Raw genomic sequence first — 72,089 nt, forward strand, 5'->3', positions numbered from 1 at the left:
GGGAAAGCATCATGAGCTCAGGTTTAAATTAAATCCCCTGAGAATGGCATGAAGTGGTGTATAATGACATAATACACACACACAACACATATACCCTTCCTTATAAATAGGTCGTGGTCCAGGATAATTGTAAAGACAGTTTTGTGAACATACCACAGAATTTTTAGACTGCTGTCTGTGTTTAAACATGACAGATTCACACCCACGCAGGAAAGATTATTGCCCACGAGGCCCACTGTAATATGTGACTTTTCCTATTTCTCCTTTTATTCCTAATATTATTTGATGTTGTATTTTCTTGTGCATTGTTAGAATTCCTGCTGCTGTAGTTTCATTCCTTTGGGGAAATCTCCTCCCAGCACAGCTCACCGCTCCTTTCTACGCCAGCACCTTCAGCCTGTCATAGCTGCGCTGGGTCCGTGCCCTTTTGCTGAAATAATGCTCTCTTGCCTGCCCCTGCTGCAAGTTAATTAAGATTTTGCAGCGCTCCTCCAGGCAGAGAGCTCTTCTCACTTCTGGCCTCTTCTTTCACAGAGAAAAAAAAAATCTTTTTTTATACCTGTCACCTGTGCTGTTGGGATGAGCTTTAAATTGGCGGGTGAGGAGCGAGAATTGGCAAACGCTGCAAAGGCAGGAAGAGCAGGGCAGAAAGTCTGGGGGATGAGCGGAGTTTGGTAAAACTCTAGATGCGCAGTCAGGAGCTCGGCACCTTCACGAGGAGGACAAGGGATGTGGAGGCAGAGGAAAAAAAAATAAATCTTAATTTTCTTTGCTGTTGTGGCTTCACCCGAGAGGTGGTGGCAGAGGCTCGGAGGCTCTGGGGTGGTTCACGGGAGCAGAGCTTGGCTCCAGTGGGGACAAGGAACATAAGACTAACACGGATGATTTTCTCTCCTCAAAAGGCAGGTTTGCCAAGCCTACAGTCACGGTGGCAGCCCTTTTCTGAGCTACTTCTTGTTTGTTGGCATTTTTCATGGTTTAACATCAGAATTGACCCTATTAATACTACTTATGATAAAAAAATTCCCTTTTACTTTTCTGTTTATTATTCTAACAACAGGGGAGGCTGCATGTCACTCTGGGAGCAGCAAATGATGTCCAAGCAAGCCGTGATCACCAAGATCTCTACCTGGTTTTATACGGCTGATTTGTCCTTGTCCTTTTGCCAGAAATAAATAATTTTGCTTTCTTCCATGTCACCAGTAAAACACTGAAGAAAATCTGTCCACCAAAAAGCTTCTGCAGTAAAGCTTATGTTGCACAGTGAATTTGCTGACTGCCAGCTGGATATTTTTGATGCATTTAGTATATGATGCAATGATTTGAATATAATAAATACAATTTAATGTCATTTAATAAAATTTATAATAAAATATTATAAAACCGATGATAAAATATTATACAAATTATAATTTAATATTTTTTGTTTAATGCAACTATTTTATTACTGAAACTTAATAAAACAGTAACAAATCAGCTACATAGTTCTAACAATGATCAAATTAAAGAACAATAATTACAAATATTACCACCTACAGTGCACACCCCCAGAACCCCTCACTCGCACACGTCCTGCTGCCTGCATCCCACTCCAGGGCAGCATCAGGAGCTGTGCTCTGGCACTAAAAGGGGACAACGACTTTATCTTTCAGATGCAGCCAGGTGATTTAATTGGAGTTGAAAAGCTATTTCTGTGCCCGGGGTGCACGAGGCCCGGCGGGAGATGTGAGCTGGGAGGTGGGGAATTGCATTTGAAAGGTTCTCTCATCTATAGACCTGGCCTAGAAATTCCATTGCGATGTCCAAATTCCAGAGCTCCTCTTGATTTCTGTGTGTATTTACACACACACACACGGGTACCCACCACTGATGGACGACTCAAAGGACAAGCACAAAACACACAAAATTGTACTGAGCCTGTAGAGTGGTGGCAAGTCCCTGCAGGGATAGTAACCATTGAGCAGGAGAAAAAGAGAGTGGAGATGAGAGCAGAGCCAAGAGCCCCCATCCCCAGCAGCTGCCCCATTTATAGTGACCCTGAGGTCAATGTCCCAGCACACACCTTGGGCCAGCCTGGGGCAGCTGCCCTGGGTTTAACTGCTCATGGCCTCGATCACCAGCCCACAGCTGGGCACACACTGAAACAAAACGTAACAGAAAAGGGATTCTATAAATTTTATCCCCACAAAACCAGGACACACAGCCCCAAGGTGCCATCTGTGCCACGCTGCTCCTACAGCTCATCCATGCAGCCTCGAGTGGGTGGCACAACCTGCCTGCCCGCAGTCCTGGGGGGGCAGCCACCAAACATGGCCCTGGCTCGCTGCAGTGATGCCCACAGGTTAATCCTCTCAGATATCCAGGTCACCGGTGTCCTTGGCTCTCCATAGCTTTCTCTGGAAGGTGGCAGCTTCACCCAGAGCCCAGGTGTGGGCTGGCAGGAGGGAGGTCTCCCTCAGGACCCATCTGGTGGCATCCCAGGCTCCTTCAAGCCCTCCTGATGCTGGCAATGTTGTTGTGTCAAAAGATGGTGAACTCGGATCTGGCACATTGATATGGCTCTTGCAGCTGGTAGGAGAGAGGCAGAGAGGACATCCTTGGTCACACAAACTGCCTCAGCCTGAGCCTGGAGAAGGATTAAAGGAAAAAATCATGTGCACGTTGCAAACCTAGGCTGGAGTATCTGCCTACCAGCCGCCCCGTGCCCTGCCAGCTGGGAGCTTCCCAGGAGGAGCGGCTGGTAATTAGATGTTAGGTACCATTTGGGGGAGTTTGTTTTTCAGATTTTTTTTTAAGCTACTGCAGTTAAAAATAAATAAATACTGAAGGGCAATTTTAGCAGCGTGATTTTAATTTGTTTAATCAGATTATGTTGTTTTCTTCTCTGCTGCCTTCTAATTTGGGTATATGAAAATGAAATTAATATTAAATTCTCATATTTATTCAGACTTAATGAGATGACTGGAATGGCTTGCCAGCACTTAGGTGTCTTTTAAATGTGGCTAAACATTCCTTCCTGAAACTCGTATTTCATAAGGACTTTATTATCACCTGAAGTTTAGGAAAACGACCCCAAAGATCACTTTGGTTCCAAATCATTTCAGAATCATGATGTCAGCAGTTAATACAGACAAGTGTTAACCAATATTTAACAGGATTAAAGAGCAGTATAAGGAGCAGAGCTTAAAAAAAATGAAAGGGAGAAGGACTTTTTACAAGGGCAAGTAGAGACAGGACGAGGGGGAATGGTTTTAAACTGAAAGAGGGGAGATTGAGATGAGATATCAGGAAGAAATTCTTTGCTGTGAGGGTGGTGGGACACTGGCCCAGGTTGCCCAGAGAAGCTGTGGCTGCCCCCTCCCTGGCAGTGTTCAAGGCCAGGTTGGATGGGGCTTGGGGCAACCTGGTCTGGTGGAAGGTGTCCCTGCCCATGGCAGGGGGTTGGAACTGGATGGGCTTTAAGGTCCCTTCCAACCCAAACCATTCTGTGATTCTATGACCCTTTTCCCGTGTGAGTCACTAAGTCCTAGAGACACGGGGACCCCGTCCTGCGTGGCACGTGCTCCTTGTCTCCATCAGCCCCTTTGGACCGTGGCACAGGTCTGGAGCGCTGAGAGAGAACATTGAAATTCTTTAAAGATGTAATTATCTTGAAAGTGTCTTTTGTGTTGGACACAAGAGTTTTCTATTTTCTCTCTCCAGATTGAAACCCGAGTACCTGGCAAGGCAAAGCGATCCAGGCAGTGGAAATTCTTGTTCCTGGAAGTTGGACAAAGCAGAGAGAAGGGGAAAGTCATTAAAGCAGTTTGCACGTTGCAAAATTAAAGTGTACCTGCTGGTAACAACCGTGTTTGAATTTGGCCAACTGCTTTAGACTGAGGGATAACCAAATTATACCTGCTTCAGGCTGTTGCAAATTCTGCTGGCAGGGGGTAGGCTGTAATGGATTAGCTTACATCCTATTTCGTGTGCGTTATTAGAAGGTCTGAGTTCATCTCTCTGCCATGCAGCCTTGAAGTTAGGAGAGAAAGATGCTGGGTTTCCTTCCAGTGATTCACTCTGCTGTCACATTTCCTTATCTCTTGTTCTTGCGTGTTTAATGCTGGCAACATGCAGCCATAACCAGCAGGTTTATAGCTGCAATCAGATTCTGCCCGCTGGAAAAAAATATTCCCAAACTTCAAGGGCTGAACTCTGTCCTCCCAGGCACGTCCTTGGCTCAATGATTTCATTGCAAATGTGTGTATGGAGCCAGAGCCTGGGCTGGCACATCCAGACTGAAGGGAAGCCCCACACATCACTCTCCAGCCTCAGCCCGAGCGCGGCACGTCTTGGCACGGAGCGTCCCGGAGCAGACGGCGGTGGTGAGTGACAGCTTGATGTATCCCCATCACGGGCAGCTTTGCACACAGGCTTGATTTGGAGGAAGATTTGTTGGCTGACTCTGGGTATATTGTACCCAGACACACTGCGTAATTATTTTGGGTATTCAACAGACTTTTTCTTTTTAAAATCACCGAGTAGTACCTTACCTGATTATCTTCATTGTGAATCCAGCCTTGTCTGTATGATAAAATTTCCCACTCAATCAACACATGCCTCTAACTTGTAATTATCTTTGGAAATGTTTTCATAATGCACAACCCTTAACCTTTTTTATATGTTGATTTATTACCTTCGAGTTAAACCTTGATGTTCAATTTCTTGGTGCTGTTATTAACATCTCCTGCTAGAGAAAATAATTTAACTAAAATTTCATGGGAAAATGCATCAAAACATGGTGATATTTACATGCAACCTTTTAATCATTTCAAACATAGAGAAGTTTTTGATTTAAAATTACAGTAATTTTATTTCAATTGTTCCTGGTATTATCCTCAGACATAATTAGGAATATCCACATAATTAACCGACTGGCAGCTCCTTCCATAAGCAGTAAATACCTAAGATATAAAAAAATGCCAAATGTCATTTCAGACACCAGGTTTGTGCAACATTTTAGTAACAAGGATTTTGGATCAGCGTCCTTTGCCTTTTATTTGGGGTCACAAGCAGCAGCAAAGGAGTGGGGCGCTGATGCACCACTTGGTCCCCAGCAGCGTGCGGGATGCCAGCACACACCCTAACCCCCAGGCTGGAGACCCTCCACTTCTCTTCAGGTTGTTCCTCTGCATAAAGAAAGATTTACAACACATTGAAAACACCAGCACGGGAATATGGGTCTGTAGGCTACCATTTACACACCTAAAATGTGCGACAGGACAGAGGTGTCGGGGGGGCTGAAGGCACCAAAGGGCATTGCTGGCCCTGACCCATCTCCCCTGGGACCCCACCCCTGCCCCTGTGCCCCGGAGAAGGGTATTTCCCTGATCTTATCCAAAAGGCCCTTCTTGCAAGTAGGGAACTGTGCTACCAATGATATTGAAATCCAATATTTTTCCACTCCATTGCCTTCTCGCAGTGGCATTCTTTGCCCATCAGCGCTGCTCCTCGACAAGCCCTCTCAAGTCAGGACCTATCTCGCCATTTATCCGTCTCCTGTGCCTGCTGTGCACGTAGAGTCTGAGCGCTGCTCTGAGTGCAAAGTAAACTCGGCTGGTTGGGCTTCAGAAAAAGCAAAACATGTTCAGCTCATCCACATCCCAATCAGCTCTCATCATCGCTGCACCAGAGTGCAAAAACGGAGCCAGCGTAGGGCCCAGCACCTATCAAAGCAGATTTGGATGGATGACCCTCGTTTTACCATCTACAAATCTAATTAAAAAATGTTGTTACACTTTAACTCGTTATCTGTCACGATAATGACGTTTTATTTACCATTTCCAAGAACATTTTGACTTCTAGAGATGCTATCGGAACACGCAGATCAGCTGAATCGCTGGGCTCAGTGAAAGCTGCCAAGCAGCAAAGACAAGCCTCTGGTGTGGACATCTTTCCAGTGACACTTCTCACTGGGGTCTGTATGCTTCCCAGCTGGCTGACTGCCTCTCGCTCCATCCCATGCCTTTGCTTCCCTGCCATCCTCTCCTGGCTTCTCCTCCCCTCCACCACTGCTTCCCACCATTTCTTCTGCTTAAAGCGAGTGGTTCATATGACAAGTTTGCCTTAACTCTGCCTTGTGCCCTGTAGGATGTGCTTTTCCTATTGCATCACCCTTCCTCCCCCAGTATTTCTGTGCCCTTTTCCCAGTTCCAGCCTCCTACTTCATTTTCTCCATCTCATTTTAAAATAACCCACGGAGGTCTGTGTTTATACAGCACCTATCATAACACACCATCCCCGGACAGCCTCCAGATGGTACTGCGATGCAAGTGTATGGGCACAACCGGTTGTACCCCTAACAGTTACAATACTCTTCAACAGCTTATCCTGAGACATAATTTACTCCTCTTCTTCTTCCTAGTAATCTGCTGATGCACTGATCCATAAAACTTATGAGAAATATTTATAAAGGTGACAGCCCTGACGTGGAGAATTAAATCACAATATGCGGATGTGCCAATTTAGTAGCTTATGAAGTTCAAGAAGAAAACACCACAAAAACAGATGAAGAACTGTCACAGCTGAGAAAAACAAGCATATGAGAAAGAATTAGAGCTGCAGATTTCCTATATGTCACACCGACAGCAAGAGGATAAAGTTGTGTCAGGTGACAGGTAGGCAAGAAGTGAGTGGTAAGCACCATGTTATAATATCTCATACATGAGCAATCCCTACTGCAACAGCTGTTGTTTAGGGAGGGAGAAGTGCTCCTGTTGTCGCACAGAAAATAAATGATGAAGCAGCAAAAACAATGCACCAGAGGCACTTTTTTTTTTTTTTGTTTGGCATAAGATGATATAAGGATTTGTTTTTGGGAAAAGCTAGCCACCACAAAGCACCCGTCTTGCATTCGTGATGGGTCTGTGCCCTCCTGATGTCTTTAACTGCACAGACCTTCTGCGGTGGTGGAGAAGATTCATTCTGGTAGTGCTGTAGCAGAACAGCTTCTGCACAGAGATTTTTACCACAGCGGAGAGATGAGTATGACAGACTTAAAACCAGCAGCATAATATCCACTATGGCAGTGGAAGATTCACAGTGGCCTTCAGTGTGTCTTTTATCCTGACTCCTCCGCTTTCTTCTGTAGCTGAGATACTCTCTCATGTTTCTGTGACCTTAAACTGATTTTATTTTATTCAGAGTTGTATATACAGCAGACTAGAGAGTCCAAAGCATGCTTTAACTCACCTGAGAGCAAAGAATAATGACTGATAAGATATTTGAGAGTAAGGATGTGTTTCCACTGAGAGGTTTGCCATCAGTTACCCCCACTGCGAGGTATCAGGGAACAGAAGTCTCTCTGGTTTAAGCAGTGATAAGCTCTTTACTTGTGATGATGCAGACGAAAGGGCTGCGAGAACTTCAAAGGGGGAAAACTGGCTATCACCATATCAAGGTGATTATAAGGTGGGGGTATTTCTGGGACGCATTATGTTTTCCTTTTCAAGAAAAAAGATGTAATTAAGTGATTGCATCATGTCAGGGCTCGCAACCCTTCCCATGCTGTTTAGCACCAGCCTCCCACCCCTCCTCCCCCCAATAGAGTTTTGTAACTCAGGGACCCAGTTCTTGACAGAGTGAGAACCTGATTTAGCATCCCTTGGGTAGGGTGCTCCAGGCCAGCAGCAGTGATGGCAGTCCCTGCGACAGAGGCTTTCCCACGGTGCTGAAGCACAAGCCAAACGCCTGCTGCCTGCTGCACCATCCAGAAGTGGCAACCCTGTCAGGCACTGAGAAATCAGGAAATGTCAGATTTGTAGTTCTCTGGTAATCCCCTCTCCTTTATACTCTGTGAGTCTGATCCAAAGTATTTTCATGTCAGAATTTTAATCAATTTCAATTTTGACAATTACTCAGTCTTCCTCTATTTTCTCCATATAACTCCATTTCAGGGGCAGAAATACGCCTCTGACTCCACGACCCCAAAACATTAATTCATATTGTGAAATTCTGAAACACTAAAACCATTAAAATGTGCAGGGCAAGGAGTCAACTGGGGGGCAAACAGAAGCGGTGAAAATTGCAGGGCAGAAGAGCAGAGTTTGTCAGTATTTAATCAACTGAAGAGGTGGTGTTAACAACGAACATGAGGCAGCCTTGACGACAAGCCTGCTATTTCAGTGCCTAGAGTCAGTCTCACCAACAACTGGTGTCATCTTCAGGTTTTTACCATCCTTTTCCCCCCAGTTTGCCAAACTGCTGGTGGTAATGATTGCAGCAAAGGCTTTCCCTGCATACAACAGTACAAACCTGGGGCCAGATAGATAAACATGTGGAAGGCTGAAGGAAACTCAGGAAAGCAAACAAATGTTAGGAAAAAGCTGGGCTGATTTAAAGCTCTTTCTCACCCAGCTCTTTCCCAGCAGCAGTATCTCAGGTTGTGACTGCACCGTGTCCGGGCTGGCCTCAAGCACAGGCAGCCAAACTCAGCGTGCTCGAGGTCCTGACAGCTCTTTGTTCAGGTTCATAAAGCGAGAAGATCTCAATCCTTATATTGTCTTTGCTCATTTTCTACTCTTCGCTCTTGTTTTGTCTCATAGATACGAGTGGTGTAGTCCCTGTTCCCTGTTTTGTTCAGGGGATGACAGCTGTATCTATCAGAGGGCTAACAATGAACAAATTCAGACTTGGAGTCCTCTGGGTTTGGTCCAGAATTTAGAGTCTTTCCAAAATTATAAGGTTTTTTTATCTGGCACCAGGCAACAACTACCAGCTGTCTGCTAGGACACAGTTCCTTCGACCCAAGGTAGGTGCCCACTTCACACCCTAATTCCCATAGACTTACAGGGCACACGCTTGTTACCCTACATGCAACTGATTCCCACTCTTAATACCCTTGCCTCTTTCTAAATATCAGGGACATTCGCCCTGTTGGAGTTTTGAGAGGGCTTCTGGAGTAATTCTGCCAGGGAATAACGAGGCATTGCGCAGTCCTAAGCGTGTCCCGGTGAGAGGAGGTGTTGGCTCCCTGCGGTACAAACGGTGGGATGATCAGCAGGGAATGCAGCACCATTCCACCCAAAGCCCTGCCACAAAGGGGTGATGCATTTCTGGGACCCGTGGGAAGGATGAGCAAACTGCTGCTGGAAAGCCGCAGGAACGACCATCCCCATGGCATCGGTCTGTGCAGAGCAGCGGGAGGCAGATGAGCAGCTTCTCTCTAGCGCTGTTTTTGCCCACACTGATGGCGATGAATCAGTGCAGAGCGAAGGTACTGACTAGCACTTGCTTTTCTCTAGACACAGGTTAGGAGCCAGCCATGCTCTGCAGTGTGTTTGTCCTGGTGCTGAGCATTAGGGGCTGTAATTGTGCAGGCAGTAGTGCTCGTTTAGGGAGCCTGGGAAAGCCCAATTAATGCACTCGTGGGGTTCCTATGAAATGCAGTTGCATCTGCTGGAATTGGAAGGAAATAAATGGCTTTGTTCTGTAACAGAGGAGCTGTCCCCTCATCGGCTCTGCTTACACCAGCGGCTATGGATGCAGTTGGTAGCAAATTGTGGAGAGGATTTAGGGAGACATTTACAACATCCATCCAGGAATGAGATGTAAGGCTGGTACATGTTTACTGCCAGACTCAACAACATATCATGTGTAAGCACAATTAACAGAAATGAAGAGCATCCTCCCAAACTTGTTGATCCATTAACCACTGAATAATAGAAAATATAAAAAATGAACAAACAAATATCCTGTGAAAAGCAGGGAGTTGGACTCAGTGGTCCTTATGGGTCCCTTCCAACTGGGGATATTCTATGATTCCTACACTTGGAAACCAGTGTGGCACTTGGAGAGCCTATAGATGTTCCAAATGCCTGTTCACTGATACAGATGTAGAACGATTCAGTACCAGCAGCATTGTCTGTAGCTTGTACACCAACAGACACCGTGCAGTACACACAGCACGTTTGCCAGCACATTCTTTTGCACCAAAAAAGAAACAGGCAAGAATGAACTCAACTCCAGATCACTTTGTAAACTATTCAGAGATTTGCTATCAGCAACATGATAATGGCTGGTGATGGGCTGTTATTACTAGGACACACATTTACCAAAGTAAAATCACCTCATAGGCATCCTCATGGAAACCTCCAGTGAATTGTGCCCAGTCCTGTTCGATGCTTTAGCTATAGCTGGTGCAGACAAGAGCTCACAGGAGAGGAAGGCAGATGTGTTCTGAGCACTACAGCTTAGGGGCACAATATTCCTAAAGAGTTAAATAAGCAAAAATGCCCAAGGACATAAACGTTCCTCAGACTCCAAGGAAGGGCCATCACACTAAGTGGTTTGCTGCATTAGTGTTTTTAGGCACAAGCACTGTAAGATGCTGCAGTTCAGGCACATTACTGGGTCAGATTCGTGGCTGGCCTCTCCTGCTCACAACGCCCGGTGCTCTACAGCCCCTCGCCCACTCTGGTGTGCTCCGAGCTCAGCTTTGCTGCATTTAAAGCCTCGTGAGGATCTGTTAACTGAGGGCCAGAGCGCAGACTTGCGTATGAAACAAGTAACCCCAGCCTGTTGATGCCAAATGTCGGGGTGGGACTAGCGAGACGCTGCTTTCTGAGCAAGCTGACATGCCGAAGAGCTTTAAGTTCCACAGGGTTTTCCACTGATGGTTGCTTGACATGTTTTTTTTAAACATTGTAATCCATTTTCTAGACCATTAGAATTGAAAATTTTGCAATTACTATTAATTTATATTATAGTCTAGTCATTCTGTCATTTGCCACTTCTGAAAGAAAGAAAAAGAGAAAAAGCCCTTGTTGACTGCTTCTCCGCGTATCCAATTTGTCTATTAAGAGACTAATAACCTTGATATGTAGATACTTATCAAATGTAACAATCTTACGATTCACAAATTAATGCAGGAATGCTAACAAAGAGCATCATGCCTTATCCAGGCGCTTATTGTTTTAGCTGCTGCGGGTTGCCTGATTTTATGACAAAAATCTTTCCAGTCAAAACAAGTGGGTAAAAGTAAATGAAGTCTAAAGCATTATTACATTTTCTATTCATCTTGCATGATGAGTGTTCCAGGAAGAAAATTGAACTATCAGTTCTTTACAATTTCAGGGAAAGTGGTGTATTGTGTGAGAATGTGGTAAACTTGAATAGGAGTTAAATGGACTGTTTACGCCAGCTTTGTGTTCCCACTCAATTGTGAATCCCCTGCTTCGTTCCAGTGTGAACGTAACTTCCCCCAGCCATGATTAAAATTACGGATGCATTCTATTTTACAAGTAATCCATGTTGAAATTGTATTTCAGAAGAAAAATGAGAACATGAGATATAATTTAACGTTGATGCATAATGAAATAAAACTCTACCACATCTTTAATGGCTCCTGATTCACTGAGTACAGATTTAGGAATTAAATTGCATTTTGGTCTCAAAGCTACTTGGAAATTGCTTAAATCCAGAAAAGACTTGCCAAGTAACTAGGAAGAAATATGGACTTCTGCATTAACGTTATTCCTATTGGACTGTTGCAATACAGCTGCGATTCACATGTTGAGCTCCGAGCAACTATTCAGAGAGCTTGCGTCTAAAAATTCATTTAATCTGAGTCTATTTTAAAAGTTTCGATGAAATGGACTCCGGGGAACAGATTTTGCATTGGCAGGGAGATGTATTGCATGACCTAAGACATCTTCCTACTTCTAATTCCTCTGGTTCTTTTGCTGAAGCGATGCAGTCCTTAAAAAAGGAATTGGAACTTGATAGGGATTGGAAACCCAGGACTGTCTTGAGGAATTGGGACGCCGTGTATGAAGGTGTGCTGGGTCTGTCTGGGATGGAGTTAATTTTCTTCGTAGAGGCTCATACGGTGCTGGGTTTTAGATTTGTGACCAAAACAGTGCTGATAACACACTGATCTGTGGGCAAAAGAGAGGAACAGTCATTGGTGTAAGTTGGCTAAGAGGACTGGGGGGTGATGATGAATTGCCAAGTGACAAGCAATAAGCAAAGTGCAACAGCTCAAAGTGTTTAGAGGGTAAGAGTGCTACGGTGAAATCACGAGTACTTTGGGACTTCTGGCAAGAAAACTTTAATTACATGAACAGAGGAGGAGTCCCAGACAACTGCTGGACCAAAAAGTTGTGATGAGCCTCTTTACTTCTTGGTTAAAACCCATGATTTACGTATGCTGTTTGCAGAGAGTACTCTGTCTTGGCAGAGAGAAGATGACAAAAATGGCCATGAAAAAGGTCTGTATAGCAGAGACAAGGCTTCTAGTAGAAACTCTGCTCACTTGAGCAGCTGCTGGCTTCTCTGCCTTTGCATTGCCCATGGGTACACGCATGCAACACAGTGGAAAGAGAAGTCAGTCAACTTCTAAACTCATTTGTAACGGTTAGGCAAGTTTGGCTGGACAGAAAAATAAACCCCAGGGCTGACCTAGGAACTGTTTCCTGAGAGTGTAGCATAGTGCTACAACGCTTCAGATTGCTGAGACCAAGAATTCAACTTTAATTTTACGTTCTCTGTTTAAATTCTCATTTAATTTTGCATTTTTTTCAGAGGTGCCTTAGCCCTTCTGAATCTAACACTGCTTTTATTAAAAGGAAAATTAAGTAAATTTCTTACAGGCGGAAAAAACCTTTACGTTTGAATTCAGACAGTATTGCTAAATATTCTGAATCCTTAATTTTGAGGTCAAAATATATTTTTAATATAATTCATTAAAGTTATTTGTGGGTTGGTGACCAAAGTGGAAGATCATTGCTGACATCTTACTGCTAATGTCCAGCTGCTCTGTGCCGCTCTCCTGGCAGTGAGAGGACACAGTCAGCGCTGTTTGACTGGTCAGTCAATCTGCTGGAGCGGAGCACATCAGCACCACCGTCCTGCTAAACGGGATCCTGCAACCACACTGGCAGAGCACACCCCACATCCTTTATTCATGAGAAGCTGTGACTGCGTTTTGCCTGAGGGATGAGCGAGGACAGCAGCTGGTGGGTAGATAACGACACGTACGCTCATGACTTATGAGCACAGTTCTGGTGAAATAAGCAGAAGAACATCTTTCTAACACGACCGCAGATGATACTGCCTTTTACAGCACAGAGCAAAATATGGCTTCAGTCTCAGGGACTGGAAATGCTCCCACCATCTAATAAATGAGAGGAGGCAGCATCACTCTTAATACTGTCAAAATTAATGTAAAGCTGTATTAGAGCTTGCTGCTGCTTTCCTTCCCCTCCTCTGTGCCTGTCTGTCTCGGAGGATTGGAAGCCCTCGTGCCACGTAAGAGGCACTCGTTGCATCACTCGATGCACTTCTGGAAAGCACACTGGCACTGCAGTGATAAATGTGCCACGAGAAACGACACGGTGCGGAGTAGGAAGTGCTATTATTGCTTTATTGTGTCTGACACCCATGCTGCTGCTGCACTCATAACCTTTGCAACCGAAAACTGAACACCGCTATAGAGAGACAGATGAAAAAAGGAGAGAATTACAGTGGAGCTGTACAACTGCGACTGAGGCTTTAACCCAGTAACTAGGTCAGTATTTTAAATAATGCATCAGAAGGCAAGCCGTAGGGCTGTAATGGTATGTGCAAAACCAAAAACCTGTCGCAAAGAGAAAGGTGGTCTGGACGTAAGTAAAAGTTGTGAAAGTTCACCAAAGCCTCTTTTTTTCTGGTAGCGGCTTTACAATGGTATCTCTTTTTTTTATTATTCTGCATCTGATTTTTGCCTAGACTCTTGTACTGTAACTTTTTCAAATGTCATTTCTGGTGTTAAGATATTGGATTGAAAATGTTATTTGAATTTAAATACACTTCACACGCACACGGACATTTATTATCAGACTGGAAGGAAAACATTTTCTTGGAAGTTTATACAAGTTATGAACTTCATGTGTTCACTTTATAGCATTGCATTGTGAGAAAACATTATAAATATGAGAAATAAAAAATATTTCTAAAGGCATTGTATAACCTTCTGGATTTATCTTCCTCTATTTACTCCCTTGCTCTGAGGGTCTATTAAGGTGGCAGCAATCTTGTCCTGAGGACAGCACGTCGTTTGTTATATCTGTACTCTGCCGCCTTCCTTTAAATGGGCTCAGAAGATCCACAGATGGAAAAAAACACAAAACAAAACAAATCAAACCAGCAAAACAACAACCAGGCGCAGTGGTTAATCTCAAAGTGTTTTTTTTCCCAGGCTCAACCCCCACACTCAGGCACCAGCTCTTCTCCTGGAGAAACCTGCGTCGCTTTGCTGCCGCGCTCCCCGGGCACAGCACCGGGCAGGAACCACGGAGGTCCCCTCGTGTCCCTGAGCTGGGACAGCCACAGATGTGGACCAGTGAAACGGGAGCTCATCACTCTCCTGGCAGTAGCTGTGACACTCCCTAATTAATTATAAAGCATGTGGAGGCACAGATACAGCACAGGACGTACGCTGGGCTGGGAGTGAAGCTCTGTCAGCGTGGGCATCGCTGCAAGCAAAATGCGTATTTGCCATTAGTCTGAACTTCACATTAAAGATTGTTTCTTGTGAAAACGTTTTAAGACAATGCTTTCAACAATAGGAAGAAGTTAAAAGTAAATCAACAGGGTTTCTGGCAAGCCAGGAAGGGAGAGGATCTGTGCGACCTGGATGGCACATTAGAATCAGACTGCATTTTTTACTGCAGTCCTAGTATTTTCTTATGCAAAAATTCGATGTAAATCCTAGTGTAAATTTACCACTTGTGAACCCATCTCTGAAAAGCTAGCAAGTGTCCATTAGTCCCTGTTTACAACAGCAAAGAGACATGGTCCAGTAGAAAGAGGGACCAGATTCTCCATCTCTGCCAGGATGTGCAGATGCAGGGAGGAAATCAGGATTTCTTTGGGAGCAGAGAAGCAGCCTGACTTTGTGGGTAGGTGCTGTGCATGACTGGCCAACATGAGCTTGGTGGCTCTGATCCCCCTCTGATGGGGATCCCGCCCTTGCTCTCACACAGCCATTCCAGCACCAGGTACAGCTACTATTAACTTCACCTTCCACAAACTGTGATTGATTCAGTAACGGAAGACACAGACCTTCCTCCTCTTCTTCCCGTAAGCTCCTGCTCCCTGGTGCTTGTGCTCTGATCCCAATCAGCTGCATCCTTTGAATCAATAGTACAGGTCACGGCATGTGAGCACAGCAAACCTTCCCCGCCACATCAACGCAGAGATACTCATCATCGTTACTACTGTCACCCCACAGCCCACCGAGCCTCCGCTCCTGCCAGATTGCCTGTTCTTCCCATCACCTGCCCCATCATTTTTGTAGCTTTTCCTAGAGTCGCATTCAGTGTTTGGTTTATTCTGTGTTCGTTTAATAACAAATGATTATATGTCTTCTACCTGTGATCTATAACGATGAATCACCTCCTCCCTGAAAATCCCCGCACGCTGCGTGCAGCCCTCCACGTTTATAAATCCAAAGTGTCACTGCTCTGGGCAGGCCAGCTCCACATTGCCGAGCCACAAAAGAAGCCTGTGCAGGCACCTCGCTCTGTTTGGAGAGCCCAGGGCACCCAGGGTGTGGGGGGACGCCTGGGTGGGGGTCCCTGCCCTGGGGGAGGGAGGCTGGTGGCACGGCGGGTGCTGCAGGGCTTTGCCACGCCATCCACACCCATATTTCAGCACCTCACTCCCATCCTCTGGAGGTTTTTAACCATAACAGAATTGTGTCTGGCAGATGGTGCACCTCTCCATAGGATCTCAACATAAAAAAAAATTTATTGAGCTAATTGGCTAAATGTAAGCACTTTATTTTATGCCATTATGATTTTTTTATATTATAACCATTGGAAAGAGTTTGCATCACTTTTATACATTATTTTCCTTCAGATATTGATAAGTGTCGTTGCCCTTTTAAAGAGAGCACTTAAAGCTATTTGTTGCATCTCCTTTCAACAGTAGTTTCAAGGCCACTTAAGCATTCATCATTCAAAACCAGCACTTTCAGAGTACGTGGAAATAAAATAAAAGCCAACACAATTCGAGGAACCGGGATTAGAAAGGTGCACTTAAAAGCTGGTTATTTGTATCCATCAGCAGCTAGGGCTTTCCAGGCAGTTTTAAGAAGCAGCCCCCGGTGTGGCACAGGTTAAAGCATCTCTGTCACAGGGGCCAAGGGTGGGGGGAAAGGGGTTTTTGCCTGAGTTTGTAAGGAAAAGTGCAGAGGCTGGGAAGGGAACACTGAGAGACAGTCTCTTCCCCATGTCCCAGATGTGGGTTTCTGGAAGTAAAGGATGATCCAGAAATACCCAGGGATGGGGTAGCTCTCACACAGGCTTCATTTCCTCCGATAACCCTGAAACGAGGTTAGCCCGGGTGTGAGCTAACCCTGGCGTTCTGGCACAGGGATCAGGGGTTTGATTACATCGGGGCAGCCTTTATTTCCAGTGTCCTTATGCTGTACATCCCTGGGCTGTGCCTGCTGCTTGCGTGGAGCTGCTACAGATGATTTCTAACCTGTATCCTCCCTATATAAAAATGTGATATCACAGCAAACACAGCTGGAGACCTCCTTATTTATGGAAGTTGGGCACTGCTGGGCAAACATCAGCACCAGCAAACCCAGCACCTGCCTGGGTAATCTGGCAGGGCCAGAAATCCAACCGTCCCTTTTCTCAAGGACCAGGAGCATTAATGCAGCCCTACGATGCATAATGCATCAGCTTTATTCTGACTGATAAATAAAGGCACAGTTGTTAGAGATTCAAGTTGCTTTTTTCCTCCTGGCTTGAAGCTCTAGAAGAGTATTTGAAAGTGTGTTTAATCCATCCAGCACAGTCTCGAGAGAACCAAGGCTTCAGCTTTAATTCTGCGCTCGTGCTTGCCTGAGCCTGTGAAGCACCGAGCCTTCTGATGCAGCCCAGAGACGGGAGCTTTGATGTTAGAGAAACATTTGCAGTACGAACCAGGGATGAAATGATTAAGCAGTGCCACACACCCAAGGCAGGACAAGCCATGCCACGTCCCAGGATGGCCTCGCCAGGCTGGATGCTGCCAGCGGAGCCCTGCGAGAGGCAGGGCTCTCAGCTGGTGGCCGTGCTGGCACAGAATCACAGAATCAATGAGGTTGGAAGAGCCCTTTGGGCTCATCGAGTCCAACCATGGCCCTGACACCACCATGGCAACTAGACCTTGGCTAGACACAAGCCCTGCCTCCCCCAGCAAGTCCCCTGCACGATGCGGCCTTGCTATGATGTTGCACGCTGGATGGCGTCCGTTTTTCATCTCATGAAGATATAAACATCTAGGGAATAGTTAATTACTGGCACTGGTAATTAATTAGCTCTATGTGTTGCTTTTTATTTTGAGTGGAACTCGGATGATAAATGGTATGTTTGAACCTACAAATCCATTACAACTAATAGAATTGTAAAAGCTTTTTCTCCCCAGCTATTATTCTGTGCTGAACGGCCTGCTCATGAACAACACATAAATGTAATTTATTTTCACCATGGTGGCAACTTTTAGTATTGCAACAGTCATGAGCATCCAGGCTTCCTATTACAGCATCCTTTTTTATTTACATTTGCATTTATTTGTAAGCTAGTTATTATGCTCACTATATTCTTTGGAAAAAAAATGCCATCCTAAATCACATTTTATTTGGGAATTTTTAGCAGCTATTTTAATTAGAAGTTCTCGGTGACAATATCTTAAGGCCAGTGGTCCTTGCATCACCCTTTTGCCAGGTACTGTCACCAGCAAGAAGGGACAGGTTCAAGTACACTTGGAATATGCTCAAAATTAACAAGAACACCATGGGATGACAGAGAGGGTAACTCAAAGGAGGAGAAATGCAACTGGGGCAGGAAAATGCAGTGATGGTGTAGGGAGAAACAAGGATTGTAGCAAAAAGGCAACACAGAAGAGGAAGAAATCTGAAACACTTTGACTGTAGGTCTTTGGGACGTGAGACACTGTGACCCTCTGGGACCAGGAACCGCTCTGGAAGACGGCAGCTTGAGGACATTTATTGTGGCATTAAACACTTTGTTTCTATGGGCCAGTTCTCCAGCCCATTAAAAAAAAAATCATGTTATCATCAGCAGTTTGCCCTGGATGTTATTACTGACAGTTTTTCCTACAACTTCCTGGAAAAGTCTGTAGTAAAGTGTCCTGGTTTGGCCTAAACCAGGCCGATTTTCCTTTCAGTGATTTTTACTTTCAGCTAAGTCTCCTCTAAATAACTGCACTTTCTGAAACTAACTGCATGTTTTTGCAGACAGTGTCTGCTTCCAGGACTGATAACGCTCGAAGTTTGTAGTTATCGCTGAGGCACCGGTAGGGATGTTGTGCAGTAAGGCTCTTGCTGTACTTTTTTCTTAGAGAAACCAAGGTCACCGCTGGATTCCTCACTGCTTACAAGTGAAAAGCTGAAGGGGGGAGCAGACAGGGCAGGTGACCCAAAATTGACCAACGAGGGTATTCCATCCCATACACGTCATTCTCGGTATAAAGCGGGGGGATCACGAGGGTCTCGGGCCCTCTTGCTCGCTCTTGCTCTTTCTGCTATGGCCGGTGTCCAAGGAGGACTCCGACTGTTTTCCTGCTGCCCCCGATCCCGATCCGTGCATCCCTGAATCCAGCTCTCGACCATCGCTAGGCCCAGCCTGGGCCTTCCCGGAGCCTGCCCTGCAGTGCCGGTGGTGACGTTGCCGACATCGGGGGAGCTCGATCTTGGTTTTGTATATATATTTGTATATATTTGATTATTCCAATATTATTATTATACTCTTTTTCATTATTATAGGTTTATTAAAACTGTTTTAACTTTCCAACCCGTAAGTCTCTCTCCCTTTTCCCTTTCCCTTTCCCTTCGGGTGGGGGGGGGGAGGGTTAACAGAGAGCGTCTGCTGCAGGTTTAATCGCCAGCCCAGCTTTAAACCGTGACAGATTTATTGGCGCCCAACGTGGGGCTCGAGAGAAGCTCCAACAGGTTCCTCTGATAAGTCGAATCCCGGCTCCGGCGGGAGGAGACCCGGAGAGCTCAGCTGAGAGAGTATCAGATTTCTTCCTTTGAGATTTACGAGGGGTTGGAAATTAAAACAGATAGGGAAGATGCTGATGTCATTTTTGAGTACTGTGTTATCTCGTCTTTTTATAGAGTTTCTTTCACAGTTGAGTATTGCAATGATGCCTTACCTGCCGTGGGCACTGTGTTATTGTTTGCTTCTTATGAATGTTTACATGCGGTTTAGCAGTGGGCGCTGGTCGAAATGTATTGTTTTGGTATGGGGTTTGATACTGATTTATGCTGTGATAAACTGGGCAGTTACTATTCCGATCTCTTATCTCTATAACACAATGATGGGCAGTTTTAATCGCGAATCAGTAGCAGCGACTTCATCTGCACGCTCCAGGCGTCCTTTAGCTGATTATGTTAATGATTACACTTCCAGTTTTACTTTGGGAAATAGTACCTTCTCCTTTTCTGCCAAGCTGATTCCTCTAGATTTTGTGAAATTCGGATGGTGCTGTCTAGGTGGCATGTTTTTATTTTCGGTTGTCCTGAATGTGTTTCTGATGTGGGATAAGATTAAATATCGGTGCAGGGACAGTTGTAGATGTTGTGCAGCCACCTCAGATCCTACAGCGTGTGCTGCCGCTACAGCCACTAAATCCACTGAAACCTCGGCAGCCTGTACCACAGCTGCTACACCCCCCAAGATGGCCACTGCAGCTACTCAGACTCTAACGAGTCTCAGCACTCCCACGACAGCCACTGCATCTACTCAGAGTCCAGCATCTAACGAATCTGTACCAATTGCTCCTGTAACCAGGAAGAAATACCAAAAGAAATCAGCTCGTGAAGAGGAGGATGATGACTCAGAGCCTTCTAAGGCAGAGCCATCACAGGACCCAGGTGAGGGCCCTTCTCAGGCAGAGTCAGGGCCCGACACAGATGGGGGTTCCCTTGATCGTCATTTTAAAGCAGACCCATCACAGAAGAAAGGTCGTTCTAAAGCAGAACTATCACAGGAGGAGGACTCGGATGTAGAGATAACCTACCACTCCTTATCCCTGAAGGACCTGAGAAATATAAGGAAAGATTTCAGCCGTTATGATGGTGAGCCAATTATTACCTGGCTGCTCCGATGCTGGGATAATGGGGCAGATAGCATGCAATTAGATGGCAGAGAAGCCAGACAGTTGGGATCCCTGTCCAGAGATGGTGGTATTGATAAGGCGCTTGCAAGAAAGTCAAACACTATCAGTCTCTGGAGGCGACTCTTGTCAGCTGTAAAGAGCAGGTATCCCTATAAAGATGATGTTATGAGCCACCTGAGCAAATGGACCACTATAGAAAAAGGTATTAACTACCTTAGACAACTAGCTGTGCAAGAGATCATTTATAGACACCCACGGGACATTGTAGATCCTGTAGATCCTGATGAAGTGGAATGCAACCGATCCATGTTCCGGAAGGTTGTGAAGAATGCTCCACCGACATACACCCATACATTGTCAATATTAGTCTGGGGAGAAGATGCTATGGCACGACCTAGTGTGGATGAAATGGCTAACTGTATGCGACAGTATGAAGATAGTATTTCTTCCCCACTGCAGGCCCGTGTCTCGGCTGTGGAAAAACTGACAAAGGAGAACAAGGACTCATTTAAACAACTGTCAGACAAACTGTCCAGGATAGAGAATAAACTTGACTCTCTACCTACACAGGCACGCGTTGCAGCTGTTAGGAGAAAACGCCCTCCTACAGGACCAGCTCAAAGGAAACGGAACACATCACGAGGTATCCTGTGGTTTGCCCTGCGTGGTTATGGGGAAGACATGAACAGATGGCATGGACAACCTACCAGTACCCTACAGGCACGAGTACGTGAGTTGCAAGCTAAAAGAAATACCAGAGAGAATTTTTCTAGGAGGATGGCTGCTCCAGTTACCAGTGAGCAGGACCCCAGTCAGGGTAGATGGGCCTCAAATTCCTTTTTCCAAAGTGTGAATAGGAGAAATGAAGGTCCAGTCCCTGTGAGCAGCACGAATCCATTTCTTGATTAGGGGGGCCCTGCCTCCAGCCAGGTAGAGGAAAGGGACAACAGAGTTTATTGGACTGTGTGGATTCGATGGCCTGGCACATCAAAACCACAAAGGTATCGAGCCTTGGTAGACACTGGTGCACAGTGCACCCTAATGCCATCGGATCATAAAGGGGCAGAACCTATCAGTATTTCAGGAGTAACAGGAGGATCTCAAGTGTTATCTGTATTGGAAGCCGAAGTGAGCCTAACTAAAAATGAATGGAAAAAGCACCCCATTGTGACTGGCCCAGATGCTCCGTGCATCCTTGGCATAGACTACCTCAAGAGAGGGTATTTTAAGGACCCAAAAGGGTATAGATGGGCCTTTGGTGTAGCAGCTGTAGAGACTGAGGACATTAAACAGCTGTCTACCTTGCCTGGCCTCTCAGAGGATCCTTCTGTTGTGGGGTTGCTGAAGGTTGAAGAACAACAGGTGCCAATTGCTACTACCACGGTGCACCGACGACAATATCGCACCAATCGAGACTCCCTGATCCCCATTCATAAACTGATTAGACAATTAGAAAATCAAGGAGTGATTAGTAAGACTCGCTCACCCTTTAATAGTCCTATATGGCCAGTGCGAAAGTCTGATGGAGAATGGAGATTAACTGTGGACTATCGTGGCCTAAATGAAGTTACGCCACCACTGAGTGCTGCTGTGCCAGACATGCTAGAACTTCAATACGAACTGGAGTCAAAGGCAGCCAAGTGGTACGCCACCATAGACATTGCTAATGCATTTTTCTCTATTCCTTTGGCACCAAAGTGCAGGCCACAGTTTGCTTTCACCTGGAGAGGTATCCAGTACACCTGGAATCGACTGCCCCAGGGGTGGAAACACAGTCCTACTATTTGCCATGGACTGATCCAGACTGCACTAGAAAAGGGTGGATCTCCAGAACATTTGCAATACATTGATGACATCATTGTATGGGGTGATACAGCAGCAGAAGTTTTGACAAAGGGGAGAAAATAATCCAAATTCTTCTGAAAGCTGGTTTTGCCATAAAAAGAGGCAAGGTCAAGGGACCTGCCCGGGAGATCCAGTTTTTAGGGATTAAATGGCAAGATGGGCGTCGCCAGATCCCGATAGAGGTGATCAACAAAATAACAGCTATGTCCCCACCTACTAACAAAAAGGAAACACAAGCCTTCTTAGGCGTTGTGGGTTTCTGGAGAATGCATATTCCAGATTACAGCCAGATTGTACGCCCTCTTTATCAAGTGACCAGAAAGAAGAATGATTTTCAGTGGGGTCCTGAACAACGACAGGCCTTTGAACAGATTAAACAAGAGATTGTGCATGCAGTAGCCCTTGGACCAGTCCGTACGGGACAAGATGTTAAAAATGTGCTCTACACCTCAGCTGGGGACAATGGTCCTACCTGGAGCCTCTGGCAGAAAGTACCAGGGGAGACTCGAGGTCGACCCCTAGGATTTTGGAGTCGAGGATACAAGGGTTCCGAGGCCAATTACACCCCAACTGAAAAAGAGATACTGGCAGCATATGAAGGAGTTAGAGCTGCCTCAGAGGTAATTGGTACTGAGGCACAACTTCTCCTGGCACCTCGATTACCAGTACTAGGCTGGATGTTCAAGGGTAAGGTTCCCACTACCCATCATGCAACTGATGCTACATGGAGTAAATGGATTGCATTAATTACACAGAGGGCTCGAATAGGAAACCCTAATCGCCCAGGAATCTTAGAAGTGATCACGGACTGGCCAGAAGGCAAAGACTTCGGAATGCCACCAGAAAAGGAGGTGACACGTGCTGAAGAAGCCCCACCATATAATGAACTACCAGAGGATGAGAAGCAGTATGCCCTGTTCACCGATGGATCCTGCCGTCTTGTAGGAAAGCATCGGAAGTGGAAAGCTGCTGTATGGAGTCCCATACGACGAGTCACGGAAGCCACAGAAGGACAAGGTGAATCAAGTCAATTTGCAGAGGTAAAAGCCATCCAGCTGGCTCTAGACATTGCTGAACGAGAAAAGTGGCCAAGGCTGTATCTTTATACTGACTCATGGATGGTGGCAAATGCCTTGTGGGGGTGGCTAAAGCAGTGGAAGCGAAGCAACTGGCAGCGTAAAGGTAAACCTATTTGGGCTGCTGAACTGTGGCAAGATATTGCTACTCGGCTAGAGAAACTAGTCGTGAAGGTACGTCATGTAGATGCTCACGTACCTAAAAGTCGGGCAACTGAGGAACATCGAAACAACCAACAAGCAGATCAGGCTGCTAAAGTGTTCCAAATAGATTTGGACTGAGAACATAAAGGTGAACTATTTTTAGCTCGGTGGGCTCATGACACTTCAGGTCATCAAGGAAGAGATGCAACATACAGATGGGCTCGTGACCGAGGGGTGGACTTAACCATGGACTCTATTGCACAGGTTATCCATGATTGTGAAACATGCGCCGCAATTAAGCAAGCCAAACGGTTAAAACCTTTGTGGTATGGGGGGCGGTGGTTGAAATATAAGTATGGGGAGGCCTGGCAAATTGACTATATCACACTCCCTCAAACCCACCAGGGTAAACGTTATGTGCTTACCATGGTGGAGGCGACCACCGGATGGCTGGAAACATACTCTGTGCCCCATGCCACTGCCCGGAACACTATTCTGGGCCTTGAAAAGCAAATCTTGTGGCGACACGGCACGCCAGAGAGAATTGAGTCGGACAATGGGACTCATTTCAAAAACAGTCTCATAGATAACTGGGCCAAAGAGCATGGCATCGAATGGGTATATCATATCCCCTATCATGCACCAGCATCTGGGAAAATTGAACGGTATAATGGGCTGTTAAAAACTACCCTAAAAGCAATGGGGGGTGGAACCTTTAAAAACTGGGATAAGCATTTGGCACAAGCTACCTGGCTAGTTAACACCAGAGGATCTATCAACCGAGCTGGCCCTGCTCAGTCAGATCTTTTACATACAGTAGAAGGAGACAGAGTCCCTGTGGTGCATGAAAGGAATCTGTTGGGAAAAACTGTCTGGGTTCTTCCTGCTACAGGCAAAGGTAAACCCATTCATGGGATTGCTTTTGCTCAAGGACCTGGATGTATTTGGTGGGTAATGCTGCAGGATGGTGAAGTCCGATGTGTCCCTGAAGGTGATCTGATCTTGGGTGAGAATACTTAATTCTGAACTGCATGATGTTAATTGCTGCATAATACTAACAGTGTTCATAAGTGTCTTTCAGGTTAAGACAGTGGTGACGAGACCAGAGCTAGCTGCAAGTGGCGTCCAGTAACCTCCTCGAGACTGACATCTTTAACCTGCAACCCGTGGGCATGAACTGTGACAAAACTCATACCATGTCTCCTGCCCTGAGAGACTCCTAGCCAGATGGAAACCCACAATCCTGAACTAAATGAACTTGATGAACTTTTTTTTCTGTATAGAGATGAATCATAAACTAATGTTATCTGTATATATTTTAAAATGAAAAGTTAGTGGTGATCTGAGTATGACATGAATGGTATGGAATAAGGGGTGGAATGTCCTGGTTTGGCCTAAACCAGGCCGATTTTCCTTTCAGTGATTTTTACTTTCAGCTAAGTCTCCTCTAAATAACTGCACTTTCTGAAACTAACTGCATGTTTTTGCAGACAGTGTCTGCTTCCAGGACTGATAACGCTCGAAGTTTGTAGTTATCGCTGAGGCACCGGTAGGGATGTTGTGCAGTAAGGCTCTTGCTGTACTTTTTTCTTAGAGAAACCAAGGTCACCGCTGGATTCCTCACTGCTTACAAGTGAAAAGCTGAAGGGGGGAGCAGACAGGGCAGGTGACCCAAAATTGACCAACGAGGGTATTCCATCCCATACACGTCATTCTCGGTATAAAGTGGGGGGATCACGAGGGTCTCGGGCCCTCTTGCTCGCTCTTGCTCTTTCTGCTATGGCCGGTGTCCAAGGAGGACTCCGACTGTTTTCCTGCTGCCCCCGATCCCGATCCGTGCATCCCTGAATCCAGCTCTCGACCATCGCTAGGCCCAGCCTGGGCCTTCCCGGAGCCTGCCCTGCAGTGCCGGTGGTGACGTTGCCGACATCGGGGGAGCTCGATCTTGGTTTTGTATATATATTTGTATATATTTGATTATTCCAATATTATTATTATACTCTTTTTCATTATTATAGGTTTATTAAAACTGTTTTAACTTTCCAACCCGTAAGTCTCTCTCCCTTTTCCCTTTCCCTTTCCCTTCGGGTGGGGGGGGGAGGGTTAACAGAGAGCGTCTGCTGCAGGTTTAATCGCCAGCCCAGCTTTAAACCGTGACATAAAGTTACACTCCCTCTTCCGTATAAACTGGAGCTGTTGTGTTTATCACCCAAGTCACACTGGATTCATTTCTTGTCACATCTCATTAGAAACTCATCTTTAAAAAGGTTTGTTATTTCCCTTGACTCATTTTCAGTGCTCTAGATTTACACAATGCTGTTCCTGCTTTGGTTTTGTTTTCAGGCTACATAGACTCATATACTTAAATAAGATTTGCTAATTCCACAGAATCACAAATATCTGTGAATAATGCTGAATGTCCTTGCTGGGCTGCTCTTTGAACACTTTAATGCTTTCTAACACATGCTTAGCTACTGTGCCTCCCGCTTGTGGCTCTCTGAAAGGCTAAAATGGATTCTCTTCAGTCCCTGTTTTTACAGCTGACAGGGTCTGATGACTGCTCCACCTCCCCAGCCCCTGCACGGATAAATAGGCAAAAATCTCAGGTAGAACAACTCCTGAAAAATGAGAAAGACCATGCACAGTGGATAAAAATACAGAAAAAAATTGATTTATGATGTGAGAGATTGCACTTCAGAAGGAAATACAAGGCTGAGAGTAGAGGAGATGCATGTTCTGGGGACAGAAGATAAATGCTGCAGCACGGTGACTGCAACCATTGACATTCCAGGCAGACGCCTCGCTCTGCTCCGGCTCCGAGGTCACACACTGAACCCTCCGGCAGCACGATACTCGCCCTGTTAACCTCCTCCTTCTTCTAAGGAAATGCCACTTGCAATTGGAATCCAGAGGGAAGGTGACAGATCACCTGTTATCCCGCAGTGTACTGGAAATGTGTCTGTGTCAAAGATCCAGCATGCCATGGCAAAATTATTTTTTAGATATGTTGTTTCCCTGAGAAATATTTAGACCAGAGGCTTTTAATGGAAACATATTTATAATAACAAAAAATAAGCCTGCCCGTTTTTAACATTGTAGTGGAGGTGGGGAAGAAAGAGAATAAAATGCTGAAACATTAAAAGAATGATGTGCACGTCGAGCCCTTGATCTGGAAGATGACCACGGTCACACAAGTTAGGAGGAAGAATAGTTTGCTGTATTTTTAGGAGGTCCACACTGAGAAGCTGATCCCGAGAATATGTTTTTTGGGAATTACATAATCATTTTGCTCCTATAGAGCTGGGGACCACAGCATCCCTGCCCACCCTAGGACCACAGCATCCCTGCCCAGACAGGGACCACAGCATCCCTGCCCACCCTAGGACCACAGCATCCCTGCCCACCCTAGGACCACAGCATCCCTGCCCAGACAGGGACCACAGCATCCCTGCCCAGCCAGGGACCACAGCATCCCTGCCCAGACAGGGACCACAGCATCCCTGCCCACCCTAGGACCACAGCATCCCTGCCCAGACAGGGACCACAGCATCCCTGCCCAGCTGGGGACCACAGCACCCCTGCCCAGCCAGGGACCGTGGCCGCTGGCAGCAGGGTTGGAGGGAGTTGGAGGCAGGGCTCATCAGTCCAGGCTGGGATTAGGAAATAAAATGAAAAAATAACCTTTCTTTGCTGTCTCATTTTTCTGAGGAGCCTTTGTTTTGTTGGATGCTAAATGGTGTTGATACTGGTGGGGCTGTGCTTTGTTCTCTGTGGCAGACAGCTTTCTCCCAGCACAGAGCACGCTCGTGCTCCCTGCAGATAAGCAAGCAACCCTCCCTAGGAGAGTGTGGCTGCCCCTCTGTCAGCGCTGTCGGGAGCAAAGGGAGCAGCACCCCTCCTCCAGCACCCCTCCTCCAGCACCTCTCCTCCAGCACCCCTCCTCCAGCACCCCTCCTTCACTGCCCACCACTGCCCCTTGCAATGCGCTGCTCATTCCTGTGTTTAATTAATAGGTTCATCCTATTCACAAAAAGTAGTAGTAAAGCTACTGAAGCAGGAAAAGGACTTCTTTTTCCTTCAAGGTGTATCCCTGGAGGAGAGGGAAATTCACTCCACTCCTCAGCCCATCCTTGAGGCTTGTTCGAAAACACCCAGCCAGAAAGGCCGCACCGTGGAGCAGCTCTGCTTTGGGCACCTGGAGAGTTTGGGCCAACTCCAAGCTGAGCCTGGGTTTTAGAGGAGCCCCAGGCGGGTGTGCTGAGGGTTTGGGGTGGGGGGTCTGGGAGGTGTGTGGCAGGGCAGCTCTCTCAGACGGATGCAGTGTCACCGGCGGTGGGATGCAGCTGTGCCCATCAGGGGGATGCAGTGTCACCGGCGGTGGGATGCAGCTGTGCACATCAGGGGGATGCAGTGTCACTGGCGGTGGGATGCAGCTGTGCCCATCTGGGGGATGCAGTGTCACCGGCGGTGGGATGCAGCTGTGCACACTGGCAGCTGGCAGGTCTGTCCGTGCCCCCGTGGTGTCACAGCACAGAAATGCAGCAGCAGCCTGTCCTTGGCCAGGGCTCACGGCTGCACCCCGGGTACCCGCACACAGATCCCTGTCCGTGCATCGCTCCTGCAGCCCAAGGAGCTGGCAGCTTCTGGAGGGACAAACACGCAAACCAGTGCCCACAAATCACCTCCCTCCCTCCCGTTTGAGTGTCATTAGCATTCGATTTACCCCCATGTAGAAGGCACTCATTAAAGGTAATTAGCTGGGTCAAAGGAGCGTGCACCGTGCTGTAGAGCAAGGCGAGCATCCACAGGCCAGGCATCTCATTTCTGATAGCAATTGCAAAGCTGCTGCAAGGCACAGCTGAGCAAAACCAGCGTTAGCCAGATATTTAAAGAATGAAAACACATTTAGATTAATCATAGATTTGTGGAATTGTAATGAATGTGTTAGGTCCTTTTGACTGAAAAAAAATGAAGAGCAAATAAATAATAATTGAAATGCTTTAGTTTTACAGCAGTATTTGTTTTACTTTTCAATTTAAAAATTTTGTTTGTTTGTTTTGAGTACAATCTAGGTTTAACACATTTAAGTGGAGAAGGAAGTGTTTTCTTTGGGAAAAAAATAAATCTTAAATACTTGATTAATCAATTTTGGTTTTCCTTTTTCTTTAAGATTGATGAGAAAGAAAAGTTGTCCCTTTTTCAATCTGGCCAGAGAACTGAACAGTCACTTGCACAGCTGCACCCCAGAGAGCAGGTTCACGACCAAGCCAGTAAATTACCAAGTTCTTTAGAGTTCTCTGCTGAGTAATGTGCCTATTCAGCCTCCAGGTGAAACACAGTGATTTTATATGCTTGTGATTTTATACGCTTCAAAATAAGTGAATAACAGCAAAAGATGACTCTGAAGCATGAAGGAATAAATTTAAATGCAGCATTTTGAAGTAGCCGTCATGACTGAAGCCATACCTGCCTATTTTTAGATATATTCATTTAGAATGAGCTGTATGGATTAAGTAAAATCCATAACACAAAATAATACACAAAACAAAAAATAGCACAAAACAAAATATGCCACAAAATGGAAAATAAAAATTTTCTCCTTAAGTCTTCTTTCCAGTTCTTTCCTTTGTTGGATATTTGTGCTTTCCAGCTTACATGTTCTGCCTGCAACTAATTTAATTTACCTAACAATAATAAATTCTCTCAGGTGCCATTGTAAAATGCAAACTTTCCCTTCTCTTGCAGAAGCTAAAGCCAAGGTCTTGGAGGAGAGGTCCATGAAGACCAGAGCGAGTGGAGACCAGACTCAGCCAATGGCTTGGTCCATCGCGGTCCACAGCAGCCTGCGGGATCACAGTGTTTTCAGGGAACGTGCACAGCAAACTGTGGGCACAATGCCTCTTACAAACCAAACATCCTGGGACCATTCTCTGCTGTGAAACCTCTCACCCTCCAGCCCAGAACGGCTGCAGCCCCACTGTCTGCTGGGCTTTCCCTTTGCCCTGGTCCAAGCCCCACACCGTGCCTGGGGTTTCTGGATCAGTTGCACGTGCCAAGCCCAGCGTGGGGACCATACTGGGGAACCAGTCCTTTCTCCTGCTGTTAAATGGAGGAGGATTAGGCTCCTAGTCTGTGATTTAATTTCCAAGAAGAAAATGGATTTTTAAGAAGATATTCTTATCACTTACCTGGTGCTTTGACTTAGCAAGTGAGGAGATGAGAAAAGGCAGCCCACCATCAGTCCATGCACGGGAGAACACTGCAAAGCCTCCGCGTCTCGGACTCTCCAACTGCACTTACCCCCCGTTGTCCCAGAGTCACACAAGTGACGTTGTGTAAGTCTGAAACAATAAGTAGTTTTAACAGCAAACAATTTTTTTTTACTCAGGACTTTCCCAAGTGTTCTGTTTGATGGGGCAGCTGGGGTGTGTACCAGTTTAAGGCTCGTAACGTTTGGGCAAAATAGTGTCACATCCATAAACACAGCAGTGTCCAACAGATTATACACCAGAGTCAGCTGTATAATTTAATGTCTGTTCTGCCTGTGTTGAACAAGTGGTGACCATTGGAAGAAAGCATATAAAGTATTTGAAATTACTGCTGTCAGGAAATCAATGACACATTGTCTTACACCATTTCAGCAGCTATAAGACTTCTGTTCTACATTTCACTGACAAAGTTTGTTGGATTTAACAGTCAAAAAAAAGGCAGAACGGGTAACGTATGGATGAAGGTGATTGTATTCATATCATTTAGGATAATCATTTAAGAGGAAGGGAATAAATCGTGAGACATGGAGCCTGTAATTCTGCAGCATAATTTTATTATTGCCTACTGAAATTGGCTTCACCTCAATTACTTTAGCCCTTAGAAAGTTTGAACAGATGGCATCTCTTGCTCTAACTGTATATCTAATTTAGTTTGCATGACTTTTTGATTATGTATATTTGAATTAATGGGCTTCTCTGTGTTTGTTACATCATCAGGTTAATGGTGTTTAAGACGTGGTCATATGTATCGATTCTCTGTTGGTCAAAAGTAAATGAAACTTACTACGAAAAATTGGTGCTGAACAGTGAAGAAACTCTACTAGGGACAGATTTATCTTTGCTAAATGAGGCACAGCTCTTTGCTGCCTAACTTACACAATGAGGGAAGTGAATGGTGACTAGAGGAGTGATTAATCACTCTATCATATACATCATTATTGCATCAATAGGAAATCAACATTCTTTGAATCTTTAGAAAAAAAAATCTCATCAGATATTGCTTTCTAGGTGCTACAGAACTAAGGAGTCAACGTTGTTTTCCTTTTGAAAAACAGCCGTTGCGTTTGAGCCCGACCAGCTCTATTCCTATGCAGTAGTCACAAACACCCATAAAACTAGGTCTGTCTTCCCAGAAATGTCTGAGTGGATTATTTATATGCAAATGCCCATCCGTAGCTGCATGCAGACGAGGAGGTTTGTGGCTAATGAGTATTCTTTTATGTTATTTTATGCTGCAACTTAGATGTAGGGTTGAAGAAACACAATCACGTGCCTCAGCATATATCAGCAGCAGTGAGCGGTTAGTGCAGCGCTGAACAGCTGGCACGAGCAAATTTCATTCAGCTCCTTTATTTTTGTTGTTTTTCCCCATGTTTTTAAGGCTGTTTTATCTCTCTCCATTTCTACATATGTTACGGAGAATTTCCATCAGTCATCTCACAATGGTTATTCAGCGACACATTAAACTGTTCCAAGGTCCCCAGGCTCAAAGCTTTCACAGCCTGAGATATTTGAGGGGACAGGTTATTTTATTTTATGTGGCAAAAAAATGGAAAGATTTTTTTTTTTCATTTTGGCCAGTCTGACACCATTCCCAGCTGTAGTTTCTCCAACACTTACCGCTTTTTCCTGTGCCGTGCTCCAAATATACTCTGTGGCATCACCCTCATCATCTTTTACCACTCTTCCTCTGTGCCTTTGGCAATTTTATCACCAAACATCCCGTAGAAAACAGAGCTAATGCTTTGGTCGTGCTTTTGGTGATGCTGCTGCAAGTGAGGACCCCCATGGGCCAGCTGCTCTCGAGGTCCTTACGAGCCCAGAAGCGGGGTGGGAACAGAGAAATCTCAGGTACATGGAACAAACCTATAAATTCTCAAATGTGACTGGACAGATTTCCCACCGATTCCCCACGTTTGCCTTGGAAAGCTCAAAAAAGCCACTAGTGGTTTTTTTTCTTTTTTTTTTTTCCCAATAAAAAGCTGTTAATTTTGTTTCAAAAGGTTAAACTCTAAATGGGGAAAAAAGGTTTGAAATATTTCCAGATGCTGGGTCTGTTCTGTACCCGTGTAGCTTGGAGAAATGTGGTAGATCAGAAATGTTTTTTCAGTTCATTTTAAATCAAAGCAGAGTGGCAGCACTCTCCAGCGCAGCCCTCTTCTGCCTGGTTTACCTGCAGTATGCTACAGGCTTTCTGAGACAGCATTTTCGCATGGGCTGTAGAAACGCAGGATTTGTACGTTGTTGCTATTAAAGTTTTACAGATATTGCCTGACAAATAAGAGTAACAAGACAACATAATAAGAATAAGCTAGAACAGTAATTAACATTTCTACAAGACTCACCTTTCAATGTGAATTAACTAAAGGTTTAATTTTACAACAGCATCTCCTATAAATAAACCTAAAATTGGGATATAGTTAGCAGTGATTCTGCACTATGTTTCTTTATTATTTGGAGTTTAATTTTTTTAAAACTCTGTGTGTGTTAGAACCTAAATGGCAGTATGTCTTAGGGGCAGAGTGAGTGAAGGATGGACCATCCAAATACTGGGTGTCAGCGTTTCATCAGTCCTCACCATCGAGAACGACAGTGCTGGAGCGGGCAGAGGAGGAGTTAGCACCCATGGGCAGAGGACAGGCAGGTGTAGAGGATTTGGGGCAACAAACAGCTTTTATTGAATGATTTATTATCCCTCCCAGCTAAACTGGAGCTTGTGCTACTGCTGCCACCACAGAGACTGTTGCAACCACAGCTTGGTACGTTTCTCCACAGCCTTCAGAGCGCTTCCTTGCCTTTTCCTGATGTCCCCTTTGTGTGAAGAGGAGATGCTTATGAGGTCCCTCTGAGCCATGGGGACTGGGCCAGCATCACTAAGGTGCTGGAGGAAGGCAGCCAGCTTGCTGTCGACAGATTTCTCTGCTCCGTGGACATCAATAATTGCCATTTCTTCTTGAAAGCTGTATCATCAACACACTTTTCTAATAATACCGCATAAAACAGGCCAAAAAAGATAGTCCTTGTGCACATCACGTTTGACATCACTTGTCACGGGTGTGATAGGATTCATTCTAGCTTTTCTCTCCCATATATGACATCTCCAAATTGGTAGGATTTCTCTCAGCCAGGCAAATCTCTCAACGAAGCTCCCAGTTTATCTTCTCATTATGCGGGAGATTTCCATCAGCTCAGTGCAAGCGCTACAGAATTCAAAATTCTGCTCCTGCTGTCTGTCCCAAGGCTGCTGCGTGGGGGTTATTTTCCATGTCTCCTGCAGACCTTCACAGCAGCTTTACCTGTGAGGTTCTGGGGGATGACACTGCAGCCCACGTCCAGCAGAGACGCTGGGGCAGTGGCATTGCCAATGGCACGCGTGCCAGCCTGTGGCCACAGGACAAATGCCACCGGGGCCAGCTTTCACAGGCACGGCACCAAGGGCTGCCACCCATAAGGTGTGGGTGAGCAGGAGAAGCACCTTCAGGCTGGAGTTTAAAGCTGGTCTTGGAGTCACACTGCACCAGCCCCAGCTGACAGAAACCAGCAGAGCCTCTATAACTGACAGCAGGTCTCTATCGGCCCCTCCTGCAATTTCCACTCATGGTGCTGCTTCCCACATGTCCCACTGCTCTTGCTGTGAAGACAGACCCTTTGCTTTAGCCCTGCATATTTTTACCTGTCTTGTTCATACTGGTGGGTAACCTCCCCCTCATTAATGTCGGTGAATTGGGGGAGCAGTATTTAGCATCCTTTCTCTTTTAGGAAGTTTAAAGTAATATACACACACATATCCACACAAGTACTGGGGAGAGGGAGGGCAGGTTACCAGGTTACCCTTTTATTTTATATCCTGTGTTTACAGGATCTCACCATTTAGCTGAAGCAGTGAATCCTGGTGCTGCACCTGGCAGAGCATTTCCCTAAACACACCTCGGTCCCTGCAGTCCCTGTGTGGTGTTGGTTTCTTTGTTAATTTTCTATCCTTAGGCTAGCTTGAATACCCAAATAAAAATAAGCAAAGTAGCCTGAGTCTTTCCTGCATGGCCAGAAAGTGATGGAATAAAGTTAGTGTTCTGTTTCTGTTGTTCTTTCTCAGTGTGGAGCAGGTTCGACAGCAGAGGGTGTATCTGTAGCTCACCGTCTAGAAGATGAGTAGAGACAGGCTGTGGTGCCGCTCTGCAATGATTTTATCGCCTTGACCTTGCACCCTGAGGAGCACGGACCCACCATCTCCATTGCACCTACCACTGATGGGCAGGCTGGCTGGCACCTGGAACTGCAGGGCTACGCTGGCCAATTTACCTTGCCTTAAAGCACTTCTGCATTTTGATGCTAATGAATTATGAAACCTGTAATGAGTCTGTATCATTCATCATTAAGTCTGTCATTTAGCCTTTAAATGGAAAGGTTCTACTATTTGTTGTATATGCGATATATATATGACAAGTATTTATATTTATTTCATTATAATTTTTATCTAGAAGATGCCCCTCTGTTAAGGCACTTGGGAAGCCACATATGCAATTAAGAAGAGCATGAAGCTGTAAATGCAAATCCTAAAAGCATAACGTGGAAAGAGCAGATAATAGTAGAAGTGGGAAATTCACTTCAGAAAAAAAGCTGACAATGTAGAAATATGAAGAAAGTTGGTCAGTAACTGTACAGCTGCTGTGGGGAGCAGGGGGCTGGGATAGCAGCCCTGGCTGCAGGCAGACCCTGAGCCCCAGAGTCTGATCCGTTTGCACTCCCTGTACAACTGAAACCTCCCCTGCATCGCTTGTGGTTTCCTCCACTGCACTAATGCACCCAGGAAAATGTCTTTAACAATGTAAAACGAAAGTCTGCTTCTAGTTTGAGTTTGTTTGGCTTGGAGGGGGGTGGAGGGAGGCGTTCCATCCAGGGAAGGATTTTACCATGTCCCTTCTGAAGGTGGCAGTTTCAGCTCCCTAACAGATGCTGCAAAGTCACAGAATCCCAGAATCAATGAGGTTGGAAGAGCCCTCTGGGATCATCGAGTCCAACCGTTGCCCTGACACCACCATGGCAACTAGACCAGGGCACTAAGTGCCATGTCCAGGCTTTTCTTAAACCCCTCCAGAGACGGTGACTCCACCACCTCCCTGGGCAGCCCCTTCCAATGGCCAATGACCCTTGCTGAGAAGAAATGCTCCCTGTTGGAATGGAAAGTCGCTGCTTTCAGTGGTGCTCGGGTGCTTGCCAGCACACCTCCCACCGTCTCCTGATTTTTGCAGTATCATTTCTACATCTCTTTGCTAGCACCTGGTCTGCCTTACAGTGAAGCTATTCCTCCTGCCTACTCCTCCAAAATGTTTATGGGGAAAGAGAATAAAAACCCAACAACCCCAAAACCAGACAGTCTTTCTGTTACGAGCCTTGAGAGGAGGTGGGAGCTTTGTGACTCCTGACACTGGAGCTCTGTCATGCCAGAACAGCTGCAGTAACTCTCTTGATGTCCTGTAGGAAGGAACTGTTATCTCAGCTGATACAACCTTCGCTGTGTGACAGGGTATTTGATTTCAGCACTTGCCCTCTATCACACTTGACAGGTTGTGTTTAGATCAAGCATGTCATCTCAAAGAAAAATCTGTCCTGATTTAGTGATGCCAATGGGCAGATTCTCTGCCATTTCCATAGCAGTTTGTTCTGTGTTTGATCAACCTTGCTGTTAAAACCGTGTGTCTAATTTTGAACATGAATTTTGAATTGGTTCTTGTGCCTTTTTCTGCTGGAATGAAGTCCCTTAAGTCTCTGGAAAGGTTTATTTCTGACAGAACCGAGGCATTGTGTTCAAGGGATGGTCCAAGCGGGTGTAAAGCACAGGAGCCCCGTAGGAGTGGGCTGTTCTTGACCTGCTGATGGCTATAATCAAAAACTATTGCTTTTTTGAGAGACGTACTTTAAAGATGACCCAGTCAGGTCTCCCTCCTGAATAGCAGGAACACACTGTTGGCTTGAATGGAAACTTTTCCTTTTAATGACAACAGATCAGCAAGTAGAAGGAGAAAAGATGTGAAATCCACTCCCATAATTGCCATTTTCCAGGGGTCTCCTCACACATACGCTTGTGTGTAAACTCGGGTGCCCTCGTCCCCTGTCAGCACAGACCAGCTTACAAGCACCTTCCTCACACGGTCACAGCCACGTCTCAAGCAGTGATGGGTGGGTCCTGGGTGGAAAGAGGCATTGCAGGGGCGTGAAAAAAAGAAACCCCAATAAACATTGATCCACAGTTCATGAAATTACTTGCACTCCCAGCTCCAGGTTTCACCCAAGCCGAACCACAGGCTTCAGGAACTTCAGCAAGAACTGGGATTTCAGGGACATCCCTCTGCAGTTCATTGTGATGTTCTCCAGGGAGGATCTCTGTATTCTACAGCGCTAATTATGGGATCCACATACTGGAATAAATCTCTACTGGTGTTCCAGGTGCTTTAAAAGACTCTCCTGGTAGAAAAAAAATTAGGTTTTTGCCATTTAAGAACTTTAAATCATGAATGCACTGATACAAACTGAACTAAAATCACCTGCTGTCCTTCCAAAGTGGTTTACACTGTTATAACAATCTTCAAAGAGAGGAGTTGTAAAAATCATTTCCATCCATTCACAATGATTTATTGTGCATCACAGCATAAAGCAGCCCCATAAATTATTCCTGTATCTAAGTTCTTCAGAGTTTTCCTATCCTATTAGAGCAGTTAAGTCTATGCTAAAAATAATTTAAACTCCATTAAACATATTCAAAATATTTAAATCAATCCAATGTTGACCAAAATATATTCCATGTTCTTCAGACTCTAGTGATAAACTATTCTGGATGCGTATCACATGAAATCTCAGATTTTAGGTTTTTAATTTATGTGCATCACTGGAAATGCCACACTGCAGGAAAGCGACACCAAACTTCTGCAGCACAGTAAAGTGAAAGAACTTGGGAGCGGGGATTAACGTCTGCTGTTCCCTGAGCCCTTCCCTCTCTTCCTCTGATCATCTTTACTGACAAACCCTTATTTTTTACGCTGCTTGAGAGCCCCTGGCTCCAGCCTCTGCTGCTGCCTTCCCTCCCCCTGGAAGCGCTGAGCATGTTCTTGTGCACCGGCCTCTTCTGACCAGATAAAAAGCACAAGAGATCTCCATTTTTCTCACAAAACAGCATTAAAAGCCATCACTATCACTTTGTAGTTCCACTTTGCAATTTTCTTGTTTTCTTTTTCCAAATTTGTGTGTATAACGTACAGTTTAGGATACACTTTACCTGTATCTGCCTCGCAATATCTATGCTCAGAGAAAACTTCTTGAACAGCCCCAAATCACTGAAGTATTTAAAGAACAAGAACAAAGCCCTCAAAATAAGATGTTTAGACACAGGGGTATGTAAAAAATTTGTGAAAAAGATAAGGCTGGGGTTTTATTTCAGTTTTAAGATCTGCATTAAAATTCATGTCATTAAACAAAATAAAATTGCAAACCAGGGTACATTTTTCATTGCAAATGAAAAGAAGTATAGATAGTATTTCAATAAAAGTAGGAATAAAATGGAATTAATTTATCATCTACAGTATTAAAAGGTATTATTTTTCCATCAGAAAAAATATTTTGGGGATATATTCCCTAGCTGGATATTAAAATAATCACAACATAGAAGATGACTGGAGAGAGTGCAGGATGTCTCCAAACACACACTAAAAGAGATTTACAATTTTGTATTTTGTTTTCTACTTCTATTTTTCAGCTTGTTTTGCTTTCTCCAAATGCAAAAAAAAAACATTCACAGAAGGCAAAGTATCAGGCAGCTGAGTCATCAATATGAGAGACCCCCTAAATTCCATTTTACAATAAATTCCATTATTATAGAAAAGTGACAAGTTCAGGTGCCTAAAAATAATGATCTGATCATCAAAGGATACAGAGGGTTGAAGTATCATCTGACCAACCACGATCACCTCTAAAGGCAGTAGGTTTGTACGGAGCACAGGCAGCATTACTGCTCTAAGCTTTTACCTGAGCAGAAGCTTTTTGAAAAACTCTGAGAGTGAAATTAGATCTGCTAATCCTTTTTAAACTGTGACCCTCTGGGAATGAGGGTGCTGTCTTTGTGTTTGCAAAATATCTAACGTTGGAGGCTTTACACTAATCCAGATAACTAATTGCATCACAATTGCTTTGCAGAAAGTCAAATACAACGAGCAGGATTCAACTAAATATGTGCTTAGGAAGAGGTTTAAGCACAGGAGCATCCTTCTCTTTCCCCCAGCTGAGTGCAACTCCACAGAATTGATTATTTTAAGTATCAGTTTAACTAAAAAATGGTCATATTGATTTGACAGTCCTCAGAAACTTCACTCAGCTCGAGGAGGAGGAGCCACATGCTTCGTATGCAAAAACTTCACAGTGCAAACTTGATAATTTCCAACAGAGAACTGCAAACTGCCAACGCCTGTGCCCTTTCTTTGCTTCCATCTGACGAGCGTGTGGCGTTAGGAGAGAAAATGCTCAGGACAGGGAGGGGAGATGTCTGGTAACTGCACAATCCCTTGTCTGGCTTGTTCCATCCTCCTGTTTTTTTTCTCCCACCATCACGCTCACCTGAGTTGTTTGAGATCAAAATGAAAATGAAATAAAATGAAATAAAACAGCTGTCACCACTGCAAATTTGAAATAAAAGTCCCAGCAGACAGCTTTTTTAAGTCACACTCCCAAGCACACCAGTCAAACACAACACGGGAGACTGAAAAGAAATTCTCCTACCTCCAAGGAGAAGGATTTGAGCTCTGGGAAGGTGACGGCTCTAACAGCTCGGTCAGCGCGGGCAGGAGCAGGGTTCTGCCCTGCAACAGCCCCAGTGCGAACGCAAAGTGCCCTGAAAGTCAAACACAAACTACACAATACCTGCTACATGGCTGCAAGAGTGTGAATGACAAAAATAAAATCAGAGTTTTTCCACTAATCTTGTTATATATGCTGAGTGTCTTTATACACAGACATGTCGTGTTTAGATGGTCTAAACGGGTGCATTTCTGGGTGTCACACCACAGCCCAGAGCTGGCATTCTCATGGAGAACACCATAAACTGAGCCACGTAACTACCACTGAGAAACACAGGCATGGATACCCCTTCAGAAAATATAGTCAATGCTGTGTTCGTAGGATGCTATTTTTTCAGATAATCCTATTGCATAGTTTATCTTAAACTGTCAGCATTCGTGATATTTATTATCTCATCTAAATATGCACTAATCCCCGGTCCTACATCCTCCACTTGACTACTATAATATCAGCTATTTTTTCCCCTAATTTTCATTGCATTGCCTTTTCATTCTTTTCATGAGAAGAGCAAACTATTAGTTTCTTTTTGCCTTAGAACTTCATCATAGTAATGGGAAAAAATGTCAGAAATATTGAAGAAAAAGATGTGGCGAAATGTCACACAAAAGGCAGAAGCCTTTCATCCAGCGAGTTTGTCAAAAGCTGCTATTTGACACATAACTGCTTCATTTATGGACTGTCAGATTACAAAGCAGCGTTTTTCTCCTGCAGAACAGCAGCAGATAGTCGTGAGTGATGCCACATGCACAAGGCACACAGCAGAGGCTTCTTGGGAGCTGGAAATTAATACTTTGGCTAAAGAAACCTTGTCATTTAAGAAAAGGTTAGAGGCGAGAGCGATGGAAAATAATTATGGATAAGGAGGAAGCTGGTTAGCTGTTACCAGAGTGTGGCCCAGCCGCTCTGGGGAGCATGTCATGGGGCAGCTCAGGGGGCGAAACGTGCCACAGCCATGTGCATTGGTGCAGGACCCCACTCCTCATCCTGCTGCCCCCCAGAGCACCGCCTGCTTCTGCATCAGACAGAGCTCGGCAACACCCAAGGCAAAACAAAAGGTGCTTCCTCCAAAACAGGCTGCTTTAAAGCACACAAGCAAACAAAACTCTTGGCAGCTCCTTGAAAGCACATCAACATCAGCAACAGTCGGTGGGACTTGCTGCCACCGAGAAGGACCCTGAAGTAGGTGGTTAGTGAATACACCACGTGAGAAACCCTCCTGCTCTTGTTTCTGAAGATCGTGAGGAAAACAGCCCAGCACTGAGGTTTCAAGTGGACGCCAGAACGTTACTTTTTCCTCCAAAAAAGTTTGTGATAAATGTGTGTAGGAATGTACACAAAGCATTTTATAGAGACATTTATCTGTGCTGGTTTAGATAACAAACCCAGAGAGTAGTAGTTTGGGAGTGGGTGTTGGCATTTGTCCTAGGGTTGGAAATGCAGGCTGGAAAGGAGAATGACGTGGCAGCTAGAGGGCTGGAATGTCTGAGCAGAAAATCAGTTAAAAATTCAGTCTTAGTGCTGAGTGCTACGGACTTCACAGAGAGCATTGAGGTCTCCTAGATATAAAACACCTCACAAACCACCCAAAAGCAGGGTGACTTACAGCAGAGTGAAATCAGCTAAAATATTTGAAGTGCTTTTCAGCAGCATAGCCATTGTTTAAAGATGCTGAGTAGAGGCTAAAAAGTGATGCGAACTATTCCCCGAAAAACAATCTGAAAGTACCACAGAAGAAGAATAAACCCAAAGTCAGTGTTCCTGAAAGGCAAGAGTACTGCAAAGACACTAACAACAGAAAGATCTCTGTCAAAAAGGGAAGCTTTGTCCAAACAAGAAAAAGACAAAATACCACAAATATTCACAAGATCAGCAAAAACATAATAACACAACAAAAAAATTGCTTTAGGAACTAAAGATACAGGAACTGCAAGGGTGAGTAGTGACAGGAAGGGGGGGAATGGTTTTAAACTGCAAGAGGGGAGATTGAGATGAGATCCGAGGAAGAAATTCTTTGCTGTGAGGGTGGTGAGACCCTGGCCCAGGTTGCCCAGAGAAGCTGTGGCTGCCCCCTCCCTGGCAGTGTTCAAGGCCAGGTTGGATGGGGCTGGGAGCAACCTGGTCTGGTGGAAGGTGTCCCTGCCCGTGGCAGGGGGGTTGGAACTGGATGGTCTTTGAGGTCCCTTCCAACCCAAACCAGTCTGTGATTCTGTAATTCTATGAACTACTGAGAATGACCTTTTCTAATCCATGGCAGGTGGGAAGTTTCCCCGAGAGCTGTCAGATTGCCAAGAACCAGGGCAGACAGGAGGAAAATGAACTAGTGAACTAGGTACTGCCCTGCCAGCCTAGTCACTGGTGCAAGTAACCCATCTCACACCAGGGTTGTCTGTCTGCGTGGCAATCTGCTACCAGTCCGGATGACAAATAGAGGGGAGGGTGCTGTAGCAAAGTACGGGGGAGCACGTCTGTGCACGGGCACAGCGGAGGCAGGTGGTAATGGAGAGGAAGGCAAATTTAACAGCCTTGTGCACTATCACCCCTATATCACAGAATCCCAGAATCAATGAGGTTGGAAGAGCCCTCTGGGATCATCGAGTCCAACCATTGCCCTGACACCACCATGGCAACTAGACCAGGGCACTAAGTGCCATGTCCAGGCTTTTCTTAAACCCCTCCAGAGATGGGGACTCCACCACCTCCCTGGGCAGCCCCTTCCAATGGCTAATGACCCTTATATTTGTTCTTCTGCATTTCCTGATCGGTAATTGGAAGAACGTGATTGACTTGCATGCATTATTTAACTACATCTATTGGATATTTTGCATTTTCAGCAAGAAAGCAACAGCTTGTGCGTTCCCAGATGGACAGACTTCCTCTGCTCTCTCCAGTTGTCCTAGAGGAAAGCTTTCCAACGATCGGTCTTGGGTGTCCTCGGTACATTGCTGGCCCTTCTATCTTATACATTAATTCCTACTACAGGAAATAGAAAGAGTACTAGAAAGATATAAAGGCAAGTAAAGCAACTCATGGGAGGATAATAGTAGCTGAGCAGGAAATTGCCCACATGTAAAATTTGCCATCTATCTCAGAAGACTTTCTTGCTACTTGTCCAAAGGATTGAATTTGACAGCAAGCTTCGCACTTAAGCTATTAAGCTGTTGGCTTTCATTTTCTTGCTAAGAGTATATGGAAATCTATGGCTAGACAGAGCTCAAAACAGGAACAGCATTTTCTACCTTCCCAGCGAGTGAAATATAACTATTATGCGATCTGGCCTCTATGTTCATTTTCTTATTATTTTTCCAGATAACAAGCATATCCTGCAACCCCGTCACCCCCACCCCTGCCTTAACAGGGCTGGCTGTACTGCCCCAAGAAGAGCTCAGACTGCTGTCTGCGAGTGGGCTGAGAGTAGCAGGGATGCACAGGGGAACATCTCTGGGGTGTTGGGTTGGTTTGGCATGGTTTTATAATTTCTACCATTGATCATCTGGAAGAAACAGCAAGAAATTTTCATGCATTCAGACCTTGCTTCTCCTGATTTACAGGGCTGGGACTCAAGAGCGTGCTGCACTTTTTGCCTCCTGTGAGACCTGCTGAAGCCAAACACTAACAAATTGCTGCATTTTAAGCCTGATCTGCGTTCAGCAGAAGTGCTCGTCGGGGAATGGATGCTACCTGAAAACCCCAGAGCAGGATGAAGATTGGAGGCAGTGTCACAGATGTGACACCGGGCACCTGTCAGTGCCGTCACCAGCTGAGCACCAGCACACGCCAGGCGTTTAATTACCAGTGCTTCATTAAGACGACATGCCAGAAATATGCTGTCTTAAAAATTAGCTTTCATTTTTAAAGGAGTAATCTCCAGATCTGCCTTTGCATTTAAACAGTATTAACGTGATTACAGGGAGAAAAAGAAGGAACAGAAAAATAATCTCAGAAACAGTTACTTTAGCTCATGAGAACATGGACTAGTGCTTCACATTCCAGCTGACACTCTCCCAGGTGACAGGTCCAACCACAATTACAAACAATCAAGCTTCATCAAAAGAGAAGTCAATTTTTCTCCTACTCTTCATTTTGGGAGTTCTCCCTGACCCTCGTTGCTCTGATGTTAATACCTCTTAATTTGCACTTTCCAAATATATTCACAGTCACGTTACACTGTGGTTTCAGCACAGCAGCATCCCTTAATTTAATTCATTCTGCTCCCTCTTTAATGCTTATTCCACTGGTGTCTTCATAGAGAGGAAATATGTCTTCTTGCTTTCACTTTCCCTTGCTAAACCACCCGCCTGTCCCCGTGTGCTCAGCTGGGCTGTGGCACCTCAACGGCTCGTGGTCGCATGACCACACTCGTTATCACCTCTCAAAAGGAAGTCTCTGGAACATGTATTTTTTAGTGCAGTGGTTTGCAGGTCGTTCGCTTCTGGATGTGTCCCCGTGCACAAAAACATGGGCAGAGAAGCTCCGTATTGCTCTTCCTGAGACTACACATTTTTAAATTGTCTCTTGCACTGTATTTTTAACGTGCTAAGAGAAAGATTTTTTGTTTAATGTGTGTGTAAAAAAAATGAACTGACACAGGCTGTGGTAAGGGCTGAAGATTCAACGTACCTCTGCCCTTCAGGAAATAGGAAATATAATGCCATCAGCTTCGGTTTGTAAACAGCTTGTGGCTGCTATGACTTCATTTTAATTACTAAGTATCTGTAAGACTGTTAAGTAATCATAAGACACCCTTAAACAACATGATCTTTTTGTCCAGTTTTTGTGAGACCAGAAAATCCAAACAATCTGTCCAGTCACGCTTCAATGCACTCATTGACTCCAGCAACACCGGGAATGAAAACAAAACCTGTGCAGAAAATGGATGGAAACAAGGCAAACGGTTAGGACTGAACTGGTGTGCAATCCTGTAACACAGAAATCAATACAATGGTCAGGAAAATAATTGCTTAAGATGAACCATCGTTGCTTAAGAATGAGCACCCGTCAGCACTATATAAAATTAATTGAACATACAGCTAATAAAAAATTAATATTTTAGGTAAATACACAAAAATGTTTTCTGGAAATGAGAGAGATTTTTCCTGCATTATAGTGTGCAACACAACAATTGCTTGTGGAAATTTGGAAAATAGAGGATTAAGCAAACACAATTCATAAGACATTCACAGGATTTATAGATTAATCAAATAAATATTTCAAACTCAAAACACTGTTATTAACTTAGGCTCTTTGGTTAACTTTTTTCTAGCTTTTGGCTTCCACCTCCCCATTCTTAGGAAAAAAATGTGCATCTAAAGTTTTGTCTTTTTCCCAGTTCTACAGCCCGATCTAGTCCCAGGTTAGATCTCTCCTTACCAGCCCTTCCTGGCTGGAGCTGAGGGGTACGAGCACCTGCCTCCCCCTCTCCTCACACCAGCCCCTCAGTTCCTGCTGGTGCTCTCAGCCTCTCTTGAGCTTGTTTTCCCCTTTTTAAATCTTCCCTGAGGAGCATCCACACCCAGACATTTTTGGTCTCACACGTTGCACATCCCTCCGGGTGGCTCAGGACCGCCAGTCCCCACCCAGTGACACCACGCTGCCTCTTCCAGTGAGGAGCAAAAACGGGCTCTGCCTCTTCCCAAAGTCTGGCTTCGGTACCTGTAGAAGTTGCAGGAGACAGCAATAACCTGGGAGGAATCAGCCTGTCTGGCTCCGGGCAGGCTCAGAGACGTGCCAGTCAGCTACAGCCAGGTCTATGCGGGGATTTTTCAGATTGCTCTGCAGTCTGGAGCCTCCCTGCACCCAGCTGGGAGGAAAAAAAAAAATATATATATATTTTTATTTTTTTTTTTAACTTTCTGCTGACTCACTTCACTTCGTTGCAGTCACAGCATCCAAACAGCAAAGGGCCCCGGCGTAAGCAAACACAATATCACAGGAGTGGATCTTCGTTAATACAGAGCTCAGCACTTCCCCACTGACAATAACGGACATGAGTTTAATTTCACATCAAGAAACAGGGTAGGAAACTTAGCAAAAGGGAATGGCCACATAGACATTAACATGATTTTATCCAGCCATCTCATTATTATTAGAAATATATTCCCGTTTCAAGAATAGGTGATATAATAATATCTTTCAGATATAAATCTTTCCACTTTCTTGCAACGGGAATATATCGGTATTTGCAAGTTTTGATAAATTATGATTGCAAAACCAGATAACACCATAATACAGTACTGAGGTTGTATTAGAAACACTTAAAATGACTAAAAAACAAATGACTAAAATGATGAAAACCACCAGCAACAGGCAGGAGCAGGAGCAGGCAGCTGGGGTTGGCTCTAAGCGAGTTGCACACAACTGGCTGGGGAAGGGAGTGCAGCAAAAGCATTCCCAGTGCATCCCAGTGCGCCTGTGGACGCAGACACGGGCGAGGGACTCTGCTGCACGTGCAGGGACGAGGACAGACACATTCACAAGGACAGAATCTGCTGAGCACATCTAATTGGAGGGGTTTAAGAAAAGCCTGGACATGGCACTTAGTGCCCTGGTCTAGTTGCCATGGTGGTGTCAGGGCAATGGTTGGACTCGATGAGCCCAGAGGGCTCTTCCAACCTCATTGATTCTGGGATTCTGTAATTAGGAGAACTTCAGCTTTATTTCCTATTCTTCATGTAAATGACCAGATTTCTTTGAAAACTTATTTTCTAAGTATTCCTGAAAACTTCTTCCACATCTTCCAGGGAGGAGGACATTATTTGCACCGTTGGGTTGTTCTGCTCCTTGCTGCACACTCGGCTGCTGTGAAGCTGTCTGGCGAGAGCTGTCTCTTCACATTGCTCTTGCAGAGCACACATCCTACTCCGTGAGGAAAGCTACGGAAATAACCATCAGTGTGAGACTTCCATCTCCTCACCTGAAGTGAAATGTCTTTAGCCACTGCCACATGCTGTTTCTATCTGATGAGCGACCCTATGAACGAGAGGTTTCTCGGGAGAGTGCACTAATTGATGACCTCTGGAGACTGCTCATCCTTTCTTCCCATCAGTGTGTCTATGCTCTTTTGAGGCACTGTCTTGTACTGACCCAGGTCTCCAGGAACAACCTCCACTGGGGAGGCAGAAAAAGGCAGCACGAAGTACAGCTCCAGTGCCAAAGTCTCCCAGATTACTGGTTGCCAGCAGAGAATTTCAGGCCATACCCTGATGGGTAATAGTAGGACACCCACCTACTCGGTTGGACAAGTAACTAGTTTTCTCTCTCTCCTTTGCCAAATACAGCAGCTGGATATGTGCAGATTTCCCTCTGCACTGTTCCCATCTCCAGCCACCTCCTTACGAGAAAGCTTGGCAAGGCAGCTCAACGAGCTAGAGTAATTCATAACATTTTCTCCAAGTAACTATACACCCTCAAAAGTGCTAAATATTGGTTTAGATGTTGTTGTTACCAGGAGCAAACAAACACAACCAAAACAAACAAAGAGAATCACACAATCACAGAATCACAGAATCAGTGAGGTTGGAAGAGCCCTCTGGGATCATCGAGTCCAACCATTGCCCTGACACCACCATGGCAACTAGACCAGGGCACTAAGTGCCATGTCCAGGCTTTTCTTCAACCCCTCCAGAGATGGTGACTCCACCACCTCCCTGGGCAGCCCCTTCCAATGGCTAATGACCCTTGCTGAGAAGAAATCTTTCCTAAAAGAACCAACCTCACAGAAAAACAACCACCAAAAAAAACCCCTGATAAACTTGAGAGCACTGCAGTGCTGACCAAGGGATATTCCTTCCTCATAGTAGCAGAGGGAGACCTGCAAGACAATACATGATGCCAATGCAAGAGACCTTACACCCAAGTTACGAGACCCACACTAACCATGAGCAGAGCTTGCAGCAAGGCAGCCGGTGGTGCTCCTCTTGGGGAGTGGTCTGTCACTGCTGGTCACTACCCCAAAACCAGTCACACAAACAAGAGAACAAAAACCAGCCCCACGTTTTGCATTTCACTCTCATCTCACAAAGTACGAAGGCACATTGCTGCTGGTCTGTAAAATAAGGCACAGTAAAATCTCTGCTTGGTGCTGCAGCCACCAGGTTCCTCTCTGCTTTTTAAAGCACACAAGCACTAAATATCATTGTGTGCCCTTTTCACTCCCCTGATCACTTTGAATTCCTGTAATGGAGCTCGGGTGCAGGGAGGGAGCAGCTTTGCCCTTCTCACATTTAAGGCAGGGCAGCTGACTGGCAGACGAGCTACTGCAGAAGAACTTCAGATAAAAGAGATGCTGCAAAGGCAGTAGCAGAGGATCAGGCCTCCATTTTTCAGATTACTCTTAATCACGGGTTTTCACTGCTTTGTAGGGGAAAATGAAAAAAAAAAAAAAAAAGGAAAAACCTACTAAATCTCCTTTCTTCCTTACAGCTTCCATATTTCTGGCATTTTCTAGTTTATCAGTCACTTGCAAGCTATCAGAGACGAGCGTATGTCTAGTAATGCTCAGAGCTAAGGCTGGGTTTAGCTAAGCACTCCAAGGTTGTAATGCTGCCTAAACCTTGCCCAGACTGTCCCAGACCAGAGCCTCCAAAACTGAACTTGAAATCTCGTGAGAACAAACTCTGGGCAAGATTTTCACCATGTCTGCTGCCGCTTGCAGCAAGGTGGGCATGGAAAATGAATTTTGGAGCAGTTGAACTCTAGCACAGGTTGCACAAGGACTTCCAGCACCATTAGCTGTCCTGTACTGGCCGACACAGTCAAACACAAAACCCACCCTGCAGCACGAGCAGAGGGCTCAAATCCAGACTGGAGATCCCAAGGGCTGTGGTTAGTTGGAGCTCAAAACCTCACCCCAGTTGTAGCTGGGGACATCACTGCAGAGTGGCACACCGGGATGGTGGGCAGGAGATGCCAGTCCGACAGCCAGAGTGGGAAGGGCAGAGGAGTAACTCCTCTCCACACTGATTAGCACCACTGATGCTCGCTGCAGGATGAAGATACGTGCTTGAAGGCTCACAGAAACACAAAGCTGCTCACTGGCAAGCACGTGCTTTAATTCCTCTTCAGTGCCAAGGGTCTCCGTCTCTGAAGAAAGAGTTAATGGCTGTTGGCTTAATTAGTGCAACATGAATGAACAACAGTTTTGTGAGCTTGAGGGTAAATTAACACACCGTTTGGCTCTGCTTCGTATTAGCTCTGCATAAATTCTCCCAGGAGCCTAATTAGCTCTGTCACAGCAAACGTCTCCTCTATTTACACGAGGGAATGTATTCCTTTTCTATGGATTTTGCCCCTGTAATAAACCATATTAGCAAGTAACGCACTCTCATCCTTTCCGTGCCGGCTGCCAGCGGTGCAGCACGGGGTCCTGCTCCTCCACGCTGCCCACCATCTCCACAGCAGCTTCCTACAGCCAGCACACGCTGCCAGCACGTGCAGCTACGTCAACAAAGACCTCCTCCATGTCCACATTGCTCTGAGCTCATCCTCTGGTGGAGGGTCACAGGGGCTTCATCGGACACCCGGAGCTCCTGGGGGTCAGCGGGTTTCCAGTCAAGCAGCATCTCTCAAAGTCACAGAATCAATGAGGTTGGAAGAGCCCTCTTGGATCATCGAGTCCAACCATTGCCCTGACACCACTATGGCAACTAGACCATGACACTTAAGTGCCACGAAGTCAAATCAAAACAAGTTAATAAGTTGCGTTGCCAGAGTTACCAAAGAAGTCAAGTTGGGCTTGCCGAATAAAACTTGTTTTCCCCCAAGCAGTCTTAAAAATAAAGCATCTATAAAAAACCCTGACACAACAGCACCTGAGAACGCTATCTGCTCTAGAGATATTAGACTGGTTTTCATTTGGAAGAAAGGAGTCAACAGATTTCGAGTATTATTTGTCGGATCTGAGCACTTACCTCATGCAAAGTCATTGCAGTAGGTAGCTTATCTCTCGGGCTTCTCTCAGGCCTGAAGTAGGTTAAATTGCTTCTCATATCAATATTTGCTGCCCAGCAAATCTGTCTAGACTCCTGCCGCCCAGCACAGAGAGCCAGCTGCAATGCCTGTTAACCCTGGCCGTGGGAATGAAAGTGCCCTCGCTCAGCCCTGCTCGGGCGCAGGCTTGCCAACGGCCATTCAGAAGCTGCACAGATCAAGCAGGAATGGCCACATCTGCCCTTACAAAACAAGTATCTTCTCAAAAAAAATTTTTCCCTTTCTTTTTTTCTCTTCTTCTCCTTTTTAGGAAGGAGGAAAGAAAGCGTTGCTTTGATTGTCCCACCTCGATCTATGTAAAGGTCTCTATCTGACAGAATTTGGGTACTGATGCTTTTATAGGTGTTTCTATTCACAGGCAGCCCTTGATCCCCCTTCCAGCAAGCTGCTTCTTCAGCCCCAGCCCGGGGGGTCCGTCCCAGCCCACTGCTTTGCTGCTGCCCGGCACTAGCCTGGGTGCCTCATCCAGTCTCTCTGTTTGCTTTGGGCCAGACAATAAATACCTGCTGCCTTAGCAATGCTCCTGCACGCCAGAAGTTGTTCATTTATTTAATTGCAGCCCTCGTCTTTCAAGGACATGAGCTTGGCCCTGCTTTGACCTTCCCCGTGAAGTGCTGCTCCTCTTTGTCTCACAGTGCCTGGGGAGGGCTGAAGGGGGGTGCGGAGGCAGAGCACGTACCAGCAGTGCTGGTGCTTATCAATGGTTCTCCTGAACGTTAGCCAGCGTGTTTCATAGCCATTCGAGTGATTTCAAGCATCTTCTGCTAAGCTGCTTTCAGCCATCAGTTCCCCAGACTGCTTCTTACTGCTTCATCTTAAGAGGAGAAATTCAGCTTTTTTTCACTTGTCCTTTTGGTATTGAAGTAATCTTTTACTTTAAATAAATTGTTCCACACAAAAAGGTATATTTTGTGTGCTCCATTCTTGAGGAGTGACATCCTGGACATGGCGACCTCTCGTCATTCCTGGAATTTTCAGGGTAAGTGGCAGCATCTCTCCCACATCACCAGCAGGTCTTTAAGCAACCACCATCACGCAGAAATTTTATAACGCAGAACTTTCCTTCCTGAGAGTAAAAGCCATACATCTTGAAGGGATAATCACAAGTAAAACTTGTCTCTGTACATTAATTATCTTTAGAGATTTGTTCCAAAACGCAGGTAGTAATTTTTGTGTTTTAACATTTATAGTTCTGTGGAAAGCACATCATTATGCAGAAAGATCTCGATTCAGACAGCTTTTTTTCCCCTAAATTTTTATGTAGAACTTCCAGAACTTTTACTCTGAAGGAAAACAAAAAAGCTAAATAAGTACAGAATCTGAAATGAGAATGCTTCAGCTCACGGAATAACGTAGGTGAGCCGTGCACCAACTGAACATGAGCACCCCGATCTCCATGCTGGACGCTGCTGGTCCCCCCTGCAGCTCCCATCCCTCCACCACGGACTCAGCCTGTCCATGCCCCCCCGCAGCGAACAGCCCTACCTCCAATGCAGACACCCCTTCTCCTGATTTTGGGCCAAGACATTAAGAACTGACCCCAAAGGACACTGCTCATAAGCCTCTGGATTTCATCCTGCTGGGCAGTCTTTGAAGCCCCAAAGCTCTCCCAGTTTCCCACCTCCATACAGCCACCTACCTAGTGTGCATCTCCCCAGTGAGGCCATGGGGATGCTCTTGGAGACCACAGCAAAGGTTCTCCTGAAGCCTGGCTATACAACATTCGTTGCTCTCCTTTAGTTAACTGTCAAGCTTAAATTTTAAAAGAAGTTATGGAGATTACATAGCACAAAGGTTTATTAACGACAAAATTGCAAGGGCACCTTTCAAGCATTTTCATCACTGATTACAGCAAATTGTCAGAGACATCTGCCACGCTGTTCAGTATTACAATGGTGTATTTAACTTCAGACCTGGAGGGTGGATCATGTGAGAAATACATGGGAAAAGTCTTTGTAATTTGACTCGTTCACAATTGCAATTTTAATGCCTTTCACTTCCAGAAATACTGTGTTTGAGATGTGTCTCACCAAATCTCAGGCAATGTTCTCTAGGGGAAGAAACGAAGAGATTAAGTTATCTGGAGGTGCAGGGCTACCAAGGAAATTACCTCCTCTCAGGCTTAGCAACACACAGAGGATTAAGGGGCTGCTGAGCCATGGTGCATGACACCAGGGACATCATGCATCGTGCAGACCATGGGCAGGTTGGAGGCATGTCTGCCCCCACATGCTCCACTCTGCTACAGCAGCAGATGTGGTCCATAATGCCAACAAAAACAGAGATGGTCGCACACTGTGGCTGCAGGAGAAGGATACTCACGTGGCAGGCAGCACATCCTCTCTTTGCCAGGGTGGAAGTAGAAAGAGCATTTGTCATTAGCTCAGAAGAGTGTGAAAGCTCCCAGGAACCTGACACTTATGTTGTCTGAAGAGCCCCTGCCCTAGAGTGCTCTCCTAGCCAGATTTCTCTGGAGTCTGATTAAACTCATCATTTGCCACTGAAAATGCCATAAAATATTTATGACACAGATGATATTTAAAGATCACTGTAGAAAATTTCTAATAACTGATGTAATTCAGTGGAAGCATCCTAAATTGACACAAGCAGAAAAAGGAAATAACAGAGCTAAGCAACACTCCAATGAGTCCACTAATTAGTTATCCACAGTTCCTGGGGTAAAAATCACATCCGTCTCATTGGCACACACTCACATCTTATCCCAAGACATTCACAGAGCAAGAGTAGGTGTACCCATTGCTGCAGCTGTGCAGCAAACCACGTCTGAGGTGGTGCAGACCATCGCAGATGGGTGTTCCGACTCAGGAAGATGGGATCTTTCTTGTTTTGGATGCACTGTCAGATCACAACATGCCTCCTGCTGTGAGAAACAAGGAATAGCCTTCTCCATCTTCTGGCAAAACCCACCAAAATCCCTTCTCAGTCCTCTCTCCCCTCACCCCAAGCTGAAGAACCTCTGTCTGTCTACACATTGTTGGTCAACCCAAAGAAACAAAGTCAAGTCCCAAGAATGTTATTTTTAAAGCCATTGTCTCTGCTCTTGCTTTCCATGGAAAAAATTATGTAGCTAATCCAAACCTCTGTAAGACTCAGCATCGATTCAAGGTATCTCCCACATTTGCTCTGCAAGTGCAAAAGTTGACTCTGAACTGATTACTGAACTGACTCTGCAAGTTCAGTTGACTCTGAACTGATCACGGTGGATTTTGCAGCCTTTGTCCCCTGTTGACACAGTTTTGATCTTAGGGAAGTTTCATCGACTCAATCCAGGCGAAGAGAAAAATCTGAACATTTTGCCATTGGAAATGTTTTCTGAAAGCCATTTAAAAATAAACCCAAAACTGAGTTTGATTTCATCACTTTCACTATGTTAAGACCTGGAGGAAAGTATCCTAAAATGCCACTCCTTTCTCACAGAAGTGCTTTCTCAAACAGAGGAAAACTGTGCTCGTTTCTCATTTCAGCTTTAAAACATTCCTCGGCTCTGGTTTCTAACATGATATATAAAGCTTTTTCCTTAACTTGGAGTTATAAAAATTGTTACATCACTGCTGATAAAGCCAGATGTTCACAGTTACTTGGGAGAAAGTAGCTTTTTAATAGCCTGCATCATTAGCTACAGACATTTCAAAACTATAGAAGAGAGCTGTAATAATAATAAATTGTTCGAGAAAAAAAGGCAATTGATATAACTGCTTCCAAAGTAGGAAGGCACAAGAAAATAGGTTTTCAGAGAAATGAACGAGTCACAGCACATCATCTACACTCTTAGAAAAACACTAGATGTAGACACTGGTAGGTAAAGGATAGTCATAAAGGAGCAAGCGCAAGAGCACTCCTTACCACCCACCCGAGGACTCTAACAGCCAGAATCCGGTCAGTCCTACACAGCCCCGGGCCTCCTGCCCTCCCTTCCTTCCCGAACAAAAAGCAGGGTTAACCCCACACTCCATCACCCCCCCAACCCAAACCCAACCCCTACAAGCCATGCCCTGTCAGCTCCGGGATGCTCCACCTGCCAAGTACTCTCACTGCTGGCAGTGACACGACTGCCCTGCGTTTGTCTGGCTTCAGGTGAAGTCAGTGAATGCTCTTATACCATGATCTGTTTCTCTGGAGATCCATCTGTTACCAAATCATCATGTAAATGCCCATAGACAAGAAACTTCAACCTGTTTTCGTTAAAGAAAAGCTTATGGAGCTCATGGCTTTTCATACCACACGTTACAAGGTCTTCCCTCATTCTTGGACCTTCATGTACAAACACGTCTGGTTACTGGATGTGGGCATTGTTCTAGTGAGGGACATCCACAGCCTCTGTATGGGGAGCTCTCACCTGGCATCCCTCTCCACATATTCCCAGATCACACTGGAATTTTTAATCACAATTTCACACTCATTCACATTGCAGTTGGGGGAAAATTCAGTTTGCAAGAGACCCAAAGGTCTCCAGCTGAGCATCTAACTCACAGGGATAGCATCAAATTATCCATTTCTGCCACTGCCTCTCACCTTTCCACAGTGCACCCTGGAAAGCATCTGGTGCCATCTTCTCCATAGGCTGCTTTGGGGAGCTGAAGGTGGCAGAAATATCCTCTTGCTCCTCTTCAGGCTGCACGAACCCACCTCAGCCTCTCCTCACACATTTCTGTGCTTCAGCTTCATTTTTCTGAGACATTTTTTTGGGGGGGGAGAGGTCTGGAACATGACTGAGTTTTCCCAACTTCTTTCAGAGAGATACTTAATTATAATTTCTTTTTTTCCCCACATATAGCAGAAAAAAGGCAAAGATTAAGATGGTCTGCTATCAAAACATCTAAGGCACCTGCACAAATAGCGCAATAAGAATATCCCAGATGAGTAGAAAGTCTATTAAACGCTATGTCTGTGGATTGGTCTATTGTAGATCAAGAAGATACTTATCAGCTGGCATTGTTCGGCAGCAGAGGAGCCATTTGTCTTCGGTATGAACACAATGCTCCTATTGTTGCGCGTCAGCTAGGGACCAGCTCAGATATTGTGGCATTGATTAGCTGGTTTTGAAAGGACAGAGGAGAGGTCTGGGTTTAACTACAATCGAAAATCAGGTGAGGGGATGGTGAGCAGGGAATATATATCATAGGAACAGCCTGTTAAAAGGAATTGTCTAAGATTTTTTTATACACAAAATATCAGCTCATTCTCCAGAGACATCAAACCCTGTATCTTCTCCACAGATGTCACCCAAGTCCCTGAGAAGATGCAGGCTGGAGTCTGCAGGCTGATCCCTGTACCTTCCCACACACCAGCGCCTGGGTCAGCATCAAAGCACTTCTTGACGAAGAAAAGAGCCCACCACCAAGAGCACTTTGGCTTTTAAGCAGCAGAGGCTGAGAGCTGCTTGGTCTGATGTGTCCCACCTCTCACCTGAGACCATGACACCATGGAGGCAGGTCCCACTGACCTCCCAGCTACCGTGGGGGCACAGACCTCCCCAGCAGCAGCGAGAGTGCTTAGCCCAGCCTGGGGCACTGGCCTTTCTCATCCTCCCCAGCAAGGCTCAGTCAGGCAGCACCCAGGAATGAAATTGCCATGTACCAACGAGGTACAATGAGGTCACCACCGTGCATAGCTGCAGCACTTCCTATCTGTCACCCCCTCTGACTGGTTGGGCAGTAGTGACATTTGCTGGCTGTCCACAGTCACACTTTGTGTTGTTCCTGTGCTGCTACAAACACTCGTGGGGCCTGGGATGGGATCCTGGCTCTGCCACCGTGCCATGCGGTGGTGGTGTTGCTACTGCACACGTCAGCAGGACTTTCTCAAGCCAGAGCTTTCCCAAATCCTGTAACCAGGTGGTGGAGCTGCACCAGGAAGCTGTGAATAGTCCCTAGGAATAGCTTCTTCCAACGATCTTACCCACGAAACTTCCAGCCTTAGAAATGTAAGTAGGAGGTGCCGCTTTCATTTAATCTTTCCTCAGGAAAAGGTGAAAAACCCACAAAGTATCACTGAAGAAACAGTTGCAGAGAATCCTGATTCATGGATCTCACTCTACCTCCTAATTTGTTCTTTTGAAAAAGATCAATGCTGTTGATCTCTGTCAAAATTATAGATGTGCTAGTATTTGTAGATCAGTGTATTTACAATCCCAGGAGGGATCTCAACGCCAAATTTACTTATTTTCTCACTGATACTGACTACGTAAGGACTCCTTTCCAGTATCTGCTTCTCAGGCTAACAATGCCAATGAAATTCTGCATCTAGAAAAGCACCACCAGCAGAAATAGCGCTGTGCCATTAGGTAAGTTAATCAAACCTCAGCTTTGCCCCTGCCCCACAAAGGAACAAGCAAATGCAACAATCTTCTCTGGGTGTTTCTAGAACTGTGCCCCAGATGTGGCTGCAAATCACTGATCATGCAGAGCCCTTGGCTTCCTGGGCCTGGTACCTCACTAGATCTAGGAGGGAAAGTGGAAACTTCTCTATCACTGCTTTGAAAATAGATGGACTCTGTTGCTGATAACATTCAGCCATTGTGAGCATCACACCAGAGCTCTGCACTTTTTGCACTAGATGTATAGAACCTCTGAAGGGAAGCACCCTCACAGCAGCTCACATCAGCCTGCTGAGCAGTATGGGGAGCATTGCCTTCCACTCTGCTAGCTGATGTACAGCTCTTCCCTGGAAGCCTCTTCTCTGCAAGAATTATTTCCTTTTAGCACAAAGAAAAATGGTCAACTGAACACAAAGTAGAAGCTTTACCCTCCTGTTACATAGCTCAGGTCAGCGAAAGACAGCCTAAAAGTATTTTTACATAAATGAACATGACATCTATATTGCCTTTAATTAGAGGAACATTTGATTTTTGACACATGAATAAGGTTTACATTGAAAACAACAGCATACACAGCAGCGAACATTACTAACTTTACAGAGCAAATTGTCTGTCTGGCCTTAAAATCATTGCATTCTCCAATCTGATGAGAAAAAACACAGACCATGTTGACCTAAAAGCATCCTACGGAAAGGCAGTGGACTTACCTCAAGGACAGAAACTCAAGCGTGGCTTGAAACAAATGTATAAAAAAAATAACTCTACGAAGCCTTGTTTATTACTCTCTTTCTCCTTAAATCTGGGCTGGAATCATCTTGCTTTACTTTCCAGGCTATTACTTCCTTCCTTTCAACAGCATTCCCAAAACACAGGCACCAGAACAGCAATATTTTTCCCCCACAGCCATCTCAGTGGCACCTTTTCACTTACAGCGACTTCGGTGCCAGGCTGAAAAGTGAGAAAAAGTTTTATTCATTTTAAAATATGAATAAAACTTTTACTGTCTTCTGCCACCAGGAGTGCTGGGTTTCATCCCTACAAAGGCACAGGGCTGAAGGAAATGCTATCATTTCACCCTACAATTCAGTTCACCCACTGCACGTAACCGGCCCCTCATCCATTATTTCACTACCCGTGATTTGTATTCACCACCTCGACACACAACATCAGGACGTATAATAAAACAGACTGGCAGTGGAGCAAGAAAATATCCCTGCGGGACCCCACTAAGAGCCACTTTTATGAAATCATGCCTCTTTACCTACCACTTCTTTTTCAGACCTGTTAACTAAATCAATTTTCTGATACATTTAGCATAAACTGGCTTGATTCTGCAGAGGGGAGTCTCACCAGAACCTCACGCAGCGGTACAGCCTCAAGCACGGAGCCATGGAAACAGTCCCGGGGGCTGCAGGCTCCTTCCCTGCATCCCACCCCATCTCGTCCCAGCAGCATCCTTCACCCCCATCAACAACCTCTCATGATCAGGTCTTCACAGCCCCGCCTGGCACTCTGGTTCTCATGCCCTTACTAACAGAAAGCTTTCCTCAAAGTTCAGTGTGGATTTTCCCTCTGGTGGGCTCACCTCGGCTGGCTGACAGGTGCCCACCCAGCCACTCGATCACTCCCCCTCCACCAACAGGACAAAAGGAGGAATATACGACAAAAAAGCACATGGGTCAAGATAAGGATGGGGAGATCACTCAGCAGTTACTGTCATGGGCCAAACAGACTCGACAGGGGGAAACTAATTTATTGCCAATTAATTGTAACCGAGCAGGACAGTGAGAAATAAGAACAAAACTAAAAACACCTTCCTCCACCCCTCCCTTCTTCCCAGGCTGAACTTCACTCCCCACTCTTCTACCTGCTTGCCCTGAGCGGTGCAGGGGAACAGGGAACGGGCGCTGTGGTCAGTTCCTAATGCTTCATCTCTGCTGCTCCTTCCTCCTCACGCTCTTCCCTACTCCAGCATGAGGTACCTCCCATGGGAACTGCTCCAGCCTGGGTCCTTTCCAGGGGTGCAGCCCTTCAGGAATGGACTGTTCCAGCACGAGTCCCTCACAGGGCCACAGGTCCTACCAGAAAACCTGCTCCAACGTGGGCTCCTCTCCACGGGGCCACAGCTTCCTTCAGGGCACATCCACCCACTCCAGCATGGGGTCCTCCACGGGCTGCAGGTGGATATCTGCTCCACTGTGGGCCCCCATGGGCCGCAGGGGGACAGCCTGCCTCACCATGGTCTTCACCACGGGCTGCAGGGGAATCTCCACTCTGGCACCTGGAGCACCTCCTCCTCCTTCACTAACCTGGAAGCACCACCAGTGTTGATGGCATCAGCTTTAGCCAGTGGCAGGTCCATCCTGGAGCTGGCTGGAACCATCTCTGCCCAGCATGGGAGCAGCTTCTGGTGTTTTCTCACAGAAGCCACCCCCGCAGCCCCCCAATACCAAACCTTGCCATGTAAATACAATACACACAAAATCTAAGCCAGTTCCTTCCCCTTTACCAACCTGGAGGAGAAACAACACATTTTATTTTAAAGTGGTCCTTAGCACAGAATTTTCAGCCTTTCTGACAGCAGTGGAAGATGGTCCATCCTTCCTACCTCTCCTCCAAGGACTTTTATGGCTCTCCTCTAGATTGCCTCCAGCTGGCACCATGCTCTGGGGAAGAGGGAGCCCGGAGTAAGTGAACCAGGGCAGCTGAGGGTTCGGTGGGTGCTGGACACGGCATCCACCAGAGAGAACTGATGTTGTAGGTTAATTGTTTTTGCTGCTTTTTTTTTAATTTCATTTTTAATTTTTATTTCCCTTCAAGACTAATGTCTGGATTATCCTAAACGAAAATCTGCAAGTTAGAAACTGCAAATATAAATTTTAGGTGATTTGGGTTTCTCACATAGGTAGTGCAGTTTATCTTGGAGATGCTTAAAAAAGGACCGAGCTGACAGTGAAAGTAACGTTCACACTAAGTGGCTGCTACTGGCTACATTGTAACACCGATTCTGTTGTTGTTTGTCAAGCTGAATTGCCACAACAAACTCTCTCAGAAATGGAAATATTTTCAATGTATCAGTTTCACTTTGCTTTCGTGCTTGTTTTTTTTTAATGGTAGTAGTGGCAGGTGAAGGAGAACAGCTGGGAAGGGTTGTTTACTCATGAGGAAGCTGCAAATGTTCTTTTTTTTTACTTTCTAAATGTAAATATTTGCTGTCTGCTGTTTGCTGGTGCCTGTGGTTAGCTGTGAGACCAAAGCGTTGCCATGAATAAATTAAAAATGAGCTGGACGGCTCGGAGCCGGTGGGGGATGTGGGTCAGGCAGAGGGGGACGGCGTGGGGCTGGGGGTCACTGGGGGGCCTGGAGATGGCCTGGGGCTCGCTCTGCAGCAAAGGTGACCATCCCAGAGCAAACCCCCCAGGCTGGACACCGCCTTGAGACGGTGCCAGAGTATTTCACTGTGGCGACCAGTATTTATTGCTGCTGGTTGAGGAGTTTTGGGGAGTGATGAATTGGTGAGCAGGGGTCCCCCACACCCCGTCTAGAAAATACATTATGTGCACTGTTATAATACAGTTTATCAGTGTCCAGTTGTAAGAGTTAAAAGAGTTTAAAAATCAAGCAGCAAAGATGACTTTGATCCCAGGGAGCTTTTGTGCTGCTGCTCGGTGCCGGCATCTGAATCACAACGAGCATCCAGGCAAATGCCGTGGGAAGAGCCCGGGAAGCTCCAATAAGGGGATGGAAATGTGCGTGTAACTCAAAGTTAACAGGAACAGCAGGCAGAATCCTGGGGTTCGGGCTGCTTGTCATCACTATTAAGTAGGAGGTGTTTGAAGGGACCCAGACATGGATGGGGGCTTGTAAAGATGGTCTGTAAGCTCAGCCCTCACCCTCTGTCCGCAGCCAGGAGGGCTCTCTACAAACAACTTTGCTCCAAGTCATGAAAACCAAGTTATTTTTATCCCTTATTCCAAAGCCTCAGGTAGGGATGCCGTGCGCTGCCAGCCCAGCCATGGCCCCAGGAGAGGTGGAAGGCTCCCGAGCCACGGTGGGCGAGCACCAGGTGCTGCCTCGGAGGCTGCAGTTCAAGCCACAGCGGGATGGAAGCCTGTTTCACACCTCCTGCAGGTTATTTTATACTGTATTATATATCGTGGTTATGTAGGCACAGATTGATTTGATCAGTTGGTAAGAATTTTAAACATTTTTACATGTACATGTGCTTAAAACAGAAAAAAAATACCACAAAAAATCCTCCCCAAACCCAAATAATGCTTATTACCTGGTAGCAAGTACTTCAGGTTTCTATTTCACCTTATACATGGAAAACATTTTTTCCATTAAATCATGTATACGTTCATCCAAGAATACGCTTGTTGGATGGATAAATACTTTTCCACAACACACAGTATTCAAAACGTTACCTGTCAGAGACCTGCTGCGTGCCCGTGAGGAAATGAGCTGCACATAAGCCTTCAGAAAGCTTATATATGAAACCAGGAAAACCGAGATTGAGACAAGAAGTAATGATATGGCAGTGTGAAAGAAGGAAGATTTTCTAAATATGACAAACTTATTTGGAGAAGCTGTGTAGATATTTTATTTACATGGACAGAATAAGCTAATTAACCTCGCTTATACATTCCTAAACAATCCAATTTATTTTAATTGGATTATATGAGTAATTGGACAGCAACAAGCTAAGCAGCGAGAACAGCAGATGAAAACGCTGGCTCTTCTACACAGAGTTCGACTGCTGTACACGAGTGTGTGATAACACAGAAAAGCAACTCATTACAAACCATCGCTGCAAAGGAATCGTTTCCGATCTTCTAAGCAATTCTGTTTTCATTACCCACTCTCCACAACTTTAAAATTCCTGGGTTTGCAAGCTGTGTATGTTGGGACACGTTGATGACTGTATTTTTGCCCGTTATCATACAAAGATCTCTAGATTTTCTGCAAACTCCTCATTAGGATTATTCCTTTTTTGAACGCTGTCACGGTGTCCCTTTCATTTTCTGGGTTTCAAACTACAAAGGTAGAATGCGCACCTTGCAACTGTCTGTGCAGCTCGTCTGCTCTGCGGGGAACCCCGTAAACGTGTCACAGCACTCAGCAGGCTCCTGTGCCATTTTGTACAAACGCTTTTTTCCCAGTGCCCAGCCCTGCCCCAGGCTGCAGCAGAGCCGTGCCAGCCCAGCCTCCAGCACTCACTGATAAGTCTTGTCATCCCCTTCCCCTCCAGCTAGTGCCTGTGGTTCTCTCTGCCTGTGGGGGTAAAGGAACACAACCCACAGTTTCTTTTACCATGGCATTTAAGGAAATACCTGAGAGTGGTTTCTACAATGCTTTGCTTATGAACCAGTCTTTAGCTTTGTCTCACCCATGCTGCTGCAGAGGCAGCTTCTCCAGCCCTGGGAATGGGTGCTGGTGTTGCCTCGGGATGCACATCTTCTGTGCCTCGTTTAAGCCAACCATGCCTCCAGGTGCAAGCACGCACGAAGGAAGTTGTTCCTACCAAAGCAGAGCGTTGCTCTCACCCTGCGGGGATCTGTGCTGACCTCCTGCTCTCAGCAGTGTCAGGTCTTGAGTTTCTGATAAAGCTGTACCCACCACACCTGCACAATGGCAACGGTGCTAAAACAGCCCCGAGCAAACAGCGCAGCAGCTGCCTTGCACTTCTCTGGGGTGGAGTAAAACTCATGTGAAGTCCACTGAAGTGCAAAGAATTCATAAAAAAAAGATGGTTCAGAAGATTTGAGCGTTGGCCTCCTGTGAAGGGACTCGTTCCATGGGTGGTGTGTAAGGGCAGGCAGGATAAACACGCCTTGCTCCTTCACACCCACCCTCCTGACACTGCCTGTGCTGCAGCTGGGGAGAACACAGCTTTATGTAGCTGCTGTAAGGGCTGGCTGTCTCCTGCCCACCCCACTCCTGATGGGGGACAGCACTCGGTGCAACCTCAGACGTGTTTTGTACATCTGCCCCCACAGAACCGTCGGATCAGCAGCCAGGAGAGCCGAGCAGTGCGGTGGGATAGTGCCAGGACAGCCCTGTGAATCCCAGCCCCTTCTCAGGCCGAGGGTTTGGGATCACGAGGGGATGATTTTTTCTCTTTGCCATTCAACCCTAAGCTCCAAGGAAAGCCCCAGGTGCCAGGGCCACCTCTCCCGTGCTGAGCCCTGGGTGGTGGCAGGGGCTTGCTAAAGGGACCACAGGGAAAAAATTTGTTCCTCTCCGACTTCAAGGACTCCTTTAGCCTCGGTGTTTTACAACTATCTCCTGATGTGTAACTCACACCCAGAACTGAATCACTGCCCCGGCATCCCCCCCACCCCCTGCAAAACCCCGTCCCTCCTCGTGCTGACTCTGTGATACAACTGAGCTCAGCCACCGATCCCTGTTTGGGTAGGGGTGCCCCCATCACCCCCCTGTACCCCCAGTCTCTCCCAGCAGGAGCTGCCCAGGGAGGGGGCAGCGGGCTGCAGCAGCCCCAGCTTAGGTCAGCTCTAGCTGCCGTGCAGCTTCAAGCATGAATATCCACGTCTGCGGGCTCTTACATTGCATTTTCTGCCGTCTCTGAGACAGGCAGGCAGTGGGAAACCAGGAAAATAGGTCGCTCCGTTGCTGCAGGTGCTTGTGGTTGAAAGCACAGCCAGTGAAACAGATTAAAAGAGAAAGAGAGGGATGGAGGGGGGAAATCAGACCAGCACGGTGAGGCACTGTGAGCACCTCATCATCTGATAGTTCACTATTTTATCTCTGTATAAACTTTACCACAATGATACTCGCAGCACAGATACACCCTTGTCCACGTGAGCTCGCGTGACAGAGCCAACCAGATAAATAAAAATGGAGGAAATCTAAAAGCCCCTGACAGCTTTGCCGTGACCAGGGATATTTCCTCCAAATGAGGCTCATGGAGCTCACTGTGGCCACGGCTCTTTCCGTGGGGTTTAGGAGTTCAGACACACGGGTGCCTGGCACAGGAGCAGACCCCTAAGTCCAGGCAATACATTGTTAATCACACAAGTACCTAATACAAGATGGACATCAATAAACGTCAGAGGTTCCTCACAGGCCTCAGGTGCTGCAGGAAAAGCAGTTTTCTGTGTAACCAGCAGAGGTGATGGAGCCCAGACTCCTGCAGATTTGGTCCCCCCGGTCACAGGGAGCTCACAGCCCCCATGGCCCCCACCCCGATCCCTGCTGGGCTGTGCCGTGGCTTTCCCTGGCACCCTCCTCGTGGGCACACGGAGCTTCCCCCGGGCCCCCACGGCTCAGCAGTGTCCAGGGGCTCCAGCTTCAGCTGGAGATTTTAGCACTTGCCTCCATCAAAATGTAATTTTTATCGCAGCATGGTAATTCCCTGCATAGATACATTACTTTCAATAGAAATCATATTTAAAAGCTGCCATCCTTCAGTGATTAGCTGTGGAACATCCATTACCGGAGCAGAAAGTGGAAATAAGTGATAAGTTCCTCGAATGGGAGAATCTTGATAAATCTCAATCCTTGCGATTCGGTGTGACACTCACGTTGTGATTCCACACCTGCACCTGGAGGGTTTCGCTGCTCTTTTTTGATCCCTGTGCTGCACATCGATCATTTGGGCGCCTGCTTGAAGTGGATCAGCTCGCACAGGACAAGCTGGCAGATGCTGCGGTGCCCCGGCAGCCCCAGAGCCCTGCCCAGGGCCAGAGCTGGTGCCAGCGCTCCTCGAGAGCTGCCGGTTCTTGTCAAGGCACCGAGGAATTGCTGGGGCAGGGTGAGCATCCTTGTGCCCCAGCTCTTCAGAAAGTCATCCCTCGTTCTGATGCACTAGTGGGAGTCGGCCTCTTCTCCCAGGCAACCAGCGACAGGACAAGAGGACACAGCCTCAGGCTTCACCAGGGGAGGGTCAGGTTGGACATGAGGAAGCATTTCTTCTCAGCAAGGGTCATTAGGCATTGGAAGGGGCTGCCCAGGGAGGTGGTGGAGTCACCATCTCTGGAGGGGTTTAAGAAAAGCCTGGACATGGCACTTAGTGCCATGGTCTAGTTGCCATGGTGGTGTGAGGGCAATGGTTGGACTCGATGATCCCAGAGGGCTCTTCCAACCTGACTGATTCTGTAATTGTTTCAGTATGACACAAGCATTTCCTGACCATGTGAACAATAAGAGGAAAAACAAATTATCAAAATATTGGTGGGCTGCCTCCAAACCCATCCTGAACCCCAGACTACCGTGTTTACACACCCTTGGAGAGATGAAATTGTTAGAGCCGTACAAGAAACAATATTTCTTATGTTTTATCTGACCTACCACTGCCACATTTCTGCCTCAAATTCCCCCAAAATAACAGATATTCAACCTATTTTTCTAAGGAGACATTTCAGATTTTACCTGCTGAGGAATTATAACGGATAATTACTCAAAACATACAAAAACTATAACAAAAATATTTCATCATAACTGTATTTTAATCAATCTAACATACAATAGAACTAAGGCAACAGGAACAGGGACCTCATTGTACCAGCGCAGTACAAAACAGTGTGTTTTATCAGCTCCAGTAACTCATCTGAAGCATTTTAATTGGCTTCTCACTTTCTTTTTTCCTTTTCCTTACTGGTGGCATTTGCATTTCTCCTCTGGCAATAGCTCTCTGTTCACTTTTCTCCAGGAAGATCAATGCAGCTGAGGAAGGACAAGTTATTTACTTTGACAGCCATAAATTCAAATGAGCTCAGCTTAGAAATTCCTCGTGTCTCGTTCTACAAAACGAGCACCCCCTCCCTCTCATCCCCAGCTGCAAGCCTCCCTTGCAGGTCAGAAGGGGTTTGAGGCACAGAGTGCAGTACACATACCTGAAACCAGTGATGCACAGAGCATCTGCAACCACACTCAGTAATCCTTGACTTCTCAGACAGACACTTAAATCTCAGCAATTTAGAAGTTAACTGTGATTCCAAGGGGAAAGGTTACATTTCAAAGAGAAAAGCCACATTTCAGGTGTCACTGGAAGCACGTGTCTCCCTTCAGCCTGCACCCAGGGCTAAACAATAACAATTTTTCTCTCACCCAATGTCCCTTTCCCAACTGAGCAAGGAAATTGGGAAACAGAGGGAGACTCACGGGTTAAAATTAAACAGATTTAATAAAGAAACCAATATAAATGCTGACACAAAACACACAAAAGTATACTTAGCTACAGGTTGCAGCAGGTTGTCCAGGAAGAAGCAATCATCAGCAATGAAGAAAATAGAGAGGCCAGAAAGGAGAAGAACAAAAACCCCTCCTCTCCCCACAAGCCCTCCCTTTTATAGTGAACTTGATGTTGATATAGGACACACCTGTGGACCACCAAGAAGAGCCCCACCTCTCTCCAGCAACCCTCCCTTTTATAATGAACTTGATTGTCAATGCTATAGGACACACCTGTGGGCCAGCCTGGGGCAGCTGCCCCGGATTTAACTGCTGATGGCCCTGATCACCATGGCTGGCCACAGCCTGAAACCAAATCCCAATGAAACCAGGACAGCAGGTTACTACATCGCAAAATTATTATTAATTTACATGAGGAAACTATTGTCTTTTCAAGTATCAAAATCTACTAATCCAGATAACTAATTGCATCACGATTACTTTGCAGAAAGTCAAATACAATGAGCAGGATTCAACTAAATATGTGCTTAGGAAGAGGTTTAAGCACAGGAGCATCCTTCTCTTTCCCCCAGCTGAGTGCAACTCCACAGAATTATTTTAAGTATCAGTTTAACTAAAAAATGGTCAGGTTGATTTGACAGTCCTCAGAAACTTCACTCAGCTCGAGGAGGAGGAGCCACGTGCTTCATATGCAAAAACTTCGCAGTGCAAACTTGATAATTTCCAACGCAGAACTGCAAACTGCCAACGCTTGTGCCCTTTCTTTGCTTCCATCTGATGAGCACGTGGCGTTAGGAGAGAAAATGCTCAGGACAGAGAGGGGAGATGTCTGGTAACTGCACAGTCCCTTGTCCGGCTTGTTCCATCCTCCTGTTTTTTTCTGCCACCATCACGCTCACCTGAGTTGTTTGAGATCAAAATGAAAATGAAATAAAATGAAATAAACCAGCTGTCACCGTTGCAAATTTGAAATAAAAGACCCAGCAGACAGATTTTTTAAGTCACACTCCCAAGCACACCAGTCAAACACAACACGGGAGACTGAAAAGAAATTCTCCTACCTCCAAGGAGAAGGATTTGAGCTCTGGAAAGGTGACGGCTTTAACAGCTCGGTCAGAGCGGGCAGGAGCCCTGCAACGGGGTGCTTGTGTCCTGACCCGTGCCAGGAACTGGTTTTATCCAAAACAGAAGCAAAATGACACAGAAATGCAGATCTAGAAAACTGTCCCAGCACCATTTGACCGATGCTCCTTGTAGCCCCACCCTCTGCGAAGTGGCCTGTACCAGGTAGCGCTGGGGAAAGGGCAGGTAGCCATGGCTACAGGCAAAGACAGAGTGATCCCAGCGAGCAAGCCTTTAGCTCTCGCCTAGAGGACGTGCTATTTAGAGAGCTTTAAGGTGTGTGTGAGAAAGGATTAAAAGCTTCCGAGTTATATCACCCCACTGGTGTTACCTTCTCTAAGACATCTCTGAAATATTCAGACATTTCCAATAGATTGACTGCAAGCCATTGGCTTCTGCAGGAGTGTTTTGTTGTCTTCCAGCTGGTTTTATAATTATTCTGTAAGTAACACAGACTGTTTATTATCCCTACTGGTAGCTCTCAGTTAGGTCAGTTTGGAGTGTACCAAGGTAAAACCTTATGACACCAGAATTTTCTACATTACCAAGAAGATTTCTAAACATCAGCAAAATATTTGTTATCTCTCAGCTCTGTGGAAAACATCTTTGTCTCTGCACCCTCTGTCTCCAGTCATCAGTCTATTATCTCATCATTTGCTCTATTTTTATTTCATTTATGGACATCTTGAACTCCTCATGCCTTAGCACAGACCTCTCTGGGATCTCAGGGGAGATGTTTTTTTCCACCTGAACAACTTTTTTCTCCCTCCACACTCCATCCTGGCTTTAGGCAGTTTTTTATCTAAGTGGAGACCTTTGTTCTCATGCTGTGGCTACGTAATTTCCTTGGGATCTTTTGGTGAACGCCTCATTAAATGCTCTGTAGAAATCCAAGCATGTTATATCAGCTCGCTCACGCACTTGGTGACTCTTAAAGAGTCCAGTGTCCAGGGCACACCTTTATAAAAATAGGTTTATTTCACTCTTTGCATGTCCCAGGTGCCTGGGAGCCCTTTCATCCCGTTCTTTGTCATCATTTTTATTAACATGACACAGCACACACTCAGCTTGCACGTCTGCAGCCTGGCTGATGTCTACCAGGGACCTTTCTGGAAGGGGCTCTGCAGCAGCCAGCCGGAGCCCTGGTGCTCTGGTGGGGCTACAACGGTTTCACTCAGTTGATGTGGACACAACCCGCGTTCCCAGCACGAGCACTGAGGAGTGATTGCAGCGTTGTATGGATTTATAACAGCTCCGAGGTGGAAACGGAATGCTTGTCGTTCTTCCATCAAGCTTTTCGTTATGTTTATTCTCCAATATTAATGTTTTACTATAGCACTGATTTGCAATTCCATCGAACTGGCTGCCTTTAACAGCCAGCATTTATGTGAGTTCCCTGCATCAATATCCATATTTTTATATATGTAATAAAGTAAACCACACTGAAAGATCATCTTAACTTTATTTACTGTGGCCATTCTGTAATATTTAGATCTGCTAAAATCATTAGGACGTTTTAATAGTCTTATCATTATTCAGCCAAAGCACCAAATACCCTTTCCAAAGACCACGTGCACAGATGAAATTGCAGAATATAACTTGAATCTTTACTGAGTATTAAATCTGCTACAGGATGGTTCTAACTGCCAATAATTTGGGGTTTTTTTGAAAAAGAAATGTCCTCTATAAATGAAAGTTTGTAACTATTTATGGTTTTATTTTGGTCTTTTCGTACCCTCTTTCAATGGGAAACTATATATTCCTTACTTGATTTTGTCAGTAAATTTTACAGTGAAACACAGTGGTTGTGGCTCTGTTATTGCCCTAAAGCCCCTAAAACCATTGGGGAAGGGACTCAGTTACAAGTTTTCTCTTGTATCTTCTCCCCGCTGTGTGAATCTGGGATTTGTGGAATAGCTGTAATGTCATTATCAGTGACTTCATAGTATGCCTGAAGGAAAGGGAAAGAAAAAGATTCCAGAATTACACACGAGCATCTATGGTGTTTTATTCATTTGTCCAATCTTCAAGAGAGAAATAGAAAAAAAGTGTAAAATCAGCAAGCAAGATTTTACCATGCAACAAGCCTTCCCCACCTTACACAAAGATGAATTTGAATGCTGAAGTTAGCCCGGGTTTGCAGTACAAGTGACAGCAGAGCCAGCAACCATCAGCTGGATGGACAGAGAATAGTTGTGTTCATCGAGCTCGTGCACGGTCAGGCAGGGACGGTTGTGCGAGCTTATTTTGTGAAGGCAAAAATCCAAGTGCAGCTAAATCCATGTAATTGATTTCATTATAAAGCTAATTCCTAACGAGCACAGCTGTTGCATATATAGCGTGTTGTAGTGTGTACCCAGCTAACACGGAGGGCAGGCGTCACCTGGGACGGGTGATGTTCTGCAGGGTAGCCGTGCGTGTTACAGCAGTGCCGTGCAGTCCTGGAAAAAGGAGGCTTTACACATTGTAAACGTGTGAAATTGTTTGGAGAACAGATTTGGGCAATAGAGGGGTGTAGCGATGGGGACAACCCCTCTGCCTCCGCTGCAGTCATTCTACCAAAATCTGGACTGCTGGATGTTGAGCCCAGGGTCACATTTCCCCCCTGTTGCTGTTTTTGACGCCATGGATGGGTGATGGGAAGCGTCTGCTCTGCCCTGCAGCTCCATGTGAAAGGGAATAACACTGACAGACAGCACTGTGTTATCAACCAGGGCTTGGCAAGGAGCCCCTGGCCAGGGAGGAGCCCTGTGGGGAGCCACAGCTCACTCCAGCCCGGGGGGACACATCAGCTGCCCTCCAGCCTGTGTGTGGTGTGGGAGCCTCGAGGGATGGAGAGACCCCGTCCCCAGGTGCTGAGGCAGAGGTGAGTGCCCTGGCACCCTCGGCAATCTTTTACAGCACCGGCTTTCCACGTATGGACTCTTGAGGCTGGTGGGGAGCTCGGGGAGGCACCGGGGGCCCTGCGACACTCTTGTCCTCCCCGTTCCTCTGAAATGCAGCTGGGACTTTAGCATTACTCAGCAGAGGTGGTTCCTGGCACCACGTAGACTTAAACATTTTAAAATGTTTTTAATGTCCTTTTGTTTTAAATCCTTCAGTAATACACGAGGTGAAGATTTTTGTTTGTTCTTTTACTTTGTTTCACTTTGTTTTTTGATTTTCAAAGCGTTATTGCTGCTATTCCAGTAGTGCAGTCCCAGTTATAGCCACAAGTGCTCTTACTACCCAACGGTTTAGGATTATAGTATTTTGACACTGCAACTAGCCATGACGCAAGAGTTCCAGTCCCAGCTATTTTCTTGACAGAGTACTTTAATGGTCTGTCAAAGTGCTCTTCTAAGTGCTGTCTTGGCACTGGTCAGTGTCTGAAAACACTGGCTCCTCAGCCCCAGGAGCAATGCAATCCAGTCTTTGATCATTCTCTTCCAGGCATCGCTTCCATTTCTGATCCAGAACCGTAGCGACGAGGTTTATTTTTCCTCCTCAAGTATCTTTAACAAACACTAGACTAAATGCCATAACACACAGCCAAAGGCAGCCAATCTCCCTCAAAAGAGATTGAGTGAGATCCAGAGTTTGTCCGTGGATTTAGGAACTTGACTTCTGCTTTCAGTACATTTATAATATCCAGAGCTCAGAAATATTCTTTTGTGTGTGTGTATATATATAAAAATCTCAGCTAACTATCTAACAGCAATTAGTTACCTCAAGGTGTCATATACTCTGCGAGTGCCCTAGGTGTATTTAGAATATACCTGTTGCTAACAATCATAAATAAAGCTAGGACAGAGGTCTTAAGGTCACATAGTAGTGTTATGACAAAGAAAAACTGGTGTAGGCTGGATAGAGTTATCAGCAGAAGGCCCCCTGTCTGAGTGCAATCTGACAGGAAGATAAAAAGCAGAGAAAAGAGAGAAATCCCTCATTCTGTTGGAATTTGGGACACGTGGTGAGAAAGAGTCACTGTCACCATCCAGCAGAAGCCACAGGCTGTGCCAGGACAGATCCACCAGAGCACCACGGACAGTAAAGAATTGTACATGGCAGCAGAGCCTCATAGACCCTAGAAATAAGATGTATTAATCAATTAAAATAGAAGGAAATTGTGGCAAGAAAGGGGAGATCTAAGTCCCTGAAGAATCACTTACGTGCCCACAATATCTGTGCACCTTTGATCTTGCAAAGTCCCTTTTTATCCGCAGTCAAAGCCTGCAGACGCTGAAAATAGACGACGCCCAAGTGTGATGACAACAGCTGGTGGCTGCCTGAGCTCCACAAAGCAAAGAGAAAGTGAGGCTCGAGCCTGATCACTCCGACAGCCTCCGAGGACAAGGACTGCGGGTCTCCTCTCGGGAGGGCGATGCTGCGAGTACCTGGGACCCCCCAGCCCCAGGAGGGGCGCACGGCCACCGCTCTAGGTGGGTCGGTGCTCCTCGCAGCGTGGGCTGAAGCACTTCAGAGGCACTTTAGGGGAAGAGGTTTTTCTCCCCGAGCTGTGGCCCAGCATCTCCTCCTGCCCCTGCCATCCACGGGTCACCCCGTCACAGGGGCCGGGTGCCCGTCCCGCAGGGGTCCCTCCCGGGTGGGATCTGGGCGGCTTGCTGGTCCAGCAGCAAAGTAGCTGTGGGTTGGAAGCTGAAATCACCCAAGGGCAGAGGCAGGCAAGAGAGAGCGAGGCCATTAGGGGTAAGGATGCCTAGGGCAAACCTTCCTGCTTACCAGCTCCATCCACAGAGCTCAACGCAGCACCAAACCAGACATCTTCTCTTGTAACACGTGAAATGCAGCCACACTCTGGAGTTCAGGTGGATGCTTGATCCCGAACAAAAGCTCAGAGCTCACTCTTGGTAATTTTCACTGCAGGGTGTCCTCCCTTTGCTGCCTCTGCTGTGGAAATTCACGTAGTCACTGTTGGGAAAATATGTAAAGATAATATTAATCTTCTGTAAGAAATGCATTCAAAAATATCTGTATGCTTACACATCGCTTTCTCCATTTCGTTTCTAAAGCACTACAGAAGAAAAAAAGAAATCTTGATTTTGTAAATGGCTTGTAAAAAAATCCCTCTCGTTATGTATTTCAGCATCCGTGTATGTCTGCTCTCCTTTGTGCTGTTATCTGAGGATTTATTGCTGCATCCCCATCAGACATTAATGCTGTCTGTTTCGTGGAGGAGCTTTAAGCTGGCTGTCTAAGCAGCATCCAAGTGCAGTGCGCTGGCACCACAGCAGCAGATGGATCAAGGCACTGGAATGGCCATGAGATATCAAATGCAATTGAAAAATTAAACCTTTTCTTCAGATTGCATTTCAGTAGCACGGAAGTTAAAAGGACATTTGTGCAGGGTGCTAACTTCAGCACAGTGCCCAGAGGCAGACTCTGAACACAATCTTAAAAAGTGAAAGCATAAAAATGAGAAAAGGGAGAGAAAAGGAAGAGGGAAGGGAAGGTAAAGCAGGGCAGGAATAAGCTGTGTAGAAGGAGGGCTGGGGAGTGGTTTTTACAAGTCATATCAGCCCTATGGCCCCTCCAATGGTTTTGAACATGTAATAAAAAGTGCTTTTCCCTTTTTTTTTCCTGGTGCCCTTACACCTCTCCAAATAAATTTTGATAAGAATCGCAAACTGTACATTAAATCAAATTGTAGGGCAAATGGATTAAAGGAAATTTTCAGATTTCTGAGATCCTTGTCTTTTCTTTTGAGCCTATTTTGTTTTGCAGATAGTAAATTAGAGAAACCTTGAACGTGTACCAGATGGTAGCACTGGTACCTCCAGACATTTCTTCTCTAGCCCAGGAATTTGCTGGAATACTCTCTGAAAATGTGGTTCCAACCCAACCAGTTCGCAGAGCCCGTGTAACAGGAGGAAAGATGGGGTGCTACGGGACAGGGCAGGGCGGTGTGTGGGCAGAAGGATGGAGGAGCATGAATTTAATAATTTGAGACACGGAAGCACAGTCTGGCAGTCTGGATACTTACCTATCGCAGGTCGTATTTCTATCAAATTCAAACCACTCGTCACTGGAGGGACATATGGCTCTGGGGTAGCACAAAAAAATCCTTGTTTTCCAACCACTGGAGGAACCGTGCAGTGATGTGAATGAGAAATGAAACAGAAGTGAGTGTCTAGAACAGGTTGAGCTGTGCCTCTGCACTGGGTTATTTGTGTTAGATCCTAGAAGGACTTTGAACACGTATGTGTTAGTAGAAAAAGTATGGAGTGTGAGTAATTGTTTGTATAGAGCTAGAAGAACAGTAAAATAAAGCCACTTAGCTTTTCATGCGGAGTGCTGCAACAACAGACTTTGAAAAAGCGTTGATAGGCACCCTCCAAAATCTCAAAAGCCCTCAACAATGTTTGCAAATCCAAGGAAATACATTCCAGAAAGGTACTTCCTTTTTTCCTGATTTCTATCAAACACACATTGTGACAGACACAGAAAAAAGACTTCAAAAAAACACCAAACCAACTTGGAAAAGCGTAAGTCTTCAAGATAAATGCTTTGTGATGTACAGTTTTCAAACGTGATTAAGACTATGCTTAAAATCTAAGACCATCAGGAATTTAAATTAAAGACCATAAGGAATTTAAAATATCTACTTTTCAGCTTGATCCTGTGTACTGAAGCAAGCCACAATTCCTCTGGTTTTCCGTGCTCCAGGAGGAGAGACTGAGGCTGGACAAGGCAAATTCTGATTGTGAAGGCAGTAAAGCAGCTGAAAACCTTGCTGGAGGTGTGTGACACTGCCATTACCAGGCGCCTTGAGGGACACAAGTGACACACATTAGATGCTGCCTTCAGTCAAATGAACTTCTGAATCTTCTTCCAAAACTTTCCCTTTCGTTTGTCAGACCTCTGCTTTCCAAACTGGAATTGGAATTTTTTTTAGAAAGACAATATATATGCAGAAAATATAGTTACCAGCTGATAAATCATTTGTGAATTTATGCTGAATTCAGTGAACAATTCTAGTTAAAATAAAAGTAAGATCTTGGAGAGCGTGGATGCGGTAGATAAGGGGAGAAAGCAGAAAGGAAAGCAACAAGATATTTCTGTGATGATGAAAAGTCTCTGGTCTTCCCTTCAGCGTTTCCTTTAACGGGGCTGTGGTGCAGCCCTCCAAAGGATTCAAAGCGCTGAGATGGGTTTGCTCAT

The sequence above is a fragment of the Nyctibius grandis genome, chromosome 20 (assembly GCF_013368605.1).
Source record: "Nyctibius grandis isolate bNycGra1 chromosome 20, bNycGra1.pri, whole genome shotgun sequence".
Classification (NCBI taxonomy): domain Eukaryota; kingdom Metazoa; phylum Chordata; class Aves; order Nyctibiiformes; family Nyctibiidae; genus Nyctibius; species Nyctibius grandis.